General features: G+C 38.7%; 1 protein-coding gene across 3 annotated transcripts; it reads right to left on the bottom strand.

Annotated features, from left to right (window-relative positions):
* Nucleotides 1-32,525: 32,525 nt before the first annotated feature.
* LOC116463768 (V-set and transmembrane domain-containing protein 2A) lies at nucleotides 32,526-61,098 on the bottom strand. 3 transcript variants are annotated; one of them, XM_032147035.2, is made up of 5 exons: nucleotides 60,376-61,098; nucleotides 58,386-58,552; nucleotides 56,672-56,722; nucleotides 53,499-53,835; nucleotides 32,526-34,456 (listed from the first exon to the last, which is right to left on the bottom strand). In XM_032147035.2, exons 1-5 carry the CDS (start codon nucleotides 60,452-60,454, stop codon nucleotides 34,368-34,370), a joined length of 723 nt encoding a protein of 240 aa, XP_032002926.1. In that variant the 5' UTR covers nucleotides 60,455-61,098; the 3' UTR covers nucleotides 32,526-34,367. The 3 variants fall into 3 exon arrangements, with proteins under 3 accessions (XP_032002926.1, XP_032002927.1, XP_032002925.1); XM_032147036.2 differs by having other exon boundaries at nucleotides 34,369-34,578; XM_032147034.2 differs by lacking the exon at nucleotides 32,526-34,456 and having other exon boundaries at nucleotides 53,189-53,835.
* Nucleotides 61,099-72,089: the final 10,991 nt, after the last annotated feature.

Below are 72,089 nucleotides of genomic sequence, written 5' to 3'. Positions count from 1 at the left end.
GAGTAACTGGCTTCAACTTGGGATTCCCATAACCTCCTCTTTGGTTGGATTACTTTGCTAGAGTGGCTCACAGAACTTGGAGAAATGCTTATTATGTTTATCAGTTTATTACAAAGGATATTTTAAAGGATACAAATAAACAGGCTGATTAAGAAATACATAGAGTGAGGTCTGGATGGGCCCCGAGTGCAGACGTTTCTGTTCTGTCCAGGTGGAGTCCGGGAGGGCCACCTTCCCAGCTCATGGATGAGTTCTTGTTCACCTTCCTGTCAGTCTCCATGTGCTCAGCTATCAGGAAGCTCTTTAAACTCTGTTCTCTTGGGGTTTTATGAAAGCTTCATTACATGGGCGTGATTGATTAAACCATTGGCCTTTGGTGATCAATTTGACCTTCATCTCCTCTCTTCTTCCTGGAGGTTAGGGGTGGGGCTGAAAGTCCCAACTCTCTACTCATACCTTTTTCTGATGACCAGCCCCACGCTGAAACTATCAGTCAACATCAGCATAGAAAAGATAGCACTTTGAAGATTTCAAGGATTTTAGGAGTTGTATTCCAGGAAACAGGGACAAAGACCAAATACATATTTCACAATATCATGAATATATAAAAACATATTATGCAATTATATATATGCAATTATATATAAAATCTCATAACATAGGATCATTCAGTTTTTCTAGTATTTCCAAAGTAATTTTTTGGTAATTTTTAACTTTTCACAAATTTGACCAATTTGAATAAAATGTTCTAATTTATTGTCAGAAGAAAGCACTGATAGTCACATGTGGCTTCTCTATGATGAACCACACCTTCATCAGAACTTCAAGGTCAGCTTGCTACATACTTAGATAACTTTTGCCACGATACTGATGACTTTCTCCAATACTTCTGAGTTGACCTAGGGTCTAGCTCACTTTGGGCAGTGGAAGTGCTCAGCGCCTATTGTCGTCTTGAATGTTGGGGCTTTAATAATGACTGAGTCTAAATGAGTCACGTTTTAACACTGGGATAATTGAAAAACAGCCCTGAAATTGAGCATCAAAGAATATAGTCAGTGATTCAACATAGTTTTTATGTATGCGTGGTGACAAGAACAAGCTACTGAAGTATATTGCTACTGAAAAAAGAAGAAATAATTTTAGTCCAGTTATTACTAAATATCATGTTATTTTGAACACTTATTTTATAACTTCCATCCTGAGATGTCTTTATTTTTGCCTGTGTTTGGATTTTAAATGTTTCTGAAGAGGAATAAAATGTGTTAATTTCTTTGGCTAGCTTGTTGAAGATTCTTTGGAAATTCTGACTCAGTGTACTAAGAGCACTGTGCTGAATTCACATCCTCAGCTGGGCAGGGGCATGCTGAGAGAACTATAGTTCTGATTGAAGGAACCACAATAACTGAGCAAATGAGCTCAAATGAATGGCTTAAATATTGTTTGTGGTTGGCAAATTAGATATACACAGGCAAGAAAAATGTTTCTATACTTTCCTTCTACAATTATGCTCAGTTTGTTAAAATATTTCCCATAAATAAGAGGATTGGGTCTCTCAAACCTGGTTTCTGATTTTGGCAAAATAAATTTGCAAATAACCTTGATTCTAGGGCACACAATTCCAAATCAAAGCTATTTACAGTGTAATTTGGCAGACTGCAATCCAAAATCATGGCTCTTTAGAATTTCATCATCCCAAAATGTTAAAAGAAAAGAAAGATGCATTTTCATTTTCTTTTTACAAACTTTCCTTTTAATTAGAAATTCCTAAATCCTTTTAGATATAGCATAGAAAGGAAAAAAACATAGCAAAAAAACTCATTAAAAGAGAAACTGTATCAGTCAGGGTCCTGGCAAAAACAGATGGCTCACTTAAATTGGGTAATTTGAGGAGAGTTTAATAAAGAGACTTGTTACAAATGTGTGGGCAGAGCACGGGATGGAGGGGTGTGGGGGGTGGTGAGGAGGCGCAGTGATCTGGAGCACCCCGGGCCTGATGGGCAAAGGGCCGAAGCAGCGAACCAGGATCTAGAGAAGATGCAAGCTGCGCGTTGGGCGCCCATCACCTCCGTGGAAGGCAGTTGCTAGTCCATAGGACTCTGACCTCACTCTCCACCCCCACCATCCTTCCGTTTCTTGTTAGGGCTTCCTGTGGTCTGCACTAAACCGGAAGCCAGAGCCCACGGGCTCTGTTCTCATTGATCGCGCTCCCAGGGCACAAAGCATCTGTGGATCTAAGGGGCCAGTGTACAGTGCTCATCAGTCTGTACCACTGATTCCCCAGCCTTCACTGCTGTCCTTCATCCAGGTAAGAAGCCCATGTCCTCAACATAGGGAACCCAGAAAATCCCCTCAGCTAGCATATCATCATGGGGAGATGTTGATACGACATACTCCTGCCTGAAGCCTGAAATATTAGCTGCAACCAGGGGCCTGTGGTAAGGCAGCAGAGAATGAAAGCAAGGGAGAAAACTGTGCGTCAGAGCTGGCTCGCCACACAGCCTCTGCTGCACTCATCACTGTTGTCTTCCTCCAGCCTTTCTGTATTCTCGTTATGCTCTGCTAGTCTGCATCTAGCAGGTCCTTTGCCTGGAGAGATGACCCACATCTTCATGTAGCTGTGCCATGAGGTCAAGAGTGTTCTATCTTCACCAATGGCCGTAGTTGTCTAGTGACAAGCAATCTCCTGGTTCTGGTGTCGTTGGTCCTCCTTGCTCTCATATCTGATGAGAGAGAGTAGCCCTTTCTGTGTTTGCTGGTTTGGTGATATTAAGGGTCCAAAGTGGCCCAGAAAAAGTCTCTGGATCCAAATTGTCGAATCATGACTATGTTTCTTGTTGAAACATAGTTTGCTTCAGCATAAAACCTCTGAATCTAATGCGGCTGGGACTCTGGGGACTCAAATCAAACATCTGTCCAGACTTTTATTAGTAACCAGGAACGCTTCTACCTCCATGCCCTGATTCTTGAGTCTGACCATGGGTGATACGGCACCACTCATTAGCCCCTGGTTAAGGGATCCACTGTGTCCTGTAAGATGGTACCCAGCTTGGCAGAATACTGTTTCCCAACTGCTATCATAACTGAACTTACAGCATCTGGGATAAAGAGCAGGCGCTGAGAACACTGAATTGCATTGCCACACATGCTTCACCAGAAAACGAGCTTCTGGAACAGATGTACTATGGGCAGGATCACACAAAGATGGATGAGACATTCCACAGGACTGTGAATGTGGCACTGGCAGAAGTGGAGGCAATGGAGACCCAATTTCTACCAACAGTGTGTCTGTCCCTGTGAAGAGAAGTCAGTAATCTCTCTCTGAGGAAAGGAGTCCAAGATAACAACTTGCCATCAGGTAGCAGGCTGGTCGCCCTCATGTGGGAAGTCACACTCTGTGGTTGGTCAATTACACACACCACAGCAGGGGTCAGCCACATGACTGCTGGTGAGGGAGCCCAGGACCCATGTCCCTTTTGTACCAGGCAAGCAGGCGAGGTGAATAGGGATGTGATAGGTTACTCAAACAGTTTTTAAACATTCATTGGGAATATTTAGCTTTCAAATTCTCTAGAGAAATGATATTTTATTATGGTTGATGGTCTTGGTGAGGCCAGTGGGAAGGGAAGCATTTCCAGGGGCTTCCATCTAGCCTTTTCTACTGGATTAGTGTCTAATTTATTGACCAGAAAAGAAACAAGGAAATTCTCTCAGTAGCTGAGTCTATTAAAGAGTCTATTATCTTTACTGTGTTTTCAGGGACTCGCACAGCACCACAGGTTGAACCCCCAGTCCTTCTAGCTCCATTGTGGGAAGGACACAGGTCATGGCTCCATCTATCACCTGACCTTCACTGCACCACTTTGGTCAGGGGACACAGCAAACATCTATATCTCCAGGGGCATAGATGGAGAGCTAGAGTCAGAGTCAGATCAGAGCTAGTCTAATTTGAGGAGAGTTTAATAAAGAGACTGTTTACAAATGTGTGGGCAGAGCACAGGGGGTTGCAGTGCTCTGAAGCACCCTGGAATGTCCTTGTTCTCACTGCATCAGTATACTGGTTAATGTTGATAGACTCCTTCGGGACATCATGGGGAGATTTGTGATAGACTCCTGAATTCACATTGCAGGGGCCGCTTCCAAAGAACCCAGCACTTCCTCTGCACCTTTGGACTCCTTCCTCTGGTGGCTGTCAATCTTGTGTGCCAAGTAGAATAATCTGGGAAGCTTCAAAAAGCACTGGTGCTTGGTGCCACCCCCAGAGATTCTGATTTGATTGGTCTGGAAGGTGACCTAAGCTTTGTGAATTCTGAAGGCTCCCCAAGTGCCTCTGATGTGACTGGAGTTTGAAAGCCACTGCTCTAGAATAGTAGAGGAGACTAGCAGCAGAGTAGCTTTTTTTATTTTTAGCAAGTTCCCCAGATGACCCTGATAGGACCAGAGAATCTCTGCCAGAACATGCCAGGGTAGTTGCAGGATTTGCACTTCACAGACTGTAAACCACTGTTGAGTTTCAGCTTCAGTCAGCCAACCTAGTGGATGATCTACATTAGACCAAGAGCTGGATGCAGCACATTAAATACAAAGCCTGAATTGAGTGCAGAGATTTTATTGACAATGACCTGCTCAAACTTTATGCCTAACTCTCCTTGGTCTGATGCACCCTGCAATCTACTCTCTCACATGCTCCCCAGGCCCTGTCGATAGAGTTTGGCGTGATAGTAGACATTTTCTGATAGATATCCTTTTCCAGAGAAGCCCTGGTACTTCTTTGTCCTGGCTGTACTGGAATCTAACTTTAACTGTGGGCCTGTAGGCATGGAGGAGAGGGTGTGTTCTGAGGAAAACTGGCATCAGCTTGTGGCTGTAGTGGTTTAGGTAAAGTCATTTCTAAGGTTTTATGTGAAGGAAGACTGCCTCCTTCTCATGGGGAAGTTAAGGGGCTCTCAGAAAGATGTAGGAGTTCTACGTCCTGAGCCTGTCTTCTGGGTCTATTGTCTCATGGGCCCATGCCTCTGTAGCAGGACCCTGATATTGGTGTGAGAGGCCTATGAGGGCTAAGTATTCCTCTGCAGTCCTGTGATCAGACGCCTGGCTTGGTCTTTCATCTCACCTGCCCCCTGACTCCAGGAGATAAGGAGATCTTTCAAATTTGTTGCAGAGACTCTTGATTTCTACACGTGTTCTTAATTTGATATTCACTGCTTTCCAGTCCACCCTAGGGCAGTTTCTCAACTTCATCACTGTTGACATTTTGGGTTGGATAATTGTGGTGGTTGTACATTGTAGGGTGTTTAACTGTATCCCTGGTATCTATCCACTAGATGCCAATAGTAACCTTCCATCCCCAAGTTATGACTATCAAAAATGTCTTCAGACATTGCCAAAAGTCTCCTGGAGGGCCAAATTGCCACCAGTTGAGAACCACTGCTCTAAAGCTATCAGAAAATCCACATAATGCCATGATCTTGCAATCTATATCCTCACTATAGGGACTAATTGCTACAGCAAATCGACTTTCTAACAACTTGCCCTCTACTTGCCCTTTATTCTCTTCCACTTGAATTTGAATAATCATGATCTCCTACATGCAGTTGGTTACTCATGTCCCCATTTCCTATGGCAAAGAGAGTAACTCAATCCTAGAATCCCATGTTGAGGGGCTGTTTCCTGGAGCTATTTCTAGTACCAATTTCTGTATCAGTTAACATCCCAGCAGTAAACAGATGTTACACTCAATTTGAGCAATTTGACAACAGTTTAATCAAGGCACTATTTACATAGATGTGGGCAGAATGTAGGGAAACCAAAAAGAAGTGTACAGCGCCCCTGATTTAGTAGTGGGTGAAGGCTCCATTCCCAACTCTAGGAGTGAATAAGCCAGAAGAGAAGGGAAGGGAAGTGTCCCGAAATCCTCAGAACCAATCTGGAGAGATGGAGAGAGAGCTTTATGTGGTGGTTGGGGCCCTTGCCAGCAACTCTCCTGCAGAGAAGGCTGGAGCCTGGAAAACCAACCCCTCTTCCTTTCTGCTCCTTCTCCCTTCTGCTGGTGGTCCTTATCGGCAGCCCAATTGCAAGATGGGGCAAGGAACCCCCCTTTACCAAGGTGTGACTGATCAGCCTTCAGGAACACACAACAGGATGACGAAAGGTGAAGACCAGATTTAGAGGAGCAAAAGTAAGACATTCAGCCTAGAAGCTGTGTTTCCAGTACTGGAAGGGAGGAACACATTGGGGAGAAGAAAAAAATTCAGACACAGAGCACTGCTTGAAAAGATTGTCAGCAGCAAGAGAGATTTAAAAAGAGAAGGGAGACAGTTTGGAAAATGGGAGGAAAAAAATCCCCAGAATAAAGGGTATGTGTGTATGCATGTGTGCGCGTGTATTCCTCCTCTTTTCCTCATATTCTCCAAGTTGTTAGGGTGAAAATTCCCATTTTGTTTAGTCAAGGTAAAAATTAAAGTGCTAAATTTTCCCTTAGCACTAAAATCCAATTGCTCACAAACTTAGAGATTCTACCTTGGAAACACTCCTTGCTTCCATTCTCTTCACATCTCCTCAGCCACTGGCTTTGTTCTTTCTTCTAGACCAAGCTTGTCCAACCTGCGTTCCCCTTATTTTGTTGTTGTTATTGCTCTGTTTTGTTTTGTTTTAGGCTGTTAGCAGCCTGAAGCCATGGTATTAATTTCTGTCTCCAGTGATAAGTGGAAAAAATGGATGAGGAAGGGGTTTACTGGGCCAACAAGAAATAGAAACTAAGAATGCATAGCTGTATTCTCTCCCTTGGACAACCCTGTTCTAGATGATTCCAAAGGCCTGACATTTTGTGTTTCAGCTTTCTTTTTTCCAACTTGGTCCTCTTCACTACCTTCAATTATGATTCTAAAACAAAATCTGTTAATGCAAATTAAGTGATTAAATAATTTTTGTTTTGTAAACAAGGTTTACAAAACTTACCATAGCTTAAAAAGAACCTGCACTGTATTTGTCCATCCTTGTTTTCTGAAATTCTACCCACATATTTCCAGGGTACATTAAACAGATCACGGCCTCTCAAGTCCTCCTCATTCCACACCTCCTCCTGTGTGCTCCTTACTCTACTGAGAATGAAGCCCTCCACACTGCCCACAATGCTTCTCAGGGAAACATTAGTAGCCTACTTTCAGAAGTCACCTCCACTATCAATATTCCATGAAAGCTTAACCAAAGCATTTGGGCAGATTTGGTGCTAGGAAATATAATTTTTATATGCATAAAGAATATTTAACACTTAGTTCTAGATCCCTGAGGAATCGCCACACTGACTTCCACAATGGTTGAACTAGTTTACAGTCCCACCAACAGTGTAAAAGTGTTCCTATTTCTCCACATGCTCTCCAGCACCTGTTGCTTCCTGACTTTTTAATGATGGCCATTCTAACTGGTGTGAGATGGTATCTCACTGTGGTTTTGATTTGCATTTCTCTGATGGCCAGTGATGATGAGCATATCTTCATGTGTTTTTTGGCTGCATAAATGTCTTCTTTTGAGAAGTGTCTGTTCATGTCCTTTGCCCACTTTTTGATGGACACTTAAAAAAATTTTGTTGTGGTAAAAACACTGAATGTAACATCCACCCTCTTAATAAATGCTTAAGTGAATAATACATTGTTGTTTACTATTGGTCAACACTGTTAACATAAACAACAACAACAAATTACAACAACGTGTTGTCTTTTGCCTATTAAACGATCATGGCAGATGTCCCATGCTGGTAGGGATTTGATAGGATGACCACTCTCACAAATTTTCAGTTAGATGTTAAAGCAATAAAACATTTTCTGGAAGGGAAAACAAAAGACTTACCAATCCAAGTTGTTACAGCAATAAATTTGGCTTTAAAACCCAATAATTTATTAACAATTAATTTATAAGACCCAATAATGAGACATGTGACTATTACTCCTGATATCAATATTATTTCTACTGCAGCCTCATGCTTGTTAGCAGTTGTTACAGATAGGCACTGGACTAAGTACTTTTCTATTACACTGTTCAAGCCTCATCGTGATTCTAGATGAAGAATTCTAATATCCTCATTTTACAGATGAGGAACTGAAACTCTGAAAGGTGAATTACATGCAAAAAGCTATTCAACTAGTAAATGGCACATCTTGGAGTAACACCCAGGTGTCTCTGCCTGCAAAGTCTATGCCTGTAACCATGACACAGAACCACAAAGAACCATCATGAAATTCATTGCAGCTTAATTGTTCTTTCAAACAATTCTAAGAACCATGGATAAAAGTGAAGTGGTATCATTGTCTTGGGTAAATACCTGGGGTTCACTGTCTCATGCCAAGAAGATTTAGGACACAGACACGCATGACAAGTTTAGGAACGGAGGTTTAATAAGCAAAAGAAAGAGAAAGGAGAACAGCTTTCTCCCTTATGAGAGAGAGGGGCTTCTGAAAGGAAAATCCCGCCCATGGCAGACTGCACTAGATTTAATAGGCTTGAGGTGGCAGTGTCTGATTTAATTAGGGCCCACAGATTGGTTTGATCAGGTGTGACGTTTACATAGCACACGGAGAAGGCTGGTTGCCCAACCCTAATCTTATTATGCAAATGGGGTCTTTGCCTGGCTGGTGCCATATTTTCTTTTTACTGTACCTGTGGTTTGGCAAGAGAAGGGAAGATAGAACTGCCATTTTGAACATGCCTAGTCCCAGGTAGCTTTTTCCTATTGGCACAACTGCCAGCATTCACCTGTGCAAGCTTCCAGCTTGCTTGTCTATGTCTGCAGCTTGATATTACAGGCTGCTCTTTGTTAAAAAAGAAAATGGTTTTGGGGCTGCTTTCCATTAAAACAAAAACCTTACTGAGGACTCCCATACCCTCACTATCTGCCTAAGTAATTTCTTCTTAAGTCCTATATCAAAAGAGCATTTTTATAAATCTTACTACTACTATATTATGAAACATGCAGGCAGTACAATAGGGTTTTAGAAGATATTTGAATAATATAGAAAATATTACATAAATTTGAATAAAAATAATATTAAAAAGGTATATGCCACATAATTCAAATATATATATATATACATGTTTACTATATTATTTTCTGGATTATGAAATTGTAGAGGATTTTTCTTTTTCATTTATGTTTTTCTATATTTTCCAAAATATCAGTTGAGATCGTGTATTATTTTCAAAATAAGACTAAAACTCATTAAAAAATAAACCCATGTTAGAAACCTAGAACAGGCCTTAGGGAAATAGGTATAACAAGAAAGACATCTGAGAATTGGGGCACCCAGCCAGTGGCTCTCACACCTGTGTTGCAGCAGAAACCTTGAGAGGACTAAATGCAGCGTGGATTTGGATTGCTGTGTCCCCAGCCCTGGATTTTGATCCTGTAGATCTGGGAAGAACTCTGAGAATTTACATTTTTCACAAGTTTCCAGGTGAATTGAGAGCTACTATTTGAGAGTCATTGATTTAGGGAAAATTGTTAAGAGGCTCCTTCTGGGCAGCAAAACTTATGATGCATTTCGTAACTGCCTTCCTGAGATGTTCCTTCTCCTGTCTCACTGCAGATCTCATGGCTTCTAATTTCTTGGCCTATTTTCTACTTTTCTCCAATGAAGTATAGTCTCTATTAACTTCCTGAGAAGGAGTAGTTAGGAGATCTTCCTTTAAAATTTTTTTTTTGAAACATTCAACTTTGAATTCATTGCCGCATTGTTTTTTGGTGTCAGAAATGCTCTGAAAAGTCAAATGCCCTACTGATCTCTAGGCCTTTGAAAGGCTTTCTTGATCTGGTTTTCTTTCTTGGAGGCTTTAAGATTTGTTCTTTATCCTTGATGTTCAAAATTTCACAATTATGATTTTTCATGTGGCTCTGTTTTTGTTTACTTTACAATCTGGTCAAGTTCTGTGAATAACTTGAAATTTTTATGACAATTACTCTGAATTTATAGATTAATTTGGGAAGCACTGTCATCTTTATGATATGTAGGCTTTCTATCTATGAACACATTGTAAATCTCTCATTTTTTAGCTTTTTTGTTTTGTAATCACATGTGTTATAATTTTCTTTTGAATGGCTTTCACTTGTATTCCTAGATGTTCTTTTTATTCTAACAACTCATGATTCATACTCTCTTGGTTACGCCAATATTTTCATGGAAAATGTTTTTAATACCCTGGCACTTCTCATTTCCTTGAGTTTTCCACTTTTAGTAATCTTGCCCACAATCAATTGTCAGTCATTTTTACCTTTAATATTGTTATTACCAATAATGACAACCCCTCCACAACCTCAGTTTTAAGTATTACACTCTCTAACCACCACTTTGAATCACCTCTGCTTCCTTTCTCTACACTCCAACTTCATTCATTCACGGTATCCTCCAATCAGTTGCTCCACAGCTTTGCCACTGTCCCTCAGACCCCACACATGCCACGCTTCCTTTCCTTCCTAGCCGAAGAAGGCCCCTTGTCATTTGCTGTTGTCACTTTCACATACTTTCCTTTTATTCCTGGCAAAACATTCCATGCAGTGAATTCCAATTCCCCGTGCACTTTAAACGAGACTAGAGGAAAACATGCAGTGATACTGGTGGGTCTCACACTAAATTCACAATCAGTGTACTTCAGAGAGTTTTTCGTGACAGTAATCCCACATTTCCCTAGTCTTTTTAATTTCCACTTTTCCAGAAGTCTCCTTTAGTCCCTCCCTCTCTTTCTATTTCTCTAAGAAAATGTAAATGTGAAAACATTCATAGCTCCTGCACCAATATACCTGCATCTCTCTCACACACTCACTCTTTCTGTGTGTGTATGTGTATGTTTTTTTCCCTCCTTTGTCTTCCATTAAATTTACATCTTTCTCCTTCCAAAGATGATTCCTCTATTCCTGTACTCACATTTATTCCCTATTTCAGACTCAGGCACGTGCTTGAATCATCTGTGTTTTGTATTATTAGGTTTTTTTTTCTCTGTTGGACCATTTTCATCATCATACATGTAAGCTAAAAAAAAAACTAAAAAAGTCCTCCCTTGACTCTGTGTTCCCCTCCAGCAATGCCCTCCTTATCTGCTTATTTTTTAGAGAAATTTCTTGAAAACGTTTTCTACACTTCTTTTCTTCGTTTTACATTCTCTCATTCCCTCTTGAACCTGTGCAACAAGCCTCCACTCCTACCATTCTACAGAAACCTCACTCAAGGTCATTTGTGATCTGTATGTTTTCAATTCCAGTGACTGTTATTTCTCGGTCCTCATTTTTTTCCATGTGACAGCAGCAGTTAAACAATTTGCTCTTCTGTTCTTGCTTTAAAAAGTTTCTTCACTTGGCTTCGGGGAATAGTCTAATCCTCCATCTCAAGGTATTTCTGCTAATGTAAAATCTCTCAGAGGAAAATTCTTCAGAAGTCAAGAACCTCTAGAGAATTATTAAAGAGGGACCGTTTTCTTAAATAGAAATTATCTTATTCATGTAAATGGAGGAGGTGAGTAAGCATCAGTTATTTTTCATTTAAAACTCCTTTTCTCCCATCTGCCTGTTTATCTCAGGAATAAGAATTTCGTGGTCAGCAAAGTTTCGCCTTGTTTTATCAATGCAATTTCTTTTGTTGTTTTGTTTAATAAGAAATTAAAGTGCACAATAGGATGCCCACAGTAGTTTCTAGATGCATTGTTCAGAAGGATGTGTCCTTCATGTGCACATAGCTTTGGGTGGGCACATGGTCTCCTGATGGCAGTCACCTGTCTCTGCTGTTAACTTACTTACTTCTTATTTAAGATTTATGGTAGTTTACAAAGGAAATTAAAATCCAAGCAGATAATAAATGTTAAAAGTGGAAGCATCAGAAAATAGACTAAAGATGGAGACAAAAAATGGTGCCAGAAATCAGACAAAGTTGAAAGAACTGGGTCAGCCAGAAGCTTTCCAGCAGAGAAAGCAGAAAGGAAAGCCTTTTAGTTATATAAATCATTGTCCACAAGATGAAAATAAACTAAATTTTCAGAAGACATACAACTAATTTCTTATGAGCACCAAAGAGGACTTCCTCTCAGAGGTAATCACTGCATGCGGTACACAAAATTATCCTTGACAGCGTCATTTACATAAGCTCCATTAATGTGTTCACAGCTTTTTTATTTCTCATATGATACTCATTAGATGTATGTGCTATCACGCTAAAGTGAACTAGAATGAGAGTAAGAATTCTCATGGCCAGTGTGACAAGGCCTAGCTACTTAGATCTCTGATTTCTTTTGACTTAGAGATGAGGAAGTATCTTCAGGCAGGGAAAGATAGCAGTGTTTCCCCTGAAGTGTGGATTAGCTCAATAGAATTTTAATAAATTCTGAGTAGCAATGAGCTCAAGGCTGTGTGCCCCAGATGAGTAGCTTGAGTGCACTGAATCTGCTTCCTAATGGGGACCAAGCCACATGACATAACAAATAATCACTTGAGGTAGTGTTGATATTCTCTTCTGAAAGCTTGAGATTACCAAGGCATCTGCCCAAATGGAGGTATACCTTCCTCCATTTCAATGACACTCTCTCTTACAGGTGGGCAAAGCAGTCAAGAAAACCAGAGTGACACCAAAAAGCTGGTTCATTGAATAAGAGCAGATAATTACAGTCATGTTAGGACACAGGGTATGAGCCCAGGAGCTTAACACCCACTAATGTCAATATAGAATGCTCAGTGTGTAGACAAATTAAATACCCACTAGACAAGTGGACATTCTAGATGGTTCCAAATTAAAATTGGGTGCCTTTTCTCTTCATGAGTTTAAAAATGCCTCAATGCTTTCATCATCTCATGGTCCCTTTCTATTTTCAGATGCATGTAAAGTGGTTGTTGGTGATGTGTATTTGTAATACTGGAGTCTTCTCTATCGTGTTCAATTAAACAAATCACCAGTGCATAACAAACAGCCTACAATCACATAAATTACTCCTGCCTTGTTAAAATCTCATTTGTTATAGGAACTCTTAAAAACTTAAGGTGCCTCCGAGGAAAAATTATTACTACTCATACTGCAATAGGAAATAATGCTCCCTATAAATCAATACCAGCAGGGATGTTCTTATTAAAAAGGGATGTGCAGGTCAATTGCTAATTTCCAGTTGACAGCGTAATTTAGTAAGGCATACTGTGCCCTTATGGTGACTAGTGATCATTTTCAGAAAGAGCAGGGGTTATTTTTGTCAGGTTCTGCTAGAAGCAATTTGCGATAGAAATAAAATAGAATCCAAATTTCAGATAGCAACTTCTTTTTAGACATTTTCTTTATCATAGACTTAAAACCGAACGGCAGGAAAATTAGTGACGGGTGACTGTCTTGGCCGGGCCAAGTTTGGTTGAAGGAGTGCTTCGCCAAATGAAGCTGGGACTCCCGAACCCAGAGGCCTCAGGAAGGAGGCTGGAGGGGTGGCATGCAGCTGAGCCTCTGACCTCAGGTGTGAGGACAGCCACACAGTAACAAGCCGCATCTGTGCTCTGGATCAGGGCTTCCTGAAGAGCATCTCCCGGGAGGTCTTGATGAAATGCAGATTTTGATTCAGGCATGTGGGAGGGCGCTGAGATTCTTCATTTCTAACAAACTTGCTGGTGATGAAGGTGCTGCTAATCTCAGAAACACACGGGGTAGAAAGGCTCTAGTCTATTTATATTCATCCAAGGCAGCCTTGTCCACCCACTACCCACAGGAATTACCTTTCTTTGAGAGAACATAGGAAGGCATGGTGCTGCTTATTTCCATTGCCCGTTACTTTATTTCCTAAATAAGAACAGTAGTTAACATCTTTTGAACACTTACTATATAGCAAGCACTGTTCTAATTAAGAATCAGCCTAGGCAACCTAGTGAGACTCTGTCTCTACACAAAAACTGAAAAAAATTAGCCGGGCATGAATCTGTGTGCTTGTAGTCCCAGCTACTCCAGAGGCTGAGGTGGGAGGATGGCTTGGGCCCAGGAGGTTGAGGCTGCAGTGAGCCATGATCGCACCACTATAATCCAGCCTGGGCAGCACAGTGAGACCCCGTATCAAAACAAGCAAACAAACAAAAAAAAGAACCTCACACCAACATTACATTTTATGACAACATTTTATTTAATTTTCCCAACAACCTTATGATACAGGTTCTATTATTATTCCTAGTTTATGGAAGGAGAAATTGAGACACAGGGGTTAAGATCTGAAATGATCCCAAAATGTGGCTGCCTGAGCCTGTGCTCATTGCACTAGTTCCTGTTCAACATGGCCTGAGCAACAGGTAGTTTAAACTCCAACTCACTGCATCATCTTGAATGTCTTGTGCACAGTTTACTTCCTTTCAGGTTCTAGGGTCTGGTCCACTTATTTGAATATTATTTATGATTTTACCTTTTTACACTATCTGATTTAAAAGCGTTGTTTTAAACAATGTATAAATACAACTAAAGAAATAAAGAAGCCCTAAATAGAAAGAATGGAATAAGCCACCTAAATTAAGTCAACTTGGAAATAATACATCACTGAATCAACATGCTTACTTTAACAAGAATAAAATCCACTTGGATTTGTCTACACAATTGTACAGATGGTGTCTTTCATACTGTTTATGTTTATCCTGTTGCTCATGTCTGCGTTGATGGATGGTAAGGTTATTTTTTTAGATAAAGTAACGTTTTAGAAGTATTAATAGAGGGGCTTTCATAATAAAAATTATTAAGTTGTACAGGACTGTAAATATCCTTGAATCCTATAGCTTAATACAACAGTCAATAGTATTTCTGTGTATAGCCTTCTAGCACTGACTATATGTGTGTGTATACTGTGTGCATACTGTATGCATATGTTGAATAATGTATGTGTGTATATACGTGTATACTGCATATGTGTGTATACTGTATGTATGTTTATTCTGTATGTGTGTATATGTGTATAGTATATATGCATGTGTATACTCTATGTATGTCTGTATACTGTATGTATATGTTGTACACTGTGTGTGTAAGTGTATATGGTATATGCGTGTACACTGTGTGTATACTGTATGCATATGTTGTATACTGCATGTGTGTGCATGTGTATGCTGCCTGTGTGTATATTGTATGTGTGTGTATACTGTGTGTATACTGCATGCATATGTTGTATACTGTATGTGTGTATACTGTGTGTATTGTATGTGTGTATACTGTGTATATGTTATATACTGTATGTGTGTATATGTGTATACTGTGTGTATACATGTATACTGTATGTGTGTATACTATATGTGTGTGTATACTGTGTATACTATATGTATACGTTGTATACATATATACCATATGTGTATATATACTGTATGTGTGTGTATACTGTGTATACTATATGTATACATTGTATACATATATACCATATGTGTATATATACTGTATGTGTGTGTACACTATATGTATATGTTGTATACTGTATGTGTGTGTATATGTGTATACTGTATGTGTGTATACTGTATGTATGTGTTGTTGCTGTTGTTAATGTAGTACAGTCATTATAAGTGAGGAATCTGAAACCAGAGAGTGATGTATTTTAAATTCTGATTCTACCATACCATCTTGGTGATATTGAGTCATTGAGATTCTACCATACTGTCTTGGTGACATTGTGTCACAGATTCACATTAATTAACCTCTTTGAATCAAGTTTCTTCCTTCAAGTGAGAAAATTGCAGTGTCTACTTCACGTTTATGAGAATGAAATAAGTTAATATGTGTAAATATCAGAAATGTGGTTGGCACATTGTGAGTACTTGGTAGTATTAGTTATTATCATATTTTGTGTAAAATTTCATGTTTTGATATTTTTCAAAAACTTTTTATAATGTTGTAAACACATATCCTTTTACCCACCCCCATAATACTTTGATTATAAAACCTCTGAATTGATATATTATTTTTTCCATGTTTGGATCCATTTGTCTTGGAATAGACTACGAAAAGTGGTTATAAATAATTTAAGGCTTTATATATTATTACATTTATTTAAAACATAGTAGTAGCACTTATATCTGATTGGTTTTGTGATCAACATGTACCTTTTTTCATTAAATCCCACTGTTTTGGGTTCATTTATTTTTCAATGTATTTATGCATGAGTTTTCTCTTTTTGCAAAATAAGAACTAAAAGAGAGGCCTATATCAAGACCTATTGTCTGCTTTCAGGGTAGGAGTATTGGTCTCAGCACTTCTAACATCCACCCTGGTCCTTCGTGAGTTCCCATCTCCAATCTGTAACTGCTGAACAAGCAAAGCCTCGGAGTAAATGTCCAGCGATTCACTTCATGTGGTTCTGCTGGACTAAAATCAGATCGTTCTTCAGTGTGATCTGGCTTGTTTATTGATGTTGAAGAGATGGTGGCATCGATGAAAAACCCCAATTCCCAGATTGCTTGGACATCAGACCTCTTCCTGTCTTCCCTGACCTCATCCTCTGATTGGGAGCATACATTTCTCTGCTGCCTCACAGCAGCTACAGCTCAGCTGAGGATGGCCGCTCCTTCCTCCTGGGGAAGAACCATTGTAATCTGTGAGCAGCCAGCCCTGTGTGATGGAGGCTTCTCTGTTTTGAGTGTGGTAGACTCCCAGGGACAATTCTAAATCCAGCTTCCTTGATGTTGTAATTAATATAAAACCCTTGCAAATTCTAGCAGTACACTTACTGTCAATCTTAGCTTTTAAAAATGGAATGAATTTTCATTAGTCTTCCTAGGCCTTATTTTGGAACTTTCTAATGAGACTTCAGTTTAATTGAAGCACAATCGGTAATCTTACTCAAAACCCAAAGGCATTGTACTTTAAAGAAGAACGTTTCTAAGAATTCTTAAACGCTCTTAATCTTTTGCAAGTTTGCTACTTCTTCTGATGTCTTGAAGGCTATTTTAATTGGTAGGTGGGAAGGCATGAGTCACCATCAGTTTCCCACAAACCTTGGTTCCATCCCTAGTAGGGACTGTGCGAACATTCTGTTTAACATTGTTATTTCATAGTTTGGAAAAACATTAAGCCCAAACAGCTTTCATTATTTGCCATGGCAACACAGTAAGAGGTTAAATCTGGTATTTTTAATCCCAGTGCTCGTGAGTTGTCTTTCATGTGCAGATAATAAAATGACACTTTTAATTTTTTATTAGCACTTCAGAAACTTCTTCACATACATTATCTTATTTGCTTCTTGCAGCTGCCATACGAGATAGGCAGGGCAGAACTCATAATTCCCCCTGACAGATGAGGAAATTGGGGCTCAGGGAGGTTAAGTGGCTCATCACGGCCACGACACTTCTCTGGTGAAAGGCATCATTTTTATGGAAAGGAGCGTGGAGGAGGAGGAAGACACCGGCTTAGAAAACAGTATCTGTGAATCCTGTCTTTTCCTGTCTTCTGTAACTGGCTTAGCCATGTCATTTAAATTCCCTGAAATCTGTGTTTTTAAATGAGACACCTAAAATGAAACACACCAAATTACAGAAACACCTTAACTGCAAACCCATAAGGCAAATTAGAAGCTTCAGATAATGAATGTGATGAGCCTATAGTGGGTAAGTCAGGCAGGGTGGACCAGGCCAACAAAGAGGTCAGGTGACAAGGCAGGGAGGGGTGAAATGCTGGCAATGACATGGAAAGGTAGCTTTTGTGACTATTACAGCCATGTCCCACACAAGTTTCGGTCACTGATGGCCCGCAAATATGATGGTGGTCCCTGAAGATTATAGTGGAGCCGAAAACATCCCTATCTCCTAGTGGCTTAACCTTCCCAGTGTTGCAGCACATGCATTCCTCAGGCATTTGTGGTGACGCTGGTGTAAATGAATCGCTGTGCTGCCGGTCATAGGAAAGTCTAGTAATACAATGATGTACAGTACTTAATACTTGATCATAATAAATGACTATGTTACTGGTTTATATATTTATACACTATACTTTTATTGTTATTGTTTTGTATTTTTTTTGACACAGTCTCGCTTTGTCACTCAGGCTGGAGTGCAGTGGTGTGATCGCCACTCATTGCAACCTCCACCTCCCAAGTTCAAGCAATTCTCCTGCCTCAGCTTCCCAAGCAGCTGAGATTACAGGTGCCCGCCACCACGCCTGGCTAATTTTTGTATTTTTAGTAGAGACGGGGTTTCATCACATTGGCCAGGCTGATCTCAAACTCCTGACTTCAGGTGATCCACCTGCCTCTGCCTCCCAAAGTGCTGGGATTACAGGTGTGGGCCACTGTACCCGGCTACTGTTATTTTAAAGTAGAGTATACTTCTACTTATTAAAAAAAGTTAGTTGTAAAGCAGCCTCAGGCAGGTCCTCCAGGAGGTATCTAGAAGAAAGCATTGTTATCATAGGAGGTGACAGCCCCCTGCGTGTTATTGGCCCTGAAGACTCTCCAGTGGGACAAGATGTGGAAGTGGAAGACAGTGATATTGATCATCCTGACCCAGTGTAGGCCTAGGCTAATGTGTGTGTTTGTAAGACATTAAAAAAATTTAAGAAGTAAAAATCAAAAAAAAATTTAAATAGAAAAAGTTTATAGAATAAGGATATAAAGAAAATCATATATATATATATATACACATATAAAAGCTACATAATGTGCGTGGTGGCTCATGCCTGTAATCCCAGCACTTTGGGAGGCCGAGGTGGGCGGATCACGAGGTCAGGAGATCCAGACCATCCTGGCTAACATGGTGAAACCCCGTCTCCACTAAAAAAAAATACAAAAAATTTAGCCGGGCGCAGTGGTGGGCGCCTGTAGTCCCAGCTACTCGGGAGGCTGAGGCAGGAGAATGGCGTGAACCCGGGAGGCGGAGCTTGCAGTGAGCCGAGATAGTGCCACTGTAGTCTGGCCTGGGGGAAAGAGCGAGACTCCGTCTCAAAAAAAAAAAAAAAAAAAAAAAGCTACATAATGTCTATTTTAAGCAACATGTTATTACAAAAGGGTTAAAAAATTTAAGTTTGTAAAGAAAAAGTAAACTAGTTAATTTATTATTGAAAAAATATTTCTTTATAAATTGAATGTAGCCTAATTATACAGTGTTCATAATGTCTACAGCAGTGCACAGTAATGTCCAAGGCCTTTCCATTCACTCATCACTCATTGACTCGCCCAGAGCAACTTCCAGTCCTTCAAGTGGCAAGTGCCCTATGTTGGTGTACCATGTTTTGTCCTTTACACTATATTTTATGTACCTTTTCTATGTTTAGATATGCTTATATACAAAAATACTTACTATTGTGTTACAACTGCCTACAGTATTCAGGACAGTAGCGTGCTGTGCAGGTTTGTAGCCTAGGATCAATAGGCCATACCATATAGCCTGGGTGTGTAGTGGGCTCTACCAGCTAGGTTTGTGTTCAGCACACTCTGTGATGTTCATACAACGATGAAATCACCTGAGGATGTATTTCTCAGTATATATCCCCATTTAAGTGACGCGTGACTGTATTTGTGATTATTTCCTCTGTTGAAACACTTATCTGTATATATAACTGATGAAGACCTATGACGTTTTTTGTGCTGAAGAATACGTGGACCTTACTGTTTTGGACATTATAACCTTTTCCCATAGTGTCTGCTACTTCTTGAAAATAATTGGATGAACAGGTGGTTTTTGTGTGTGTGTGTGTGAAGAGACATTTAAAAAATAGTCTGAGATGTATCATCCCGAGGCTTGGGTTGTGTCACTAATGACAACTTGCAGTGCATTGGGGTGTGGTAAATAGGGTTTTTGTTGAACCAGAGAGTATCTGGGAAGAATCAGTATGGGATGGGGCCAAGACCATAGGCTGAGTCCAGGCTATGAAGACTTCTAATTGCCGACTTAACATAACTTATGTTTTATGGACACATGGGAGATATCGAAAAGTGTTGAGCAAAATTATACTATGCATTCATTGGATGGGTTCATTGGTTACCAACTGGATTTAACAACCTAAGTGACTTTAAAATTGGAAACTATTTACATTATATGGTTTGCATATTATTATAATTGTGTACGTTTCTTACTTTGTTATTTATAATAAATATGATAGATACTATAAGGAATATATAGGTTAATGCCTTGTGGCAATAGTTCATGAAACCATTCAATATGTACATTCTCTATTGTATATTGTGGGAAAACAATACAGGACCTAAGATGAATTAGAGTGCATCAGCATTCATTTAGGATTATAATTTTGCTGAGTTTAATGGTGACATCAGTAACTTCACCTCTTCTAGTTTTCTTGTCAATATAATTAGTATTTTGATTTTAGAGATTTTCGATGGAATTCTTCCCTATCATGCTTTAAGTTTGGTCTCCTGGGGCCATCTTTATTGTTGTCTAGTACCAAGAGGATCCCCTATTTTTGCAATTTTATCTGTTCTTTCCCAATGCCCATACCTACTCTTCTCAAATTTGCGAGTTTCTCCTGTCTACCCTCTCACTCCCTGAAAGAGCATGAAAGGAAGATAAAAGAGAAAGAAGGAAGGTGATCAAATTAATATGTAACAAAAAGAAGCATCATTGTCATCTAAAAGCCTAGTCATGTTTCTACAGATAGGTATAATTTAAGAAGCTTGTATAAATCATTTTCATTCACTACCTGAAACTGTGGATAATAAAATGCAACGCTGCACCACAATAAACATCTAAAATGATGTGACAGTGCTGTTCATTCCAACCATGCTGTTGCTATAATAAAGGGAACAGGTATGTGTTAATGCTGGGGAATATGAGAATGTGTGCTGTTGCTGCCAATTTAAAAATGAAGTGAGGGTCTTATTAAACATTTGATGCATTCCTGTCTTGGAACATTAAAATATTTTACGCACGTCAGCCTTATCCGTAACTGTCATTGAAGCAAATACATACAAAACAGATTCTTTAAGAAAAATCTGCAAGAGGTTCAGGGGAAAATGAGCTTAGTTGCAAGGCAACCAGTGCTGTATCTAACACTTTCTGATATTCTCAGAAATTTGAAATATAAGTCAAATACAAGAGTTTGACTATCTTTCTGATTCCTGAAATTCTGTAGGATGGAGAATACTCAGAACTCTCTCAGGCTTAAACAATGAATTCAGGCATTTTCACACACAGCTCAATCAGGAACCTTCATTCTTTCCTTTATATTTATTTTCTTTTGCTTCCTTCCTCCCTTGTTTCCTCTTTCTTTCTTTATATGCATGCGTTGTATTTCTACTCCATTTCAACTCCAAGAGCCTACACTACTGCTAGAGATAGATATATTTTAGAGAGACTTATGAAATAGACCACTGGCATCCACCCATAGGTCTGTGATTCACGTTTTCAAACCTTTGAATTTGACATGCAGGCAGAATGAAATCTTGTAGCAAAAATTCCTAACTTGGTATCATGTAGAAAATGTGTATGATGTAGTTTAAGGGCTCATTGCTTCCATTATAGTTTTCTTTGCATAATCAACCTAATCATAACATTTTTAGTAGCATAAGGTTTAGTGTATATTTTGCATCTCGGTGTGTGAAGATATAATTAATGTTTGTCTTGATTTTTAGTTGAAGATATTGACTTCATAATTACTTAGTGACATTGGCATTTGACATTAAAGACATAAAAGTAATAGCAAAGTGATTGCTGCAACCCTGTCCAAATCCTTGACCTCAATCATGCTGAGTGGTTAGAGTGTCTCAAATTTTTATGAAACACAGTAAAGTGTGTTGACATATTTTACAGCATCAGAATAACCTTTTAAAAGAAGATCAATAGCTTTTGTTTTTTAGAGCAGTTTTAGGTTTACAGAAAATTGAGCAGATAGTAGAGAGCTCTAATATGCCCTCTGTCTCCTCTACTGTTTTCTCCTATTATTACCATCGTGTACTGGTGTACATTTGTAAATATTGATGAACTAATATTGATATGTAATTATTAACTGAAGTCTGTAGTTTACATTAGCGTTCACACTTTGTCTTGTGTAGTTCTAAAAATGTACTTCATGTACTCACTATTATAGTATCATACAGAATAGTTCCACTGCATCAAAACTCCTGTGCTTCACCTCTTCATATTTCCCCTGTACTCATGAATTCCTGGCAAGCATTAATCCTTTTAAGTCCCTATAGTTTTGCTTTTCCAGAATGTCATATAGTTGGAATAATACAGTATGCACCCTTTTCAGATTGACTTATTTCACTAAGTAATATGCATTTAAGGTTCCCCCATGTCTTTTTTGTGACTTGATAACACATTTCTTTTTGCTAATAGGCTTTTTAAAAATTCATACATAATATTTTCCATATATATGGGGTACATGTGAGTATTTGTTACATGCATATAATGTGTAATGATCAAGTCAGGATATTTGAGGTGTCCAGCACCTTGAGTAGTTATCATTTCTACACATTGGAAATATTTCAAGTCCTCTCTTCTAGCTACTTTGAAATATGCAATACATTCTTGCTAACTATAGTGATCCTACTCTGCTATGGAAAAGAGAACTCAGAAATAGAGCCACACATTCATAGCCAACTGACCTCTGACAAAAGAGCAAAGGCAATGCTTTGGAGCAACTATAGTTTTTCACCGATGGTGCTGGAATAACCAGACACTCAAATGTCAAAAAAAAAAAAAAAAATAGACCTAGACCTTACACCTTTCACAAAAATTAACTCAAAATGTATCGCAATGTAAGACTTCTAAAACTATAACTATAAAACTCTTAGAAGAAAACTTAGGGAAAATTGCCCTGGATTTGGCAATTTGTTTTTAGATACAATACCAAAAGCATACTCCTTGAAAGAAAAAAAATTGATAAGTTGAACTTCATTAAAATTAAAAACTTCTGTTCTATGAAAGAACAGAAAAAAAAGGTAAAAACAAGCCACATACTAAGAGAAAATATTTTCAAGACACATATCTGATAAAAGAGTTGCATCCCAAATATACAAAAAAAGATTAAAAATGACTCATTTTAAAAATGGTTAAAGCATCTGAACAGTCATCTTACCAAAGAAAATATGGCATCTTTCCAAAAGAAAATATGATGCCAATGGCAACAAAACCTATGAAAACATGCTCAGCACATATACCACTGGGGAATTCCAAATTAAAACAATGGGATTCACTGCATAACTGTGAGAATATCTAAACCCAAAACACTGACACCACCAAATGCTAGTGAAGATGTGGAGCAACGGGAATTTTCATTCAATGCCGGTAGGAATGCAACACGGTACAACATCTTGATTATTTTCTTATAATTTTAATTTCCTCTATATCACTTCTGTGTCCCTTTCTTCCTATTGTAAATATATTTTTTTCTTTTGTCTGGTAGCTGTATGTGTCTTTAGCCCATTTTCCAATTAGTCAGTTCTTTTCTTATTTATAATCTCCTTAATATTAAGGGTATAATTCACTTATCTGTGTTTTTTTTCCTTTTTTCAAGTTGTGGTCTTTCAATTTTTTGTTTACTTACAGAAATTTTATGTTTCAACACAGTTTATTACTTTCCCTTGTAATTGCTTATTCTCAGTGCTTCATGCTTAGAAGTTTTTTTGCCACTAGTTTCGAAAGTCTTGATTTTTCCATGTAATTGTCTAATCCTCTAGAATGTTCATGGGTTTGTGGTGAATAGGGACTATTCAACTGCCTTTTTAATCAAATCATAATTACTGATTGAATACCCTACCTTCCCAGTTCCTGTCCATCTCACCTTTATCATGTATTATTATTTAAATACAATCAAGCACTTTCTGGACCATTTGTTGTGTTTAATTCATCTTCCTGTCAATTTTTGGACCTGCACCACAATCTTTTAATTATTGTACTTTCATTATCTTGGTGGTTAACTCTCCATTCATTTATCTTTAAAAATCTTCTTTGGCTATTTTCCTTCATTTCTTCTCTAAGATCAAGTTTAAAGTAATTTGGCAAAATTCCAAAAAAGAAAAAATCCACAAAAACTATCTAGGATGTATTTGGAGATGCATGACTTTAGGAAGGATTGTTATCTTTATAGAGACTCATTCTGAAACAGTGTATAATTTTCCAATAATTAATCTTCCTTTGCGCCCTCAGTATTTTACTTTGTTTTGTTTTCTTCATTTAGGTATGGCATATTTCTTGACATTGTTATTCTTGCTAAATTTATGTATGTGTGTTCTCATTGTGAATGCATTTCCATTTCCATTATGTTTTTTCTAACTAACATAGAGGAAAATGCTGTTTTGTATATTCATATTTTATCTTTGATCATACTAGAGTCAATTACTAGCCCTAAAAATGTCAGTTTATTCTGTTGTGCTTTTTAGCAGATAATTATATTACATTCCAATTGTAATGATTACACTCTTTCCCGTTTTTGTTTCCTATTTCTCTTTTGTGCTCACCAGATTATTAGATCAATATTAAATATTAAACATTAATAGCAGAGATTCTGGTTGTTTCTAAGCTTAACAGAAGTGTTTGTAGTGTTTAAAAGTTAAAAAGGTGGTCTGTTGTTAGTTTTAAATAGATTTAATTTCTTTTATTGAGAAAGTATCTTTCAAATTCAAGTTTATAAGGTTATTTTAAAAATATTTTAAATGTTATAGAATACTATTTATTGTCTATGGAGGTGATTACTATTTTTCTAGTGAATTGCAGTCTTGTACTATCTCGCCTAACTTCATCTTATCTTAAGTGTATATATATGCTTGCTTGGACTCAATGCCTGGGGCTCCACCACGCAGGGGCTGTTTTGGTTGCTACAACTGTTGAGTGACCAACTTGCTGATGGTAGAAACTGGCACTGAGACCCCTATATTCCCAGGATGCTCTGGTATTCAGTTGGTGACACTGGATTCTCTCCATCATGGAGGGGGTGGGCCTTTGCTTGGGAAAACACAGGCTTTCTGCATGTGGGTTTTCCTCTCTATGATCGTGCTTTTGCCGGCACTATTATCCCACCATTGCCTCTGATTAATGTGCTTATTGCACAGAGGACACGTGTTGAAGGACTCAGGCCCAGAGGACTCACCATACTACACCTAGCCTCCCTCTCACCCAGAAGCAGCTAACCTGATGAAACAAATGGCCTGGCCTCGGGAAGACTTAGCTATATCCTAATTGGAACCAACACCCAGAAAAAAAGAAGCACTGTCCTAAAGATCATAGATGATTTGAATCAGCATGTGATATGGGGTGCTGATTTTTCCACAGCTTGAATATACGGGTCCAGGAATCAAGGGCCAAGTGGGAGTGTTTTCTCCACTATTACACAAGATTTCTCACTCACAGAATTTTTATATTCTTCCTCTATCAAGCTCTACTACCTTTGGTTCCAACGGAAGCATGCCTCTACCAGGTGAAAACACTAGTTTCATTTAATTGAAACTGGAGATTACTCCCTGCCATTTTAAGCTTTATATGCCACCGAATATGCTGTAGAGTATCATGACATCTAACTTATATTCTTCTGTAGTTTTTTCATGTTTCATCTCTTTTTTTTTTGTTTGTTTGAGATGGAGTCTTGCTCTGTCACCAGGCTGGAGTGAAGTGGTGTGATCTTAGCTCACTGCAACCTCCACCTCTGGGTTCAAGTGATTCTCCAGCTTCAGCCTCCCAAGTAGCTGGAATTACAGGCACACACCACCGCATCCAGCTAATTTTTGTATTTTTAGTAGAGACAGGGTTTCACTATGCTGGCCAGGATGGTCTCGATCTCCTGACCTCGTGATCCACCAGACTTGGCCTCCCAAAGTGCATGGATTACAGGCATGAGCCACCACGCCTGGCTCATCTCTTCTTATAAGTCTTAAAAATTTATTTCTTCCACTTTTTTCTTGACTTTATTACCCAGAGTTTTACTTATTTTGCTATTATTTGTCCAACAACTTTCTCATATCTGTTTTTTAAAGTTTTTCCATTATATAGTTTATTATTTTTATCTTTATTATTTCTTCTTATCCTGTGGTTCATTTGAATGGTAATTGTTACCTTCTCAGGTTGAGAATATAATTTATACAATTTCTTTCTCGTTTGGAAATAAAATATTTAAGAACATCCATTTTTCTAAAATTCAGAATTATGTAGACAAAGCATTAATTACTCTTTGTTTTAGTTTGTTCAGGCTGTGAAAATAAGAATACCATAGGCTGGATGACTTAATCAAACGCTGACTTCCTATGGTTCTGCAGGCTGGGAAGTTCGCAGATTTGCTGAGGATTTGCTTCCAGCTCATAGGTTCATAGTCAGCTGTCTTCTCACTGCGTCCTCACATGGTGAAAAAGGAAGAGGCAGGTCTCTGGTTCTCTTTTATAAGAGCAGTAATCCCATTTCATAGATTTCACTCTCATGACCTAATTATTTCTCAAAGGCCTCAGCTCTAAATACCCTCATTTTAGAATTAGAATTTCAATTTATGAATTGATGGTTCACAAATATTTAGTCCATCATGGTCATGGTGGAATTGCTTTCTTTTATTTTCAGTGAGGCTGAAAATTTTCATGTACTGGCTATTTTTTTCTAGAAAAATTATGATTTGCCCAAATTTTAAATTACTGAGGTATTTTTCTCTGTTTATTGAAATAAGATTTTTAAAATTAATATTTGAGGGTACTGATTTTTGACAATTATGTATGTTGGTTTTTTCCCCTTAGTTTTATATCTTTTGATGTTGAATCTATACCTACTTAAAATTTAGGTGCTGTACTGTCATTTACTCTTTTCTCATTTAGATTTTACTTTGCTAAATTTTTTTCAAAGAGTCCACCAATTATTCATTCATAATGCTGTGAATAGCCCTCATTTATTTATTTTCTTTACTGCCCAGTCTTCCTTTTGGTGAATATACGACTTGCTTATATATTGCACTGTTAATGATTGTCATTTATGTTCTTCCCAACTGTGGATTAGTAAAATGTTTCTAAGAACAGTTTTGCATGGGAGATAGATGTGGGGTAATGGGCATCGTTGTTTTGTTCTTCATTTCTGATTATAAAAGGAAAAATATTCCATGTGTCATAATTAAGAACAGTGTTTGCTAACATTTTTTAAAAATACCCTTTACCAGGGTAAAGATGGATGTTTTTCTGTTCCTATAGTTTTCTAATTATGAATGGATATTGAATTTCATCAAATGCCTTTCCCTCATCTAATGAGATCTATGTATGCTTTTTTCTTTTGTTCTGTGAATTGAGCACGTCAATATGTAAGCAAGTCTCCAGCTGCCACCATCTGCAGTTCTCCTACTGAAGACTGTCCTGGAAGCTGCAGAAAACTGTTCTCTTTCCTCACAAGGCAGGCTTGAAGTGCCTGGGTATCAAACTCTAACTTTCTTTTTTCCCTCCCAGGGCCAGCACCCTCAACCAGTGACTGAGAGGAGCTGGTATTTATATATTCCAGATTCTCCTTTGGCTGGGGACAACCCTGAGGTGTGCGTTTCATGCTATCTGAAACCCCCGTGGGATTAAACTCCTGTTGCATGCAGTGGTAATGAGTTTGATAACACATTCTGCCTAATTTTTTTTTATCTTATTTCCTCCTCCTCTACTGGTGGTTCCTGAAACTCTTAAATAAATTGATTAGACTCAAATTCTTGTCTTGTATCTGCTTCTGGGGGAAATCCAATCTAAGACTGTTGAGCATTTTATTGTTGGTTTTTCCAACTTTGCATTCCCGGAATAAACCCTGTTTATTTCAAGTGATAGATCATATATTGCTGGGTTTGTTCTGCCATTATTCTGTGGATGATTTTTGCGCCTACATCCACGAGTTACGTTAACCTGTAATGGCCTTTTCTCTCACACTGTCACGGTCAGACCCTCTAGCAAGATAATGCTTGCCTTATAAAATGTATTGGAGAGCATTCCTTGTCTTTCTATTGACTCCAATAGTTGGTGAAAGACTGGAATTATTACTTCCTTGAATGTTTAAAGATATGTTTGGAGCCATCCATGGCTTCACATATTTTATGAAGGTTTTCCATCCTGTAGAGTGTGTATATAAATACATAAAGGCCTCTAAGGTGTTGCTTCTTCCTGATCTCCTGATCTCATCAATAGGACATACTAGGGGATGGTCAGGCTGACTAAATTATGGCTTAGATCTGGAAAATCAATGCAACTTGGAGGCAAAATTATAATGTAAAGGTACTTCCATCCCTTCCAGGTAAGAAAACAAATAGAAAACAACAGAAAAAACAAGCCAGACACCTCTTTTTAAAATTCTAACTGCAGTGAGATAGAAAATTACCAAATTATAGACTACAGGACAGGAGCCAGGAACTCTTGCTAATTTGCTCCAGTAAGGAGCCCACATGATGACCAGCAGCAACCACTGTGCTCGGCATGGAAGCAAGCCTGTGATGGCCCAGAGTGAGGACTCCACTGCCCCAGGTACTGCCAAAGAAAGAGGGAGATCCACATTTCCTCCAGGGACAAGACATTGCTTTTTACTGTTTTGGTAAAGAGGAGAAATTCCCAGCCCCTTCATAAAATTACAGCCTTTACAGGACAGAGAATCAATGCAGATTTTCTTCCATCTTTAAGGTATACCTTTCAACTGTATTTTTAGAAGCTGCAGAAATATTACAAGTGGGTATAGTGGTCTCCTAGGGCTTAAGGGGGTCTAAGTATTCTATTAATCACTTGCCCCCTAAATCTTTGACTAAGGCACTCTAGTGACCCCAAGATATAGTATTTGTTCTGAGCCATTGTTTGATCACACAGTGAGGTGTAAGTATTTCTTTTTCTCTAATATTCTCCAAAGGCCTCTCTCTGTGGGACGCTGAGAGTAATACTCCCAGTACACACAGGAAATATTATCGTTGGGGCCAGTGGGCTCTTCAGTGATGGTGCTCTAGGCTTGTAAACTCTGCTGGTGGGTTTGGATCAGGGGGTGTGACTTTATTGTGGTGGCCCAAAACTCTGCTTTCAATAACTGAAGAACCATTCTTATGAGGTTATACAAGTCAAGCGTGTCTTCAAGAAGGTTGTCTTTCTCTTTCCTCCCTAGTAGCCCCATGGGCCATGTACCATTCAAAGTTGGTCAGACTAGTGATTACCCAGAACTTCTTCAAAGTCTTCTGCTCACTTTCTGGGTACTTGGGACAGCACAGGTGGACTCACAGGCTGGCATGCTACTCTCCAATGCATTCCTCAAGCTTTGAAGAAGGAAATGTCTTCTGGAAGACCCCATGACTTGTCACTAGGGGTTCAGGATAACTCAAAGGGGGTTATCCTTTGGGGTTCAGAGGATGATAAGCCAGAAAAGAAGGACAGAAACCCAAAACAACATGCAAAGACCACAGACATGAAAAGCAGCCCCATTGCCTCCCAATGCCAACAAGAGTCACAACCACTTTTAGCAGGGGACAAATAATGCATTTTTTTCTTCTTTGAATCATTTCTGACTTCCTGGCTTTTAATAACATAATAAGAGTGTAAAACTCAAGTTATCATTTTCTATGATATATTCTCATTTAATTATGTTTGCTATTGGTATTCTATTTTGGAATAAATACATCTGTGATTTTTATTTCAAATTGTAGGTTGCAAAACCAATTTAATGTTTTATGTCAAGCATGAACAAAAAAAGAGACAGAACAAAATAGAAAATATTATAATGCACTGCATATACAAAATAAGGGTAAGTATTGTTTTGTGAAACTTTTGTTTCTTTTCACATACAGTGAGATACAATAAAATACTGAACCATTCTTTAGATTTAACACAATCTGGTGGACAGTTTATATTATCCCTATTTATTTTCAACTTCACCTTTGATTCCTATCTCAGCTGGGGCATAAAGCCAACATAGATTTCAAGAAGAGTAAATACATGCTATTCTTCTCTGAGCTTTAACTACCTCAAAATGGTCTATTTCTTTAACAATGAAAACATAACTAAGTATGCAATGATTTTATCACAATATTTCTCCCCTGACAACACTGTAATCCATTGTCCTCTGGGGTTTGTATTGTGGAGTCTAAGATCTAATTTTTTGAATGTCTGATAACGTGTGTGTGTGTGTGTGTGTGTGTGTGTGTGGTGTATATGTTGTAGCTCCTTTCCCTTCCTTAACTTTTTAATTACACTGCTTTCTCAGCACCTGTCTAGGAGTCAGTGTCTTCTTTCTGTCCACCTGCCCTTTCAATTTATATACTCATGCTTTTATTTTAAATTGCATTTGTAGTTATTACAACGAGTTCAGTGCCATCTCCACTCAAAGCGGTCCTAATCTTTCACTCTTTCCTTTGGCTCCTCAAAGTGATCAACTGTAAAGCAGAGGTACTGATTGCCTTCAAGCTTTGGGTTACAGGACCTTAGGCTGGGAGCTGATGGCCCCACATAGCTGATCTTCTGGTTTTGTAATGACAGAAAATGGAAGAATCTCTCTGGAAGGAAGTTGAACACTTTAATAGTTCTGCCTACCTTTCTTTGCCAGATCAATTGTAAATTAGCAATAAAATGTCTCTAGAGTTACTAGAGACGTTCTAACTCTAGAAAGTTACAGTCTCTCGTGCCTCCTGTATCCCTGCCATGTCAATACAAAGGGGCAGCCTGGCCGGAAGACTCAGTGCTGTGCCCCAAGGAGTTTTGCTAACAAGTTAGTTAAGCACCAGAAGAGGTCAGGCTGGGGAGAGAGCCTGTGTCCTGATTTTGGAAGTCATTCATGTTGGAATTTCCACACAGTCCTGCTCTGCCCTGTACTCTCCCCTTGGCGTGGTCTTGTCTGAGGCGCCCTTGCCTGATGATCTTGCCTCTCGCCACTCTCCCCACACTTAATGCCCTTGTCCTCTTTCTAGTCCTTGAGCAAGCCTAGATGGACTTCGCCTCTGGGGTTTTGCACAAGTCCTTCCCTTTCCCTGGAAGGCTCTGCTCCCAGATCCCTTGCCAGGCTTCCTATCATTCAGATTTGCATAATGTCACCTCCTCAGAGCAGCCTCCTCTGACCTCCTAGTCATACCCCTGTATATCATCCTATTGGGTTTTCTTCTTAGAATTTACCAGTATCTTATGTTCTTGCTTTTGAATGTTTATTGTCTATCTCTTCCTAGATCTGGGAAGAGCCTTATCAATTTCATTGCTGAACCCTGAAGTCTTAACACCTCCTGAAACACTGAGTGCTCCCGTAATTAATAAGCAGTTCTGAAAATAAAATTACTTGGGCCTAATATTTGAAATTATGTGCACACATATTTTTTAGCTTCATAGTCTTAACTCCAAAATACAATCATCAGAGTTTTATGTGTTATCTCAGACAGGTTACATTTACCTCCTGCAATTATTTTTTCTTATACAAACTAAGTTATGTTTAATATTTTTACTTTAAAAAAATATAGGATAAATAACAGAACCACTTATTTGAATGGCATCTACGTATCCATTGCAAAGTTACATTGCAAGTCTTGAAAATTCAGCCAACATCATCCTGTATCATTAGTCCATGCTGTTTATAACAAATTGCTATGGCTTTCTTTCTGAACTTAAAAATGTGTTTTTTTGTACCCCCCCGCCCCGCACACACCCACACGTGTGTCTTAACATACCTTCCTAAATTATATTCAAGAACTTTAAGGCAAACCAGTTCAAAATTATAACTATCAAGTTTTCTTAGATGCTCAAAATAATCTAAACATTCTTCTTTTAGGCCAGCAAATCATAATCAAATCACTCAGAATCAATGAATTGATTGGCTGTATGAAGGACCACCTCCATAAAACAGATACGCAAAAATATACATGGAATTCCAGTGGGTTCATGAACTCCACTAAGCTTATTTGCTAACTCCGACTAGCGGCTTCTGCTTTAAATAATTTTTATCTTATTTTATTATTTTACCCTCATGTGTTTTCATTTGCATTATTTTATTGCAAGCAATTTATAAGTCTTTAAGAAAGAACAAAAGCATTCAACTTAAATTCAAGTAAGCAATTTTAATATTTTAGGATTCTCTCTTAGGATAAACATTACATAACCTTGGAAACAAGGTTGAGAATGTCTGATAACTTATTTTTAAATCTTTATTCATATTCATAGTTATGGTTATTTACAAAGTTATAGTTGCAGAGACAAGATATAAGGTTAAAATCTCTGAAAGATCTCTTTAATTTGTTTTAGTTTCTGTTCCAATTTTTAAGGTTCCATATTAACTTCTTGAGTGTGAAGCAAATAGTGCACCATGTTCTTTCTCAAAGTAGCCACTGAGTTGGACTCTTGGTGGCACAGTGACAGATAAATCTTCATTATTTTGGACACTGATACAATGAGCATAGTAGCTCATTCCAAACTAGCACACATCTTTGATTATGAGCATGGTAAACGTTGCTGATACAGGTACAAGTCTGTGTTGCTTTGGAAATGACCAATCTCATGACCTAAATTTTGGGTAAAAGTACATTACATGTAGATTTTTCCCAACTTGACTGAATTTGAAACAGTATACTTACTTATGCTTTAATGTATGCAATCTTTAAGGCCCAGATAAACTTAATAGATGGTGTTTATCTTACCATTATTTTATGCATTTTAAGTATTAAACTTTGAAAGAAAATACATTTCTAGGTTAATAAAATAGTGCAATCAAAACCTTTATTAATTTTTCTCATTAAACTGAAAAGATAAACCAAATGAATGAGAAAAGTGGCAGTAAAAGATTTAGCATGAAATATTATTTCTCAGGTAATGTCAAGAATATTATGAAAATATATACTTGCTTATAACTGAATCAAAGAAAATGAATGCATTTACCTTTGAAAAGCAGAGGTACTGATTGCCTTCAAGCTTCGGGTTATAGGACCTTAGGCTGGAAGCTGATGGCCCCACATAGCTGATCTTCTGGTTTTGTAATGAGAGAAAATGGAAGAATCTCTCTGGAAGGAAAACTTAGGTCATTTATCTCTCAAGCTATATCTATTCCATAATGTATATGGAACAGTTTAATAGTTCTGCCTATCTTTCTTTGCCAGAGTGGAAAACAGGTTCAAAATAAAATAGTCTGAATTATCATAAAGCCAAAAATAAGAATGGAGTATTTAAAATTATAATTCACTTAACCAGTGAAAACTGAACACATTAATCTTCTTTAGTCGGGGACCTGCCATCATCTTTTGCATATTGTATTTAGCCAACAACCAAATTTTAATTTTTAATTAGGAGACATTAAAATATAATTAGCAGCAAATAACAGAATGACAAAGGTACAGAAATTCATAAAGGTCAAAGGAAGCAGCATTTTTAACCATAGCAAGAAATGTTCTAACATGAATTTAGGGAATTATGGTGAGTGCTTCACCTTCCCCACATTTGCCTCCGAGGCAAATTTTCTAGAAGCAACATTTCTATTTGACAAGAGTATAATGATAATAATACAGAAATAGCTGTCAAAACCAGAGAGTGTACATTCTTCAGAGTCAAGAGACTCTCAAACCTCAGTAAACACCATGTATAAAGGAACACAGCAAATTCCAACTTAGCACAGAGGTAACAAAATTAATTCATCGATCAGAAACTGATACAATTTTGAATATGCACTTTCCAGAATGAAGCAGAGGACAATAGAGACCATCTGCAGCTGTCAAACCTGTGGAAGTGAAACAATGAATTACAAAATTCACGCAGTGTATGAATTATCAATGAAAAACAAATGCTTGGTCAAAAAAAGTTGGTCAGTGGCCCAACACATAGATATTCTTAAGTATATATTTATATATATAATGATAAAAATCAGCTTGCATGAGGGTCGCAGTACATCTACTTTGAAGTTATAGCACACATACTATAAGCAATTTACAGAATTTGTCAGGTTTGCATATACAGGAATTGCAAAATGAATTAAAATACATTGAAATATAAAACACTCAAAATGTAGTTCTATAAACCTCCTAGGATTGACGGAGATTGGCCATAACCAGCATTTGCCACCATTGAACAAGAACTATAATCAAGAAAAAGAAGAAAAATCCAAGAAAAAAGGGGAAAATAAAAAAAAAATTCTTTCTCATGTTATTCCTTATTTAGAGTAATGTCCTCCTTGTTGACTTGCAGTGTTGATAGTTTTGTTCTTGCCCTAAAAAGGGGGTTTTGTCTGATGATAGCTTCTGTTCTGTAGCCTTTTGATCTCTGTTTGCTTCCTGAAGATGCTGGGTCCTTTAGTAGGAAATTAGTGGTATCCATAGTAAATATTCCCTATCCTGATGACATTCAGGCCAACCCTTGAGCAGTCAGTGAGATGATTTTAGTCCCCGAAAGAAAAGGGAAAAAAATAGATCTTGCTATTAGAAAACGTTCTATCACTTCACACTAATTCTTTTAAAATAAAAGATCAGTGTTTTGCCAAAGAAAATATGATCAACAAAGCATGTGATAGCCTCTTCATTTATGCTTCCGGAAGCAGGCGCTCCTTGTATAGTGAATTAGAGTACAGTGGGTGCAGGGTGGTGCTTGGAGTTTAGGGTCAACTTTGCTGTCCGCTCCGTAGATTTTACAGGCGATTTGCTCTTTGCTTTAAGAAGAGAAAGTGATATTGGAAAAAAGTCAGCACTTTAGATTAAAGCAAAGCACCCTTCACAAAGCCACAAACAAGAAGCAGGACAGAAAGTCCATGGCTTGTAGCTATCCTCGCACCTGCGGAAGAAGTTATAAGATATTCGCTCATCTTGAAGATTTCCAACGCTCCTTATTAGGCTGTTTTAAACACATACATATATATATTTAATTAGCTCGCCAGCTTGGCTCTGGTGCTCATGAATGTCTTGGCATGCACTGCAAACAACAACACATACAAAGGATTTCAGTCCCAGGAAGTTGGTGTTGTTTGTTTTGTCTGTTTTCAAACAATGCCATCCCACGGCTGGGAACACTGAGAGGGGCAAATCCAGATACTTTTCCCTCAAGTAATTCCTTGAGGATCATTGCCTAAAGTCATCTGGTTCTTCCTATACTGGTATCTAAAAACACATCCCTTTTTTTTTCCTACTGCATGAACATAAATCCACAGGGGATATGACACAACCTGAGAACAGCAGGCTCCTCAACCAGGGGCAAACTTGTTCTAGGGTGGGTGCATTTGGGCATTTACTTTTACAGTGAGGTTTTTTTTTTTTTTTTTTAATCCTCAAAATCTTGGAGAAAGTTAGTGCTATCAAGAACTGGAAACTCCTGAAAGAGCTCCAAGACTATCTCAGGGAAGAAATTGTAGTTTTGCATTTTTTTCTTCATATATTTTATTTAATAAGCTTCTAGCTACAAATGACATATTGAATACCTTTATTAGTAAAGAACAAAAATGTGATGAGGATCAAAGCATTACCTTCTTTCATTTTTAACTGGAGAGAGATTAAATGTGTTTGAAGGGGTAAGCGTGGGGAAATGCAATCTTTTGAATACTTCATCTAAATCATGTTTGGGTCCACAATGACAATGATAAAAACTGTGGCAGAACTCCTTGTTCTCTAAAAGTCACTATATGTAGAATAAATATTTGGGGCTTCCAATGTAGCCATTTAGTAAACTCACATTACTGTATTTCTGCTAGGTTACTTTAGTGTTGTTATTAATTTGCCTTACTGGTAGGTGGGCTAGATATTTACCAGTATACAGTATCTCCTTACAGAAACCTAGTGACTGGAGGAAGACCCAGAGGTTAGTAATGGGGCTCTGCAGAGTGGTCCTCTATTCAAGCTGGGTGACAAGTTTCAAAAAATGCAACAGTGATAGCTCAGTTCACGTGCAGTTCTAAGTACAGAGATTTTGCAAGGAAAATGTACACAATCTATGTAGAACCAATAACATCAGAGCTTTCCAAAATTAAACACGTATTCTCATTATCTTTTGAAGAGAAACTCTTTGACAGGGATTCATTTAATGAAAAAAAAAAGAAAGAAAAATAAATTATTAAATGCTTCCCCAAATAGGCAACAGTCCTTGATTTCACACAAAGTATGTCTGGTATTGAATACAAGTTTTAAAATGCTGAAAGCAAATACAACTTGGTAAAATAATTCACTATTTAAAATGTATTTTGTGAAATAATGGTTTTCTTTTCAGCATTGGCATTGCAGATTGGCTCGAATTTGTTGAAACTGCACCATAATTTATGTCATCCCTTTCTTAATTAATCAACCCTTCATAGGACATGCCCGACCCCATTAGCCCATTGAGATATTATGGAAACAGCTGCTTCATTTTGACCCAGCATTTCCTATCATACTATATCCAGCATGTGCAAGTTAAAGCGTAATTTACATGAGTATTATAACTAAAAAGAAACCCAATTATGCAGTGTAAAGAATATTTTGAGGCTACTAAAATTTTGAACTTCCATCAGATATGTAATATACTATTGAAGCATGGTACTTTTGTTTTCAGATTGTAATCATTCAACCACTCTAGGTGCATGCATTTACTAGCATATTTTTAATTAAATACAATTCATTTTCACCAGGAAAATTACAAAGATTTTTTCCTATATAGTAAATTCTAAAGCAAATCTGTATTGTCATCAAATCACTGATTGTGTTTCTCTCCTTTCTGTTTTTTATTTATGTCTTGAATGAAAAGATATGTACTTCTTTATCTTTGTAGGCCCAAAGACTTTTAGAAGTGAAATCTGAGGATCTAAAATGCTATAATTTGTCCTGTGTAATTTTAACAAATAATCATCATAGTCATTTTCATTCAGATTTATACTAATTACATAATGCCATTACTTCTTATCAAACATGTTATGGTTTATTGTATGGAAATATTAACTTTTATACAAGTAAACTTCGGCTGCTCTGTGCTCATTTTAAAGATAAAAATGCTTTACTCTTGTGAAATACGCAGAGCCAGGATTGCCGTCAGGACCGCTGAGTTCTGATTTCCTCTGCTGCCACTCACTTTTGAGATCTTAAATGAGATACTATTTCCACGTTTCCTAAAGTGAGCATAATAACTGTGTAGAATTATTTTATTCTTGTCATATTAGTATGCCAGGTATTGCACTGTGATAGGATTGCCTATTTTGTTTTATTTGGTTTCTTTTGCTCTCTGCTGAGGCCAAGCAGGACTGTGATCACCTTAATACAGTCACACATTTAAGCAACTATTGCCCTCAGATAATTGCCTGTCCACTTATCTGTTCCTGGTAGCTAGTTGTAATCTCTCTCTCCTCTGAACTTCAGCAGTATTTTCTTTTGCTAGGTTCTTTACCAGGCCTACATTGTGTGTAATTAATCATATTTGTATCTTACCTCACTGATTATGCTATTAGCTCATTAAAAGCAAGGAGTAAAATTTTTTGCAAGTTTAAAAATTACTTTCAATGTGTAAAACAAAGGCCTCGAGAGTTTTCAAACTTTACCCCCAACATAAAATGCTCTGTGAAGAAGAAAGGAAGATGCTATTATCTAAATTATGTGAAGAAAATTTACAGGCAGCAGGCCTAGATGAAGAGAGGCCTAATAGGACCTAGAGGTTTCTCTTGGACACAGAATGCCATTTCATAATGTCCTTCGACATCTATTTAATCATGATGCCTTTCATTTGCTTTGTTTTTATGCTTGAAGATTTTCATAGTGCTCTTGTGAGTGTAATTCCCCCATCTTTGTAAGGCAGAGGAAGTGTTTTCTCCATTTTGTAAATGGAAGAGTCTGAGAAGTCTTAGAAGTCTAAGCAGGGCAGAAACTTGGCTTCCATTTCTCATCCTTTTCTCTTCCTCATGCAAGAGTGGTGTGGGCCTCGCCTCCCCTGAGCTGCATCAGGCAAGCATTTCTCAAGAGAGTGTGACAAATGAAAGCCTGGCCAAGGAGAAACATGGAAAAATCCTCCCAGATATTAACTTCACTATCATATGATTTCAGAGAATAACAGAAATTCCATATATTTCATCACAAAAAGAAAGTAAAATTAAAAACAATCAAAACATAGTAGTTGAGACCTTGGCAGCCTCAGCAGTCTGGCGGGAACGGTGTGAGGCTGCCCCTCCCTCCAGTGGACTGCCTGTTGCCAGCCAGAGAGGGCCACTGCCTGGAGAGGTCAGGGCCTGCTTCCGCGTCACTGCTTGAGTGCTACCAGCTCCTGTTCTCGTGCCTCTTGCCCCTCCGTGCCCCTCTCATATGTCCGCCAGGTAGAAGCGCTCAGCTGCCTTTCGGCACCTTCCTTTTAAGTTTAGACCTCCGTCTGTCCTACCATTTTTTCCCTGCATCTGCAGTCATCAGGCTGGGAGACAGTGGGCATGCTGAACAGTGCTGCATCCCTTCACGTGCCCACACCTTGCCCTCCAAAACGGCTGAAACTATTGGGGACCTACTAGGTGCCAGGCAACATGCAGTAGGCACTGTGCCTCCAGCGTATTGGTTAATCCTCACAACAATCCTGTGTGGCAAATGTGCAGATCAGGAGTATGTAACCCAGCAAAGCAAAATAACTCATCCTAGCAGGGAGTGATGCAAAGACACAGAAATGAAGAAACAGCAATGTGGTCCATCAGCACAGGGCAGAAATCTGCCGCTTTCGGAAACCACCTGAGGCAAGCAACCTTGCTGCAATACCCGACATTTGTTACATTGAGATGTGCAGCTATCATTTGAATGTATACTCATCTTTTCAGAGGAAATGTACCACATATACCATAGTTCACATATAACATACTTCATACTTGATATAAAACTTAACTTTTCCCCAACTCTGAACTGATAAATATTAGATATGAAAACATTATCAGCCTCTTGGTTTTTCAATGCATTAATAAAATGTAAAGTTTTTTTGTTCTTTGTAATGTACCAAATTTCTTATGATATAACAATATTTTGAACTTTTCATAGCATAGACTTTTACAGCTTACAAATGTTACTCTGAATTCTTTTAAATATTCATTTAATACCTGGCTCCACTATTATTCCAGCATTCCTTCTTCTTTTCAAAAACCTCTTTTCCAAGCTTTTTATTCAAATTTGGTAGTCTGGGCCCAGGAAAGGTTACATTGATGGGTCAAAGTGCCATCATTAGTTAGTGACAGGGAGAGAATGAGAACCAGAGCTCTGGGCTCTAGGAAAGATCCCAGAAGAGGATGTGGGTATTTAATTCAAGGCGCTGAGTGGAGAAAACTAAGTAAACAACTTATTCCATGTACATTTGATCAGTTCTCCAAATATCCACTTTCTCTTGGCTTTGAATATTTTCTGATGGATTAATTTCCTGTGTAAATACAATTTAGTTGGCTTAGATATGGGGCACATTCAGCATTTTCAGGGCATTGTTCTGCAGCATTAGGCGTGATTCCTGATCGGCTTTTCTATTCTTTCTCTTCTTGTTTGGGTATCTAATGTAATCAAAAGGAGCAAAAAAAAAGAAAGAAAACATTTTCTACCCCCACTCGTCACCCCACTGTGGCTGCATGGTCTGACTCCAGAATCCTTGTTTTGTAAAAGTGAGTATTAGTGAGGCTCATAACAACAAACCCAAAAATGGAAATCCTCCAATAGTAAAAGTAGCAACAGTCAAACACTTTTGTCTGCGAAGAAGGCCAGCTTATGAAGAACTGAGTGTCCATTACAGCTCTTCGAGTAGATGGGGCCCTTCAACATATTTCTCTTTTATTACAGGTGCCAGCTTCAGAAATGAAAATCGCTGTGTGAGAAAAACCGAGCCAGCTTCTAATGCAATTTTTATTCAGGTTTGCACATACTAAATCACTGTTTAAGGGGAAAGGTCAAATAATAGAATGATTTTATCCCATAATTTTTTGAGAAGAATATCTTTTTATTAGAATGCTTACATGTCCGGTGCCAATTTCTTCCAGAAATCTGTTTTTTAAAAGAAATGTGCTTCACTTTGACCTAATACATAAATTGCCTATTTAGTGTGCCCCGGAATGCTGGTAGCAGCTGTTTAAATTCCCTTTCTTGCTTTCCTCTAGTCAGCAAATTTACAGCTCTGTTCTAGTTATGAGGGCTCTTACTGTAGCTGAGGGAGAGTGCAGTTGCCCATGAACGCAGGTCTACAGGACAGGGTGCATGGGTGCCACTCCATTCACCAGAGATGGTTCTCTCCTGTTGCTTAGAACCCTGCTCTGCAGCTGTCAGGCCTTTCTACCTCCTGCAGCTACTGAAGAGTGGATGCGTGCAAGCAACGCTGCCTTCCTCCTGCTGGGGACACAGCACATCTGAAAACAGCACATTTTCATGGTAGCACACCCATTCAAGCAAGAACTGATTTTGTGCAGATGGGATAATGGTTATGATAGAAGCTGCTAATAATTTTGAACACTTATGATTTCTTTACCTCTGGCTGTGATCCCAGGAGGTAACCATCATCATTTTACTGATAGGGAACTGAAGCTGAAGGGGATTATGTAACTTATTGGAGTTTATTCAACTAGTAGGTGGTACAGGTGAGACTCCAATACGGTTTCTGTTTGACTCTAGAGCTAAGATGGTACAAATATTTGCATCATAATTTCATCTGGCAATTCCTCATATCTGAAAACTTTATACTTTCCCAATTCTGCCTATTAAAAATATATAGAGATACGAATGGCTTTGGCAAAATGCAAAGAAGAACAATATAAATTGGTGGAAAAACAAACAGAAACCTTTCCGAGAATGAAATTCTAATACCACATATATTTAATAACTGCTTTAATGCATAAATAAGAATGATTTATAATTAGCACTACATTTACTGGTATATAGACAAATGTTGCTAAAATGCTTGAAACTATTGAGTCACAGAGTTTAAAACTGCTTTAATGCATAAATAAGAATGATTTATAATTAGCACTACATTTACTGGTATATAGACAAATGTTGCTAAAATGCTTGAAACTACTTAGTCACAGAATTTAAAAATGCTTCCTGACTGTCTGCTTTCATTACTCGTTAGCATTCTCTTTATTAATCACGCATAGGTAGTTTTAATCCAGGATTTATTTGAATAATCACAAATTCCATATTAGGAATTCCACATGTGGCTTTGTTGCCCTGATCATGAATGGTGCTAAATTTGACTAAGGGTTTCAGAAAGTGTATTGAAGTTGAGGAATGCAACAGAGACAAATGGCATCCATGTGCACTGGCGTCCTTTCAGCGATCATGCACCCAGAGCCCTTCCCTGGCTCAGTGAGGACAGCTTGCCCTGAATTAGGAAGCCAACAGAAGTGCATCACAGCTAGTATTATTGACTACTAACTGGAAAGGGCACAGAAAAGAATAACTCGTGAGTTGAGGAAACAGAGGTCAGTTTGGCTGAATATCTGAGAAATCACTAATCAGTTGGTGACATAAAGAATACCTCTCCTTATCCACGCCCTCTTTGAATGTTGCTATAGACCGCCATCACCAATACTGTCAGAGAAAAATTTCTCACCAAAGCAGGAAAAACAACTCATATTTTTAAAGAAATGGCAACTGAAGAACTCAGAGTGAAAAAAATAGAAGAAAAAGAAAGAAGGAAAGAAACATAGCTGCAAATATGTGATTTCATTTTCCATATATCTTCTTATGTAAATTGAAAAATAAAGATATAGCCAAGATTTATAAATATAAAAACTAAAGGCTGGGAGCGGTGGCTCACGCCTGTAATCCCAGCACTTTGGGAGGCCGAGGCAGGCAGATCACGAGGTCGAGAGATCAAGACCATCCTGGCCAACATGGTGAAACCCTGTTTCTACTAAAAATATAAAAATTAGCTGGGCGTGGTGGTGCATGCCTGTAGTCCCAGGTACTTGGGAGGCTGACACAGAGAATTGTTTGAACCCAGGAGGTGGAGCTTGCAGTGAACCGAGATCATGCCACTGCACTCCAGCCTGGGTGACAGAGTGACACTCTGTCTCAAAAACAAACAACAAACAAAAAACTAAAAAACTAATTTTTATGGTTCATTACTGTCTGACTTTGAGGAAGGAATTATTGGAGGACCTAATGTCAATAGGACCTACAAAAGCATAAATTATATGGCTTCAGAAACACACCTGTTTTAACACAAGGAAAATGTCTTAAGATTTTACCCATATATTTTCCAAGTTAGAGCCAGTGGCCTTACCCTTTTCCTTAATTTAGCTATTTCAAGTTTTCTTAATTAGAATGCTTTATTAATTATCTTCATTAGTAGAAGTTATCTTCTTAGCTATCAGCATTAAGTAACTAGAAATATTTGAAGCAAGATTTTTAAAATTCACATCTCATTTATCAAGACATACAAATAAAAGGACAGAAGTAAGCTATTGCCTGGAATTCGTTCATCAAACTTCCCAGACATAATTTGTCATTAAATATAATTTTAAATAAATTAATATTATCATCACGAATATGTAATGAAGGATGGTCCAAGGGCTGTTTTTTAATCTTTTCTGACCATTGCTACATAGGCAGTCTGGGGTTGTTTTCTTAAACGTTCACCAAATTACATTAAACTTCATGTATATTCTTAGCAGTGGTATTATCCTCAGAAGTGTTTTGCACTATACATAAACCAAAACGTAATTTTCTATCCCTAAATATTTAACTCTAAGTACATGCTAAACACAATGCTAGGTGCTGCAATAACACCCGAAGTTCAAGACACAATTCCTATCTTCACAACCCTTATAATATTTTCAGATAGTTTGAAATAGAGTGAGGTTTTAAGTTCTAAAGTTTTTTTTTCTATTTAGTGGTTGTGATTCTACTGCTTAATCCCTAAATGTAGGATTTTTCAAATTAACTATTTACAATGCTAGAAGTTAGAAAATTGCCTTCATAGCATATGAATTTGTTTAATCAGAAAAACTAAAGATAAAAGATTATATATATGGCTGAAGAACAGGCTCCTCAGGGTGTGTCTGTAACAGAAGCCATCAAAATGAAGCAAGAAAAACATTGATCTCATAACAGAGCCCTTCACTATACAGTGCTTGATACCTTTACATTTTAAAATTTGAAGTATTTCACTGCATTATTTAACTTCATTAAAATGTCTGTGAAGATAATAAAATTGCTTAGTTTCATCTTTAAAATTTTCTCTACAGCTTCATATTTGTCAACTTCATGGAATAAGAAATCACAACTCCTAGATTTTACTATTTGCTTTAATTCAAGCACTGTTTCACCTATATCAGGTATGTTTTATACCTACAGGATTCTGAATTCATGCAAAAATGCTCTCTCAGAGTCTGTTGTGAAGCAGTTGCATTAAGGAAAACATAATTCTCATTTATAAATCTTCCTGTGTCCGATTTCCCTTGATACTCCCAATGACAATGCATTGCTCCTCACTTTGATCTCCCTTGTAAATTGGGGGTTGTGTGAGTCATCTCATTGACAGGAAAAATGATTGCATGATATTTTATTTACTTGTATGTGTTTATTTAATCAATATGAATTCATCAAGATCACACCTATTTGCTTAGAAAAACAAGACTAACTTGATGGTCAGATTCTCCACCCAGCCTCCAGGAAATAAGATATAATAAAATACAAAGTTCCTAATTTCAATGCTACTAGCAATTTCTGAGTACCGACCATTTTCACAACAGTACTTCCGGTACATACATGTACATGTGTAGATATTTTTAAGATTTTGTCATGAACTCTATAATTATACACCATTATTTTACTTCGCTTCTCTTTATTTGTTGAAATATTTTATGTGTTTGCTAATTTATTTTCTCTCTCATGAGACAACTGTTTACCGTTTTTTAATTGGAAAAAATTTAAATTTTCTTTTTCTGCTTATAATAAAGTAATATATTATCACTGTACAAATGTTATAAACAAGCAAAACAATAAAAAATTAAAAATCATAACTTACATTGACTGCTGTACATTTTCTTTTTTTCTTTTATTTTTCTATGCACATGGCTCAGACTGATTTAAAGTTTTGTATGCTATATTTTTTCACTTTAAAGTTTTGTATCCTATGTTTTTTCATGTGATGTTATGTACTGAATCCTTTCTAATGTCTCTAAACATTCTTTGAGAATATGATTCTAGAAGCTGCTTAATGTTCACTGTATGCTTTAACACATCCACTAGGTAACTTTCCTTTTGGTTATCTGTGTATTTCCAGGTGTATGAAAAACTCCATGGTAAGTATTGCAATTCATGACTCGCTATGATATCCTTGGAATTACCTCTCAGAAGTATAATTTCAGGGACATATGGGCTGCACAATCTAAAGCCTTGTGGCTACTCTTCCCTGACAAATTTTCCTTCACAAGGGAAGTACTGATTCACCATGCCAGTGGCAATGTAGCAGAATGTCTGATTCACTGTAACCTTTATGATGCTTGTTGATTTAGAAAACTTTTGCCAAGATTATATCTGTCAATTTTTTTTTTTAATGACAAGGGGTTTTGACTGGGACTGCATCAAATCTATAAATGCTTCTGAAAAATCTGACATATTTGCAATTCTGAGATGGGCCATCCAAAAACATAGCATTGTAACTCATTTATTCAAACCTAAACTCTCTCAATGAAGTGTTTTAGTGGTCCTCATAGTCATACTACTTATTTGCAACCACACTTTTTAAAAAAAGATTATATATTTTATATCTTTTACTTGTTGCTACTTTGAGAATTCAATATTATTCCTAAAATATTTTCTATTTTGGTATTGGAGTTATGTAGAAGGTTGACCTAAGTTTATACTTTTATCTTAATTTTATTATATGATCACTTTTATTATCTCTATTAGGATTGATTAGGAGTGATTAGGAGTGAGTTACATAATCGTAGCATCTGTAAATATTGACATTTATTATTTTCGTAAGTATTAGACACAAATATTTCCTTGTTTGATGCTCTACTTTTTAGTTACATATTATTTAGTTAAATAAAATTTTAAAGTTATAGCAAAATATTTTCACTTGCAAATTATTTTGTAACTTTTAACCTTCAAAGCCACAAGTATCTTATTTTATGCTAATCTTCCTATATTTGATTTTTCTTTTCTGCTTAGTTCTTTAACTGGCATTCATTTGGAGATATATTGTAAACTGTCATATGTCTCTTTTTGGCATTATTAATTAAATAAATCTTTTTTTAATTGTTACATTTTTAAATTCATTAGATATTATCTTGTATAATTTTAGAGCTTTCCAGGCTTGTTTTTATTTTCTTTAATCTCTATTCATATTTCTGTTTCTTTATTGTCCTCTTAAATAATAGTTATTTTGTAGCATATTTTCCTATCTGGTAGGTAAAGAGGTAGAGAACTAGGCATTGCTGAGCTCACTCACATGCTAGGTTTACTCTCCCAGATTTTTAAAATCCATTATCTCATTTAATGCTAAAAATGACCCTTGGGAGGTAAGTATTACCATATCAGTTTTATACATAAGACTTTAAGGTTCAGAGAGATTTTGTGAGCAGCTCACCCAAAGTAACAAGCTGGTAGACAGCAAATCTAGGAATCAAATCTATATCTACCTGGTACCATAAACTATGAAATTTTCATTATTAATTTATATTCCTATTTAATTTTTGTCTCTTTTTAAGGCTTTACATAATATTCTAACTTGTTTATGTTTTCAGATGTATTGCTAATTACTTTGTGATTTTAAAAACTCAGAAAATTTTTTTTGAAAGCTTGAATTTAATTAAGATGAACACCAGTTTGTATAATTATGGCTTTAGAATACCTGTTATTTATTCAGGTTGCAGTTTAAATTCTTAAAAATCCTTTGGAATTTTATCGTGTTTTACAATAAAGATCTAGTTACAACCTTGGGCAAGACAGCTGGTGGCTAATATGTTGTGCTTATTTAGAGGAAAATTTATCATCAATTAATGGCATTGTGACAGAAGAAAAAAAAGCAAGCTCTGAAATTATAAATCATAAAACATAAGCCAGAAATGGAAACCTAGTCTTCCTTCCTTAACCCATCACTTCCACACAACCAGCAAGGAAGATATTTGCCTAGAAGAACCAGGTGGTAAAGACCATTAACTCTAATCATTTCATTGCTGATAATTGTATATAAGCATATGCAATAATAGTCATATTATTACAGCAACTAGTCACCATTCATTCGGGGATTATTAAGTGCCAATCTTCATACGTACATCATTTCCTTTAATTGTCAAAACCCTGTGAGGATTATAGTATAGTTCTCATTTAAGAATGAGGAAACAGGCCGGGCACAGTGGCTCACACCTGCAATCCCAGCGCTTTGGGAGGCCAAAGAGGGTGGATGACTTGAGGCCAGGAGTTTGAGACCAGCCTGGCCAACATGGTGAAATCCCATCTCTACTGAAAATACAAAAATTAGCCAGGCGTGGTGGTGCACACCTGTAATCCAAGCTACTCAGGAGGCTGAGGCAGGAGAATTGCTTGAACCCGGGAGGTGGAGGCTGTAGTGAGCCAGGATAACACCACTGCACTCGAGCCTGGGTGACAGACAGAGCAAAACTCCATCTCAAAACAACAACAGTAACAACAAAAAAAGAAAGAAAGAAATGAGGAAACAGACATATAGCGCTGTGAGTGATGGAGCTGAGATGTGAAGCAGCCTTCCTCTTTAACCGCTGTGCACTAGTGCCTCTACCAATGAGTAGGCAGAGCCAGAGGCAGAAGGTCTGAGGAGTGTGTCCCTGCTCATTTACGCCCCTTCGCTGCTCAGATGAAGGCACTGGTTCAGCCTATCAGTGGCAGAAGTGGTCCTTGGAAGAAGGAGCTCTTGACCTTTCTTGATCTTTTAGGGTGTGTGTTATTGTGACCAACAGAGTGAAGCCTTTCTAGCAAGTTCTCAACACTTTGACCATCTAGCCAGGAAGCTGCTCCTCTGGTGGCTTTCTGAAGTGGCAGACATCATGGAATCACTTGAGACAAGAACTTAGAACACTGGCAAATTCCGTTTCATGTCTCCTTAATTACAGAGGAACTAGTAGTCACAAGCAAGCCTTCGTGTGGCCAGTTATGAATGGAAAAGCCCATCCAACCTTGATATTATAGGCCCAAATAGTTCTGAACTTCAATGAGAAAAATTAAATATGGTTTGCAGAATTTAACCAGCATAGACTCTTAATCTACATAATTCTGGTTCAAATATAGCCCTAGCAGATTCCTTGGTCTGTATTATCCAAATCATTCCCTTATATCTATTTTTCGTCTTATTCATAGACCCTTGATTTACATAGCTGCCATTTATATGATAGAATTACAATGATCAAATTAATTTAACCTGTGTAAGCAGCCAAGTTGGATCATTTAAACAAATATCAGCAGTAAGGGCTGAATTATATGACTGACTCTACCTCAAAGCAGTGCACCATTTACTCACATATTAAATGAGACAAGCACTCTCCCTGCAAAGACCCTCAGTCCCTCATCTCCCTCCTCCCAACGGCTTTGACATCCCGTGTTAAGATCAGTCCTGCTGAAAGTGGCCACTCTGGGTTCCTGGCAGCTGTTGCAGCAGCTGCCTCTTAACAGTCAGGTTCACATCACGGTGAACACACAATAATTGTATTTCATAGTTCAGAGAATCAGCATTCCTGCTGAGCTACTACAGACTCCACATGTGGAGACACAAGTACCACCTTCACCGCAGCCAGTTTCCTTACAAATACCAGCTGTTGATCACAGGAGTGAACAGCTTCACAAAAGTCCATCCCAACACTGGAAACAGTAAGAGCAACAGAACACAGCCTCTAAAAAAAGTATTTTGTAGCATGACACAGATACACATACAGATATATGTCTCATAGTAAATGATAAGAAGACAATTTTTTTACTCCGAAAAACTTCAAAAAGCTAATGATTCTTTTAACTTTTGGAACATAGCATACTTATTTCTGGTTCTACACTCAGAGATGCTGATTCAGTAGGCACTGGGTGGAGTCCTGGAATATGAATTTTTAATAAGCTCCCTGATGAGTCTGGCATAGGTAGGCTGCACAACTCACTTTGAGAAACACTGTTTGGGAGTCTTGATCAGTTCTAGAGTAGTGGCAAAATTATCTAATTATGAAAACATAATTATACAAAAAAATAAGAACATGAGCCCCACTTGTTCAGGGCACATAGAGGAATTGCAAAAACAAGCTATAATATTTGTAGCCAAGAAGTTATAGTTAGGGTGATCAACTGTCCTAGTTTGCTTAAAACTAAGAGGTTTTCCAGAATGTGTGACTTTGAGCACTAAAGGTTCAACAATACAAGGCACAGTGAGGGCTTCAAAGTAAGTATAAACACATTGCTGAGAACTTGATGAGTGACCAATTCTGACTAAGAGAAAAGGAGAAAGCTTTAACAAAGGAGTTTGCATTTTTGTAGGAACTCAGCAAATAGGGAAAGACTCATACAAAGGAAACAGCATTTGCAAAGTCACAGAGGTAACAAAACATCTGAAAACATTCAGGCAATACCAAATGGAAAGACTGAATGAGATTAGGAACTCAGAAGAAACAAGGCTGGAGTTAGACTACAAAAACTAATGTTGGCACTTTGAAAATAATAATCATTTCACACATGCTCTGTTGTGATACGTCCCTTGTATTAGAGTAAAAACAAGAAATTCTTATTGGAATAGATTGGATTAGATGAGGAAAGTGAAGAGGGCCTGTGTTGACAATGAAACCAGTATTGGTTAGAACAGAAAAGATGCAGTTTCTCAAGGATGTTTTAGGGAGACAATTACTGGGACAATTCAGTGTGGCAGCTGACAGAAGAGATGAGAACATTTTCAAGGCTTCCTCAAGACCAATGACTGTGATGAATGCTATTAAAAGAGTTTGGGATCATAGGAGGAAGAACATTTCTTTTTGGTGAGAAAGCTAAGATAAATTCAGTCTTGAATATTTGAGTTTTAGATGTCTGATCTGGGTATCTATCATGAAACAAACCTCACTACAACCTAGTGCCTTAAAATGACAGGAGATCATCATCTGTCTCTGTTCTGCATGTTGTCTGTACTTAGCTGGGCAGTGTTTGCTTGGGCTCCCTCATGCTGCAATGACAGCCACTGGAGCTGTGGCTGGAGGAAGGCTGGAGTGACTGGATGCCCAAGGCTGCTTCCAGGCTCACACACCAAAGGTCTTGGCTGGGCTTCACTCAGTAAGGTGTGTGCACTGCTTCCACAGTGGCTGGCTTCCAGGAGGGCTCAGCAGGTGCTGCCAGCCCCTGTAAAGGATAGGTCTAGAATTGGCACAGCTCACTTCTTCACACTTTATTGGGCACAGTGGTCACAGGCCAGCCTATGCTCAGGGGACGGAAAATAGACTTCAATGGGTGGGATGGAGACAAGTGTGCAAACACCCTTACTCTGCCACAGTTCTTGCAGGATATATATGTAGATGCTTTGGGGACAAGAGTGAACATGAGTCTGGATCTACAGAAATGAGTCAGAAGTACAAAGGTGACTGGAACAATTTTCTAAGAAAAATTAGCAGTCAAAACTGTGGAAGTGGATGAGAAGATCAGGGAGTTGACAATGGGAAAATAACTATATTTAAGAGAGGAATTTAGTCAGGGAGGAGGCCAATAAAGGAGAGAGGAGAATGCTAGGAGCCAGTAAAGAGGGGACCAGCCTGCAAAGAGAAGAGAGGTAAGAGTGTCAGGAAGGAGTGATCGAGGGAGAAAGGCTGCCTAGAGACTGGGAAGGACGAGATGTGAGAGGGTGGGGAATTGGAAGCAGGAGACACCAGTGACTTGCATGACAGCTTTGGGAGTGCGAGCGACCTGGGCAATTTACCTGGAGGAGCCAGCACGCAGCTCTGCACACCAGGAGTTGATCCATGGCCAGGTTGGGGAAGAGGAGCAGGAAGCTGCTTCACAGTTGTGTGTGACGTTGGGAAGGTGGGAAGGGGGTCGGAAGAAAAAAGTGAAGACAGAGAGAAGAAAGGAAGGACTAGTAGAGGTGGTCTGTGGAGATGTTTGACTTCTGGAAGGATTGGAGACACTGGATGAGACAGGAAGAAAGAAGTAGAGAATGGCTTAGTATATTGAGGTATTTGGGGGCATGGTGGAGGGGCATTGAGTCCTGTGTTCTCTGCGAAGAGGGACCTAAACCACTCCATCCTGGTCAAGATCCTGGGACTTCCACAGTCAGTTGTGCTTGGTGCCACCCTCCTCTCCGAAAGGTCTTTCTTCTCCATATTTGCTTGTATGAACTCTCCCTATCCTCCAAGTCCCTTCTTCCAGGTTGCCCTCCCTGACTCCTCCAGCAAGAAGCAGGGATTCACCTTCTCAGAACTTCTATAGAACATTTCTTCTGCTTCTAACTCTATGTATTGCTTTCCTGGTAACATCATATTTATTGGCATCTTCTCTTGATAAGCTTCTTGCAAATAGAGCCAAAAAAAGTGGGCAGAGGGGAGGGGGTTTGATATGATCTAAGTTGGTCATGGTACACAAAACTGGAGAGTGTTCAGAACAATTGAAGACGACAAACTTCAAAGGGATTGCAAAAACCAAGTTTTGTTTATCTGTTTGCCTAACCGTTTTGCTTCATTATTTTGTTTTAATTGCTGATTACAAAATGGAGGTAGAATTCAAATAATTTTACAAGTGAAGGATTCACAAAGATAAAAAAGAATTTTAAGTGGGAGGGGAAAGTCACGTGCTCAAAAACTTTTGGAAAATATCTGAAAAAGGTATGGGACTAGCCATATTAAATAACAGTTAGCTTTATCTTGTGATAGGTAGACGGTCATAGACTATCTTTTCCATCTTCTTCTATTCATGTAAATCTCTGCTCTAGAAAAACTGGTTAAATTCATTGTATGAAAATTTTGAAGATTTCATATAGAATTATTTTCAGCTAATACGTTTTCCTTCATAAAAACAGAAATTCTTTGAAAGAAAAATAGTATCAATTAAGAGGTGAGTGTTTCAGTTTAAATAATTTAGTCAACTAAGTCAAAGATTATGATGAAAATAAAGGGCCAAACAGGCCAGCTTTTTGTGACAGAGATGACAGTGTCTCATATACCATAGATGAAGGATGCCTCTTTGTATCAAACAATGAAAGATAAAAGGCTAGTACAATATAGCTATTGGCTTCCAAAAGCAAGATTTTGATTTTTGTGCTTTCACCACATCTTGCCTTTCATAGAATAATGAAATAAAGATGGATGATAAATGGATTGTATAAATATTTTGTTTTCTTGCAAACTAAAATACAAACTCCTTGAGGAGAAGTGTGTCTTCCTTGTTTGTGTCCCTGTGCCTGGTATGTGAGTTCCTGGGAGGGATGGAAGGTGAATAAATGAATGAATAAATGAAGCATGGGTATTGAAATAAGCTTTATTTGAATATAATCTGAAAATTGTAAGGTAAAAATCATAAATCAGGATGTGGGTATTACAGTGAATATAATATATAAATATCCACCCCGGATACTGAATCATATATAATAATTGTGCAAGTACAGGAACTTACACATAAGTAAAGTGAGTGGCTGGACTGCCCAGCTTCTGAAACAGAAATTAAAAAATGTCGATAGAAATATATAAAAATATTATCCAGTATTCACTGGTTGGAAATATTGAAATTAAATATTTTGAGATATTTCAGGTTACTATTTGATATAAGCAGATATGTTTAGTGAGCAGGACTTTTAATGAATATAGACTTCATGAGTCACTTTTTTCTCCCTTCTACCTTTAACTCTAGAAAAAGCAATTTTGAATCTAACAGCAAGGCTGGCAATGGGATGCAAAAAGAGCAGTACTTTTTATTTGATAATTGTTAGAAGAGATCTAGAGTTTATCATTTAGCACTAATCACAGGGCTGAGATATTAAAATAAAATAAACAGATATTTTGAGATTGCATTATTAAACCGCAAAAGCTAAGAAAATATTCTAGAAATAGATAAAGCATTTCTTTCTACCCTTGGAATTCTTCACTTGGAATAGGTAATCTGTCCGATTTTATTCTGCTGAACAGATTGATGACATCTAACTTGGAACAGTCTATGTAGGATAATATTAATAATTTCACTTCCACGATCTGGAGTTCTTGCTAATTAGGCTGTAAATTGTCTGCTTAGGCTACTCTGTAATCTTGCCTGTAGTGTCTAACTTCTTTTTTGATAATGTGAAGAAAGAGGGGAAAATCACTCCAAAGACATTAAATCTTCCTCAAATAATAGTCACAAAGTTGTAACCATCATTTGGTTACCATTCCAATTTAGCATATACCTGTGTGTTTAGTGTGTATGGATACACACATGTATGTTCCAGCTACATTAGTTTGTCCTTTAATTTGGGAAACAGAAAAGATGATAAAGAAAAAATTAGACAAATCCACACACATTGGGCTTCAGAGAGGCTGAGCCATCTATTCATCAGACTGACATAAATTGCAATGACCAAGGCATGCCAGGAGCATTGCTCATCTACATTATAAGGCAGGGCAAACTCAGAGAACCCTAATCCAAGTGCCCTACAAATCTGCAAATCACATCCATTAGGAAGTAAAGCATTAAGAGAAAACCTATTTTGGCATACAGTGTTTTAAAAACATTTAAAAGCATTGTTCACAAGCAAGGCCTTAAAGATACATACCTATATGTATTTCTACATGTATATATATATTTGATATATATAAAGTCTATATTTGATTAGGATGATTTCCGAGATATGTGTGTGTGTGTGTGTGTGTGTGTATATTCAGGACAATATGAGATGAGATCTCAGAAATCATCCTGGTGAAGTAATCAGACTTTTTAATTTAATGGCTGAAGAGACCTTAAATATTAGCAATATAATTTTCCATTACTGATGGTAGCATCAATACTTCTTTAGGGAAAAACCTAAAGAAGGATAAAGTTGGTATGTTTGTGCTCCCTTCATCCCATGTCATGTGTTTGAGGAAATCGGGACGGCCGCGGGGTTGTGCAGGGTACTGCTCATTCCACGAAGCCTTTATCCCACATCAAGGTTAAAACTTCCACACGTTTCCATTGGCTGAATGACTGCATACATTAATGCCATTCAGAACAGCTTTAACTTGCACAGTAGCCTTCAGAATCCTGTGACTAAGCTTCTAAATTGGCCTGGAAGGCACATTCGCAGAGGAGTTGCCGTATCTCTACACCACTTAATGTCTTCAATCCCCCCTCCGTCCTTCCATTATCATCATCACAGGCAGCTGAGGTTTCTCCTTCAAAATCAAAAGCCCTTGGAGAATAGTCCTGCTTAGAGCTATGGGTCGCTGAAAATGCATGATATGGCATGTCTCTCTCATTTACATTTTGATTAAGTGAAAGCCTCTTAATTTGGGTCATTATTGATACATAAATCTGTAGAGAAAATGAACATGCATTTGTAATGTAACCAACATTACATGATTTATTGTTCTCATAATGTGTAAATACAGAAGGGATAAAAGCCAGAGTCCAGCTCTCAGATGCCCTGGAAATGAAGCACCACTAGGGGACTGACGGGGCGCACCCACATGCTTTGAGCTCTGAGTGAATCGGTGCAGGCTCGGCGCTCACCTCTCATAATCACTTGCACTGAACTAGGTCTCCGATTTTAAAAACCACCATTCATAAATCTGTCTACTCTATACGACTGACCTTTCTGTGGAGGGTTTGTGAGTGGTAAAATAAAAGGCTCGAAATGGGTTTCCATACCTGATTGTGGACTTTGTTTGGGGATTTTGGCTACCGCTTGAGGGCTGGAGGTGGAGTGCGTTGGTTGGTTGGCAGAGCCATGGATGCTGCTGGGGACGGCTGCGGAGACGTTCTTGCGGGGCTTCATATCCTGCAGCCACATGGGCGAGGCTTCGAAGGCCTGCATTCTGCGGGCATGGCTGTTGGCATTGACTTTCAGATAGGCCTGGGCCTTGTGTTCCTGAAGCTCCCCGTAGTTGGCATCAGTCACCCTGCACTCGTATAAGCCTTCATCCTTTTTCCTCACTTTGGAAATCTGAAGCTTGTGGGAGATGTCATTGCCTTGGACTTTCACTGTCTGAAAAATTGCAGGTAAAAAAAAAAATAAAGTGTTACATCAAATGATTTTGTTCCCATTTTTTACCCTGAGCTTGCTAATATTGGAAAGCTGAAGGGTCTTAATGGTCCCATAGCCATAGTGAAGGAGCTTTTTATTTCCTTAATGTCACATCTGAAGGCCTTGGCTATCCTATTCCACCAACCACTGCACTTGCAGACTCGGGGGGATAATTAGTTCAATGCAGCCAGTGCCAGATTCTGTCAGCCACGTGACCCCCATTGTCTACATGGCAGTAGCAGCTCCGTCATTTTTCCATCATGGGATTGGCCTCTGCCTGCTTAACTCAGTTCAATGAAGCACAAACCAATAAGGCCAACTGTATAGGTGAAAGAACCTCTTTTCTTCCCTGTGGGCTATAAACTAACCCCCTCAACTCTGAGATGTCACAAAAATATTTTGTTGGTCACGAGTTTGAGTGAGAATGCACTTGTATCCCCACACTGGGATGACTACTAAAGGTGCTATTAATGAACGTGGATATTAATATTTTTCTTCTTAAATTTTAGATGCAGTCTTGCCTCTAGTCATGGGGTGGCATGGCTTGGGGTACAGCTTCATATCACCTGAAGTCTTGTTGCTCAAAGTATGTATCCCATGCCATTATAGGGACTTTATGCTACAGGGACTTGGGATGCCATCGATAAAACACTGGCTTGATTTTCAAAATTGAAATTGGCTTTCTTATTTCTTCTAATAAGTTTTATTCCAGATTAATAGCAAGATCATATATCTGATAGATATATTAGATATATGATTTTATATTATATATCCTATATTATATATATAAGTATCTTTATCAGAACAGTTAGGTTTAATACATAATCATATGTTCTTCATAACTGAGACAATGATAGGGTTCATAAGACATTTGGGATTCAAGAATTTGGTTGATTTTGAAAGATACAGAAAAGAAATGAAGGAGGCCAAAAGTTATTTTTTCTGCTAATGGCCACTACACTTTCAAACGGCCATAAATTACTAGGAAAACCTGAGAAGCACTCATCTGTTTTTACATATAGAGGTATATATACAAATAATTTCCAACATTTGAACCCTATGGGTTTCTGTGTATATAAAATTACATATAAATATACTAATACTATAAAAATGGAAATGAATACTTCCACATTTATTCTGGGTTAAATCTCCTAACAAAGTTTGAGGTAGCTAGAGTATTTATATTCTTATCCCATTTTATAGTTGAGTAAACTGAGGCTTAGGGTGTTTGGGTCAGTGATTTTCAACACTGAGTGTACATTAGAATCACCTGGGGTGCTATTAAAAATACTGGCATGTGGAGTTATGCAGAAATATTAAGTCTGCATCTGTAGAGGGTGGAGCTTATATCAGTATTTTATAACAACTCTCCTGGGAATTCAAAGTTAATAACTATTGGTTGAGAACATATGTTCAAGGTCACACAGTGGGTAAACAGGGAACAAACTACTTTCTGCCTCAGTTTGTGTCTAAAACTCTCTTCTACTCATTAACTTTTATGCATTATTGGCATAGGTAATACTATCAACAGTTGTGTGTGTAATCATGTTGCTCAATGTATGCATCAGGGGTCAGGATGTATGAGACTATTTTTGTTACTGGCCTTTAGATGATAGGGGGACGGGTGAAGGGTGAAGGAAGAATAGTCACCAGGCAATCTATGTAGTTATATATGTATGTGAAAAATAAAATAATAAAGAAAAAACTATATTTTACCAATAAAGCTTTTCTAATATTGTAGGAAAACAACAGTTTCTGTGATGTAAGAATAATTGAAGTATTCTAAAAAGTCAGTAATTTTATGAGTTTTAAATCAGAGTCCGTGGTTGATATTTCATCTTTGTCATTTTTTTCTTCCCTGTTGAGATTACACATTTAGATCACAGAACTACATTCTGTGTACAATATATTTGTACATTTTTAGTTATGATGTAACTCCAATCTTCTACCACTTTACGCTATTGTAAGAGCCTTAAAATACATTTTCTTTTAAAATGTAGGTCATTGGGATTTTAGATTTCTAAAAACAAATAATAGCAATATATTTATGCTTAACAGATTTCCTCCTTTTGTATTACATACCTATTTCGTTTCTATTTATCAAATGAAGCAGTATTATTAACATTAACTGATGCTATGCGGCTTCATTTGAGGTATAGTAAAAAAATAAGACTTTCACTTTTTAAATTTTACGCACACTTATTAAAAGTAATAAGCAATAGTGTGGAACTGTAAGTTTACATTTTCAATAGGTCAAGCTCCTATAATAATGGTTTTACATTTATATTGGCTTTTGGCATTCTATTTATATATTCTTAATAACAGCACTGGAAATACATTCCATGCATTAAAGTGACATTCAAAATTTAGTTGCTTAATTTCATCACAGTTTCAGTATCCCGTTGGATGCTTTATATTTTTCTCCCTAAAAATATTTTCCTATGTTAGTATTTTACTTTCTACCAAAATATAATTATTTCCATAATTTTGAATAGATATTAGCATTGTATTTACTCTTACTGTTAGGTAAGTTACAAAAAGCAAGGAAAGAAGGTGTCACACAACCTCTCTGGATAGCAAACGATTCTCTAGAATGTTTAGACATTTACGTGACTAAAATATGTAATTTTATTTAGGGACTCTAAACGTGCTTCCATTTGTATGTATCTAATGAGGCAAGCAAGGGGCACCCGGCTGTCCGGCTGTCCTGCAGCGCTGGCAAGCCGCCTTCTCGGGGACAGGAAGGGCTGTGCGTCCCGGGCCTGGCCAGCGGCCCTCGGCGCGCCCCCGCACTCACGCTGATCTTGGTCCCGTCGCTGTCCGGGTCTCTGTCGGGCAAGAGCTCCACCTGCGGGCAAGGAGCGAACACTCAGTCCCGGGCCAGGCCCGCCCGACCACCCGCCCCCAAGCGAGCACAGCCTTCGCGGCTCCGGGCAGGACCGTCAGGGTGACCTGGGGACAGGGGAGCGAGCAGGGGCGTGGCCACTCCTGTCCAGGCCCCGACCGCACCGCCCCCGCACCGCCCCCGGCACACCCCACGCCGTCCCCGGCACACCCCACGCCGTCCCCGGCACACCCCACGCCATCGCCGCGCTGTCCCCGGGGCCGTCCCGGCGCTGTCCCTGCCGCGCGGAGGCTGCGCTCCGGAGGTGGCGCGGACACCGGGGGTGGGGCGACCGGCATGAGTGAAGGTGAAGTGCCCCCGGACGAGTTTTCGCGCCTTTGTTCCGGCCGCCATCCCGCCCTCCGTCCCGCCCCGCGCTCCTGGCCCCAGATTCTCTTGCTGGCTCGCAGGGACGCCGCCTCTCGCTCAACTAGGTCTCCCTCGCCCGGACCCCCTTCCCCTCTCCCCTCTTCCCGCTATTTTCCTTTGCCTCATCTCCTCCTTTCTCCCTCTCCTTCCTCACCTCACCACCCTCTCTCCTGTCTCTTCCCAACTCACCCTCCGTCCCCTCCGCGCTCCCCATTCCCCTACTCCCTTCTCTCCTCGCTTCCTCTCTTCTCTCCTCTTCCTTCTCTTCTCCACTCTCTTTCTCTCCTCTCCCTGCCCCTTCCCTACTCCTCTCTCCCTCTCTTCCTTTCCCTCCCTCGCCCTTCCCTCTCTCTCCCTTCCCTTTCTTTCCCTTCCCTCTCCCTCCCTCTCTGCTTTTCCTCTCCTTCCCTCTCTCCCTTCTATGCCCTCTCTCCCCTCATCTCTCTCCTTCTCCCTCTCTTCCTCCCCCCTTCCCCCCTCATTCTCTCTCCTCTCCCCTCCCTTCCCTCCTTCTCCCCCTCCCTTCTCTCTGTTCCTCTCCTCACTCCCTCTCTCCCTCTTTTCCCCTTCCCTCTCTCCTTCTCTTCTACCCTCTTTCTCCCTCCCTTCTCTTTACCTTCCCTCTCTCCCCTTTTTCCCCCTTCCCTCTCTCTGTCTCTTTCTCCTTCTCTGTGCCTCCCCCGCTCTCCCCCTTTCTTCTCTTCCTCTCTCCCTCCTCCCTTTTCCCCCTTTCCTTCTCTCTCCCTCTCTCCCCGACACCCCACGTATCTGTTAGAGGTGGAGGTGAGAGGAGCTGGCCGCCCTGGTTCTCTGGTTGTTCAGCCCGGGGGCTGGGGTCCCAGATGTTGCCTGATGCCCCGAGAAGGGAGAGGTGGTGGGGCGGGGGGGGGGGGGGGAGGCCGCCCACCGATTCCCCTCCCCCTCCTTTCGTCCTGGAAAGGGGCTCGCGGATGTCCCGGGATGTGGCAGCGCGGTAGGGGCAAGGCGGGCATCTTCCTAAGTACCAGAACTTACAGGAGGAGGCGCTTCCCGGTTTAACAGGAAGAAACTGGGCAGCAGGACTTCCTTCTGGGTTTTAACTTCGCGTCCCCAGGACAAATTCCCTTTCCCTCCCTGGAAGCCCTGGGGGTCACTCGCTTCCACAGAACCGGCAGGTCCCCAGGGGTGTCCAGGCAGCACCTCGGCCCCCAGCCCCAGGCCGGACACCCTGAGGACCGGGCGAGCGAAGGGGAGACGCGGGGTCGGCGGGCTCCGCTACCTGCGCGCCGGCCCCCTCGGCTCCGGGCTCCAGGTCCTCCGGCCCCCGCAGGAACCACCATTGGATCTCCAGATACACCGAGGCGGAGCCGCTCTGGAAGGCGCAGGACATCTCCACATTCTGCCCCTCGGTCGCCGTCACGTTCCGCGGAAACTCGGTAAATTTTGCTGCAAAACAGAAAGGCATCCTTTTGGAATATCCACACCCCTCTTGCCAGAGTCTCTTTCCTTGAGAGCTCGCTACATTTTTCCTGGACTTAAATAGCAACAAAACCCCTCTCTTACATCCTCGGCTTCGTCTGGTTCCTCCAGCCCCCTTCCTTTGCCTCTTTCCTGTTTAACTTTTGGTATCATACCTAAATCACTATGTTGTTGATCAAATCCAGATAATGGAAAGGTTAACAAGCTTGCCAATAACTCTTAGCCAAGATCCCCGCAGGTAGATCCAAATACCTTTTGTCAGATTGCAGTATTCCACAAAATTTACTGAGTCAGTGAGATACAATTTAGGCAATCTGTCAAGTTGATATATGAGGAGACTCTCTTGCCTCTAAGTTTCTAAACAATCTACCACTAACTGGATGTTTCATGTAACAGAGTAGATCATGATTATCTGTCAAAATGCACATTCCTAATACATCAAAACGGTTATTAGCAACACCAGTGAAACACGCCTGCAGCAGTGAAACAAGTTGCACAGTTTATAAACTGTATATGTTTCCTTCTCTCCAAATTAACCTTTATTTGTTCCCATCAAGTCACTGTATTTTGAATTGCCATACATCTTAAGATGTAATGATCACACATCCAGGCTTAGTTCAGATTAAATTTTGTTTAGAAGTCACTATGGAGATGTTTCTCAGCCTTTTCATTACCAACCTTGACACTGCTAGTTTGCAAGATTCATGGAACCCTGGTGAAACTCACAAAAATATAATGCTTCCTTCCTCCTAAAGGCATTTCTTGAACATGCAGTGCTCTTATATTGTTACCAACATGGTTGTTCTTATCTTATCTAAGGGGCACTTTGCAAAGAGCTGATGGTTCCCTAAAAGTAGTCCTGGAAAGATTTGTATGGCCAATGGAAATGCACAACCACAATGTACACTTATGGAGAGGAGGGCTATGGGGACTGCAGAAATGATTTGGGGTGGATGCACTCCTCCCCCTACCCCTCACCTCACCCCCGGTTTAAAGAGAGACACGGTCTCTTTTCAACATTTTATGAAATCCCAAAAATGATCTCTAGTGAAATGAAACTATATTTATACCTAAAACAGGGAAGCTATTAAGGAGACATTCTGATCGGAAAAGGACTTTTCTATTCTAGCTGGCAGAAGGAGTATGGCATTTCTGCTTGCAGAAGTGATGCAGTCCTTTGGCAGCAGAGATGTGATCTGTTCATGGTGCTGAAACGACCACTGCAGCCCTACGAAGTCCTGAACAATCGGGTTCAGCAGGCTGCTGCTGTTTGTCATGCAAGTTGTGACTTTTTATGGGTCCTCAGAGGAGTCTGTCCTTCGATAAACACACATACAAAAGGAGTCACACGGACCTAGAAAAGGGAAACTCTAAGCCCAGTCTGACTACACAAGGAAGAGGGACTGGCAATGGAGAGTCCCCGTATCCAGCCCCGTGTTTGTTTGCGATGATTATGTATGCATGAGTGGCTACCCTGTGCATGCACACAGAAAGCACACACACGCGCACACACACACACCACACGACCCTGTGTTTGTGCTCACCGAGGAGCCCACCTCATTGTCAGGCACCAGCCAGATTTTCTCTCCAGCCTAGCTTGTCTACAGTTTAATAAACTTTAAAGAAAATCGTGAAACGGAACACTATTTATACAGCCTAAGCCCACTGTTACTTGCTAGGAAGCTTATTCTGTCTGCCTGTCCATTCTTTTTGAGTGTAGGAAACACACACACACACACACACACACACACACGCAAGCAAATGTATACTTGCCATTGAGCAAGACTTACCTTGAGAAGAAAGCCCTTGTTGTACATACAAAACGGAAAAGAAAACAAATCCAACATACACCAAAAAGATCCCCATCATTCCAAAAAGGGAGGGGGGGTCACATCGGTGTTGCCAACAGCCGAAAAGCCCTGAAAGAAAGGCGTGCGAGTGGATGGCAGGCTCAGTCTCAGAGCCCTGGGCGCGACACTGCAAACATCCTGCTGCTTGCTCGGCGAGGGCTGGCTGTGGGGAGAAGGGATTGCGATTCTGGAAGGTTAGAACCAGCTGGCTGGGATTCAGCGAGGCTTCCTGCGGAGCCCAGGCTGGAATCGCTGGGAAGTGTCTCGGCTGCCTGGTTGCCTGCTTCCAGCTACCTGGCAGCTCGTCCAACGTCAGCCCGCCGCTCCGGCTTGCGTGATCACTGCCCTCCCTAAACACGGAGCCGGCTCGGGAAGTGGGGAGTGGGCAAGTGGGGCGGGCTGAGGACTTCGCTGGGCTCGCGGCGCCGCAACTTTTCCCTCTAATGGCTGCGATGATGCCTTTAACTCTGTGCGCGCTGGACAGAGCCCCGCCCGGGAGCTCGCGCCGGGCGGCCGCGGAGGGCTCAGGGCTCGGCGGCGCCGCCGGGGTCTCCCTTCTGGAGAGCAGGGACGTCGGTTTTTTTCCACTTTGCTTCTCTCCCCCATCGGGTGTCTTTCTGGCTCGGCGGATCAGATCGCTCGGTGCCGAGGAGGACAATACAGTGGCGGGATTGCGGCGCTGGCGGGGGGCTCGGAGCGAAAGGTTCAGGGAGGGAGTTGGGGCATTGCTGAGGACCGGGGAGCAATGGGATGGGGGAAGAGACGGGTGGGCTGAGGAAAACAGCCATTTAGGGAAATGCCGCTTAACCAGTTATTAACTGCTCCAACCAGGAGCATCACATGCTACGATTTCACACGAATTTCTTGCTGAACAGCCTTCAGTACAAGCAACCCATGCAGGAGCCATATCGCTCCAGCTGGCAGACGGAGAAGAGAAAAAGTACAAAAAGTCACGCATTGAGGGAATTTTCTCGAAAGAAAAGCCCACCATACTATGTTTACTTTTTAAAAAATTATATACCTCCTGCCTTCTTTTCCTTCATCTTCCATGTATTTTGGAGGGGGGGAGGGGTTTTAAATACCATTAAGGTCGTTACGTGATTTTGTTTTGTTTATTTGCTTTTCTTTTGCATAGCACAATACTTATGTAATGTTCCCTGGGACTAAGTGAATAAGGAATCTTATTTTAGACACAAAAAATCACAATAAGTTTCAGAATGTGGAACAAATCTACTTATCTGCCTTGGTGAAGATTTGAGATGTACATTCTATTTTTTATGAAGAACTGAAACAACAATGTATATTATGTTAAAGACTCTATCTGTCCTTATGCAATCCAACTATTAGTGGATTTAAATCTTTTTAACAAAATTAATAGGCCATCTAAGAAGAGTACACATTTTTTATTCCCATTATTATTTCTATGCAACTATGCCACAAATTTTCAGTATTAGTTTGAAATATGAATTAGTCTTAATAATGCTATCAGGAAGCCAATATAGGGTATGTATTTTCATTTTACAGACAAAGAATTTGTAGTTGGCTAATGCCTTTACTAGCCAGAAAAACAATTAACCTTAACATAGCGGTTGCATTTTAAATCACTTATCTTCTATTGCTGAATGCAGCAATAACTTAAAGCTCAGAAAACTAAAGACACAATAACGTCATCACAATATTATTTATTTTCCGAAAATATATTTATTTTTTACTGTGAGTAGGGGCAGAATATGGGATTTGGAGACAATCATGGGAGATATTTTATATCTGTTCATGTTTAGGCCAACCAGACTCTGTATCTTCCTTGTATTTAGCAAAGGATTTTGAAGTTTATCGTTCTAAGAAAAGAAATCTCTTTATGTTCAAACATTCAGGGACAATGAGTTCAGAACATAGAAACATAATCCAAGTTAATACACCGGAACCATACTAAGCATTACTTGGAAAGTAAACAACAAAACCTTGCATATGCTTTAAATGTTATGCCTAACAGGATGTTTTCAATGTGCTAACATGATTTTGGCTTTATTTCAACCTTTAGCACAAACATGGGTATAATATGTCACGGAAATGACCTGACTTCAAGGTTATCTGCTGTTAAAACTGTTCTCAATATAAAGGGCATTTATTTTAAGTAAGAGGAGTTCTAAATTAATTTAGCAACGCATTTCAACTATTTAAAAGAAGTACTTGATCACTGTAACAATAAAAGTACAATAAAAATAAGCTTAAGAGTGTGAAAAATAAAGTGTGAGAAAGCTTTTATAGTACAAATAAGCCATTGAATTACTTTAAAAGAAAGTTATAAGCATTTAAGCTATGAAGGAAACAAAGAAGAAAGGAAGGAAGAAAAAAAGGAAGGAGAAAGATGAAATTGGAAAAGCCTTTTGTTCTCCTTATGAAAAGTGCCTAATAGGTATTTTAGTTGTGCCAATGTAGACCAACGTTTTTTCTTAAATATGTGTTATATCATCTCAAGGACTGTAAATAGTGCTAATAAACATGTATGCATTATCTTCTATAGGTCATTTGCCTTGTTAATGACAAACTGTCTCTATGTTAACAGTTTGAAATGAGAAAATTTAATTGAGAAGTAAATATATTCAGTATATCACATGATCACTGTTCTGAGACTAGGTCCAATTCTTTATACAAGTTCTTGTAAAACACTGTACTCTCCTACAAGATTGGAAGTAAATTATCAGGAAAGACTTATATAAGAGAAATATAAGAGATATAAGATATAAGAGAAATATTTCCTGCCCATTTCTCCTTTGCCAGAATGATTGCTGATGCCTTACCCTATAAAAATAACTGCAAATCTCTTCTTAAAAAATACCTACTGATAGTGCTCCAAAAATCAAATTCTACCATCTCACTTTTTGATTGCTTTGTTGTCCTCTTAATGAGCTTTTGGTCATTATTTTGCTTCTTAAAAATTCAGACATTTCCCCCCAAAACCTAAAATGGGAATGTTTATCTGAATATGCTCTTTCCTCAGGCATAATAAAATCTGTTGGAGATCATTCCATTGTGTTCCTTTGGCATCTTATTTAGATTATATTTATTCATTTTTTTACATATTCAAACTTGGTTAACTTACTCTTTCAAACACTGTTTCTTTGTGATGTCTGTAGGCTTCTACATAAACTTTGAGAGCAATTGATCCACCTAAGAGCTAAACTGGCGAGAGGGAGGGTCTTTATATTTTGTGGCTCTGTCCTTTTCTCCTAAGGATTTGGAGACATTTTTCCATCTTGAAGTTGAGGGCGATCACTGTATTTGACTCCCATAGGCTCATGATAGAATGGCTTTCCATATCACACTTTCAAAATTTGTCACAAGTTGAGGCTTAAGAGCCAATGTAAACTTTAAAAGTTTTTCATAAGTAACTGGAAGATACAAAATTAGATATTTCTTTTAGAAATAACTTTTAAAATAGCCATCTAAAGAATTGGAAGACAATCCTCACTGAGTTAGATGAGCTGTTCCTGTCCATGCCCTTCGATGTGCATCCTACTGTGTTCTTGAACACTTTTTTGGAGATGATCAAAACTGCATATGAGAGAATATTTCAGGGTATTGAGAAACATTTTCACTCACAATCTCATTCCTGGATTAAATTCTTTTCTCACTTCAGGAAATAAAAGGAAATAGTACAGAGTCTTTAAATGTTGAAGCGATATAAAAAATATCCACAAAGAAATTCTATTTCATTTGAAGAAAATAAGAGTGCAGGAGAAAGCTGCTAACTCATACTAACCAAAGATGAGCTTTTCACATTTGCTTTCCACTTAATTATACCAGTCAATGCTTTGGCCTGCTGAATGTACCAGTCTCTCCCTGTTGCAATTTCAAAGACACAGGAGAGTCTGTCACATGATAATGATGGAAGAAGCAACATGAATAATACCTCTTTCCATATGTGTACAATGTCTTCACAGCATGTGTGAATTTCAGAATTGGAATAGGGTTTAATAAGCAATTAATACAAGCCACTGACTCTACATATAAGGAACCTGCCAAAACTAGTCACTTGCGTCACAGAAGCAAATCAATACTTTATTTCTTCAGGGTCCTAAGATCTAAATTGCTTTAAAGGTAGGGTAAAACATTAAGTGTCTTGAGGCAAGCAAATAGAAGTTGTTGTTTACTAAGAAAAATACCACATAAAACAAAATTAATTGCACTCAAACTCTTTTCTAGACACTGGTGAACAAGTCTTCTAAGGTTCCAGAATCCTAGATAGTCCCCACATCTCAACACAACTTGTTGTTTCCTCAGAGCTTGTGTTTTATAAAGTAAACAATTGGTAGAGAGAGAATAACTGCTGGCCACTGGAAGTGTCAAACATTTTAAAGAGGCAGGTGACCTATGTGGACACTAACTGCCCATTACATGGCTACTGTTGATTTTAATCTTCCAGATGGCATTTCTCCTTTTATCTCTTCCTTGTATACATGACTAAAATGTAAATTACTTACATCTGGCTTTCATTCTATAGAACTCTGTGTAACTTTGTAATTGGAGTTCACGAAGTTAGACCTCAAATTATTCATGAGGTCATGTTACATCATTTTAAATCGTAATATCTGGCTTAGAGGCAACATCCAGGAAAGGCAAAGGGAAGCCTCAATATCACAATCTGCTTAGATGCCCTCTACAAAACTCATGGCCACTTACATTCATTTTTTTTCTCTTATGAGAAATTAAAATGGGCTCATGATCAAAACTAAGCTGTGCCTCTCAATTTCTTCATTAGCAACACAGTTAGCATCAATATTATATGTCCATCCCTTTGTGAAAAAAATCTTCAGCTAGAGGCCACCAGGTAAGAAAAGCTGAGGATGTTGTGGCTGAATCTACTGTGTCAGAAATGCTCCTTCCTGCTTCAGAATTATGCTGCGGTTAAAGCTCAGGATTTGTGATATTTAATAATTTCAATATATGTGTTTCTCATTAAAAACTCTGTTATGGATTTTTAGCATGAATAACCAAGTAACTGCCTTCCATATCTATTTTTTGTGCAGCAGATAATTATTCAGAGAAAGAAAACAAAACTATGAGAAAAGCAACAATTTTTGATAAAGTCTATAATTTCTAAGTTTGTCTATGGTTCTATACCTCTATTTACAGTTTGAATGAATGTAAATAATGACTTAAAACAATGCTTTTGGAAATCTTTCAAGAAACAAAACAAGTTATAAACATTTAGCTAGCCCTATATTTTTTAAGTATACACATTCTCAGTTAAAAGTGGTTTCTGGTCCAGGTGCGGTGGCTCACGCCTGTAATCTCAGCACTTGGGATGTCGAGGCAGGCAGATCACGAGGTCAGGAGTTCTAGACCAGTCTTCCAACATGCAGAAACCCCGTCTTTACTAAAAATACAAAAATTAGCCAGGTGTTGTGGCACATGCTTGTAACCCCAGCTACTCAGGAGGCTGAGGCAGGAGAATTGCTTGAATCCGGGAGATGGAGTTTGCAGTGAGCCGAGAGCATGCCATTGCAATCCAGCCCAGGTGACAGAGCGAGACTCCATCTCTAAAAAAAAAGTGGTTTCTGAGTTCTACCAACCTGGAGTCAAATTTCCTCTCAGTATTTATTGTCTATATGTTCTTAAGCAAGTGGCTTACCCTTCCTAGACCTCACCCACTTTCCTTGTAAATAATAGTTCCTGTTTCATATTTTGTGCAGATCCATTGAGATAATGCATGCAAATGCTTAATCACAGTTTCAGGGATACAGTAGTGTTCAATAAAAGCTAACTTATTTTTATGGTCATTTATCCCTATCTTTGACGCATGAACCTGAGGCTTTGTAAAATTCAGATGGAATGAAAAGGGAAGTCTCATTAAACCTTATAGTGATATTTTTAGGAAAATGCATGGGAATATTCTGAGCTTCTCCTGAGGCAAACTGTGGTAAGTATACTCTGTGGATATTGAGGAATTAAGAACTAATATTTGAAAGAAAAACTGAAATTAGTTGAAAACAAGACTACATAAAAAATACACTAGGGCCTTGAGACTATATTTATGAGATATGTGTGAGAAGAGGGGCAGGGCAACAGTCTGGAGTTCTATATTTGATTTAGCAGTGTTCTAGCAGAGTTATTTTTGGAAAAGCGTTTTGGTATGATTCCAGTATGTATGGAGCTTCCACCCATCCTAAAGTAAACTGAGCCAGATATGTTATTAAATGGCGATGAAGTGATTCTTTATGATAATAAACTTGATTGGAGTTATTCAGGTCACAGTAGGAAGGGCTCAGTGACTTAGGAAAGGGATCCTAGTCATCACAGAGCTCTGTGTAGTCCCTGGACTCTTAGAATCCTGAGAATTAGGGGACCATCATGGAAATCCTAGGTTGGTTAAAAATGTGACACCACTAGAATGGTACTGATTTATGTCAGTTGTCCCATTGTAACTATTAATAGCACACACTTTTATTATACTGTCAAAAGCTGTGCCCTTTGGATGGTAAATGATATGACTACCCTAGCTAAAGAGTAATATGAAGATCTTAGATCCGATATCAAGTTAAGCATCATGACTGGGTAACTGGCAAGGTACAAGATGAAAGATCATTCAAGAGTCTTATAGGCTGGGCGTGGTAGCTCACGCCTGTAATCCCAACACTTTGGGAGGCCGATGTGGGCGGATCATGAGGTCAGGAGTTCAGCCTGACCAACATGGTGAAACCCTGTCTTTACTAAAAATACAAAACTTAGCTGGGCGTGGTGGCATGCGCCTGTAATCCCAGCTATTTATTCAGGAGGCTGAGGCGGGAGAATTTCTTGAACCCAGGAGGTGGAGATTGCAGTGAGCTGAGATCTCGCCATTGCATTCCAGCCTGGGTGACAGAGCGATACTTCGTCTCAAAAAAAAAAAAAAAAAAAAAAAAAAGAGTCTTATAAACAATTTAGTTGGGAGGTTATTTGAGGTGGATAAAAGTAATTTTTGATCCCAAGTCAGAGTGTTCTAAATTCAGGAGTAGGAGTCGGCTTACATTCTCTTTGGAGAGACCTATAGGTCCTGTGGGAGTAACCCCAATGGCTGGGCTGAATCATCAATTAGTCTTGGTAATTGCTAAGATTGGGCAAAGACACTTTAGATTTAAGGAAACATGGGTACAGGAAATTATACTTTGGAAACTGCACTGCAATTTAAGAAGGAGAAAAGAAAAAGATAAAGTAAGTCTTCAAAATTTCCTGGGATTTGTGCTATATTCAGAGGGCTTGGTTATTAACTGTGAATATTGTGTTTGATGCTCCATACTGAGAGGGGTGGATATGTGTGTTGTGTGCATGCATGCACGTGCACAGGAATGGTGTGCTGCGACAATGAATTTCAGAGGTGTGATAGAACTGGAGAGAAGGGAGTAAATGTAAGAGTAAAGGGAAAACTGTAGCTGGCACTCTTTTAGTTGCAGTCTTTTAGCCAGACAACATGACTGGACCACATGTGCTAGATACCCTCATTCTCCAAGCAAGATGTACCAGCCTTCTATACTCTATGGGACCCTCTCTTTTCCATAGTGGTCCAGACCTTCTCCAGTTCTCTCCATTGCATCTTAGAGTTCTCTCTTCTTCTTCTTTTATCTTTTTTTTGAGATGTCTCACTCTGTGGTCCAGGCTGGAGTGCAGTAGCATGATTTCGGCTCAACGCAACCTCTGCCTTCCGGGTTCGAGAGATTCTCCTGCCTCAGCCTCCTGAGTAGCTGGGACTACAGGCATGTGCCACCATGGCCGGCTAATTTTTTTTTTCTTTTAGTAGAGATGGGGGTTCGCCATGCTGGCCAGGTTGGTCTCAAACTCCCGACCTCAGGTGATCCACCTGCCTTGGCCTCCCAAAGTGCTGGAATTACAGGCCTGAGCTACCATGCCGAGCCTAGAGTTCTCTCTTCTAAGATTAGAGACATAGAGAAACTTCTCTATGTCTTCTCCCTCTTCAGTAAATATTCTCTCTCTCTCTATCTCTCTCTCTTTCTCTTCTTTGTCTCTCTCTCACACACACACACACAAACACACACTCAGTTCTTAATAGAGATCTACTCTCTGGATGATACCACATGCCTAGTCATGTTTCTGTTGACCAGATCTCAAGTCTTTGATGTTTTTTCCCAGTTGTGTATATTGGGTAATACTATGTATCAGTAGTTACATATTTAGTTTCTAGGTCCATCATGATTAATGGGCCACAAGCAGAGATCCATACAGGATTAAAACCCCTGGATGGCCATGGCATTATTTGGCTTATTACTGCACTTTTGTGCTTAATTAAATGTTTAAGTGCTGCCATGAAGAAGTCATCCCCATCAAAAAAGGAGCCCATTACAATGTTGCACTACAGAAGGCTGACCCCACAGAGCTGGCTTTATGGAAGCTAGTGATGCTTCACTGATAATTGGTAATGTCTTAGAGAACAGGGTGTCTTCTGAGCCCTCCCAGGGAATTGGGAAGGTAAATGTGTTTCACATAATAAATACATACAGCATTCCTATCTTCCTGAATCTTTGGTATCTGTCTCCATATTATACTATGGAAGTTTATAGTTTTAACTTCTGTGAATGTAAGCCATCTTTAAATCCACGTTTCAGTTACCGAGCCAAGCAAACTCTTAGAACCACCTTCAACTTCTAATGCTAGCATGGTAAATCTTGGATCTCATTTAGTGAACGACTTTAAGAAATTAATGAAAATGTAATAAAATTAAATATCAATTTATGATTATTATTTTAAAAATTTCTTAACACAAAAATATGAGAACTGTCTTAACATTAAGAAGGACATCTATTACATATCAAAATCAAATATCATATTTAACAGCAAAATGTTGATGTGTGCCTCTGAGTTTGGCACTTAGAAAAAATGCCCACAACCTTCAGAACCATTCAACATTGTATTGGAGGTACTCGCTAACAGCACATTAAATCAAGAATAATGAATAAAATATATAAGAATCAAAAAAGTTGAAATAAAACTGACAATATTTGCAGTTGATATGACTATATATGTAGAAAATTCAAAATCTAAAGATAAATTGTCAGAATTTATAGGTAAATTTAGAAAAAATTGTTGCATATAAGGTCAATGTATCAAATCAGTTGTATTTCCATATCCTAGCAACAAAGATCGACTATTAAAATAGTTTAAAAAGATAAAATTTACAAGAGAATAAAATTATCAAACACCCATGAATAAATCTAATGAAAAAGTGCAGGATTTCTATATAGAAAACTATTAATGTGTTGAGGGAAATATAAGAATATCTAAATAAAATGAGGATATTTTCATCTTCATTGACTGGAAGACACGAATTTATGTATTTATGCAATCTAATAAGAATCTCAAAAGGTCATTTGTGGTGATTGACAAGCAATTTTACATTTCTTCTGAAAATTTTTGAGGATAAAGAATAGCAAAGATTTTTTTTTTTTTTTTAAAGAAGAGAAATTGCCGTAGTCAATTTGGGCTGCTACAACAGAATACCATAAGGCTGAGTGGCTTAGAAATAACAGAAATTTATTCCCCATAATTCTGGAGGCTGGGAAATCCAAGATGAAGGTGCTGGCAGATGGTGAGGGTGCACTTCTTGGTTTATAGATTATTGTCTTCTCACTGTGTCTTTACCTGAATATACATGGTGAAAGAGCTCTCTGGGGTTTCTTTTATAAGGACACCAATTCTATTCAAGAGGTGTTCACTTTCATTACCCAATCATCTTCTAAAAGCCCCACCTCCAAATGCCATCACACTGGGGATTAGACTGTAACATATTAATTTTGTAGAGGACACAAATATTCAGACTATAGCAGCTATGAAGCCTTGATCTACTAGATATCAAGACAATATAAAGAATTGTTAGGACATTGTCATATTAGCACGAGGTTAGAGAAATGAACAAATGATATTAAAGGAGAGAATTTAGGCATCTGAATGTGTATATATGGACTTTTGTATATGATAAAGGTGAGATTTGAGGTAAATAATCAAAGGAAGATATTTTCTATAAATGATGGTCAGTCATTTGGATGGCTGCATGGAAACAAAGGAAAATATGATTCCCAACTTCAAACTCTGTTCAGAAAAAATCTAGGTTTAATATGATCGAAGTTAGAACACCAAAACATTAAAGTTCCTAGACAATAATATGGAGGTAAATACTCTTGATTTTGGTATAGGGAAGTATTGCTTAAATGGGGTTAAAAATACCACCCAAAAAGGAAAAAATGGACAAATTGAACTCCATTAAAACTAAGTTCTGTTCACCAAAAGACACTATTAAGAATGAAAGATGTAGAGTAGAATGGGAAAGCTCATATTCAGAATATATTAAAAATTTCCATAGATCAATAAGAAAAGGCATACTATTTTTTAAAATCAACAAAACACTTTACACTCACTTCACAAAAGAGAATATCTAAAAAGTGAATAAATACATGAAGCCATTTCATCTCTTTAGCAGCAACTCAAATGTAAATGAAAGCACAGTGAGATAGTATGCTCCCATTAGAATCTCCAAATTTAGAAGACTGTTATTTTCAAGTATTATTTCAAGTATTGACCTGTGAAGGAATATGTGAAGCAATATAGGAAGGCTCATGCAATGTGGTGGGAATACCACCAAATTAGTACTAGCACTTTGGAACACAGTTTAACATGTCTGCTAAGTGTAAGATGTGCTTACACTATGAACTCTAATTCCATTCCTAGGTATATATGCAATAGGAATTTGTGTATCTGTACACTAAGAAACGTATGCAATAATATCACAATAATTACCTGGCATAATCCATCATAGTTATCTTTAAGAGGTCAAAACTGTAAATACCCCTAATGTCTATCTACAGCTTAATAAGTTGTGGCATATTCATATAATTAAATATCAGACATCAAAGAAAATCAACAAGTATAGCTATAGACAACAAAATTGATAAATCTCATAAATATATCGAACACAGGAGGTTCGACGCAGAAGAGCACATACTCTATGGTACCATTCAGTAAAGTCTTAAAACCAGATAGAGCTATACTACGGTAATAGAAATAAATACTGGAAAAGCGAAAGGGGTGTCATGTGGGCAGAGGCCCAGCGGCTCTCATCATATTCTATTTCTTGACCTGGGAACTGGTTCTATGGGTGTTCTCTGTGTTGATTTGTTGATCTGGACATTTATGTTTTCTGCAGTTTTCTTTAATAAAAAAACCAAGAAATTCAAAACCATTACCATTAAAATGATATCATGAAACATTCATTCTTAGTAGTCTCAAATGGGCCCTTGGTGTTGCTTGTAACTCTATGATTTTCACAGCAATAATTATAAATCTATTAACTCTATTATTTTCAAAGTAATAATTATAAATCTATTAATCCCTTACTTGGTTCACTCCACACTCTCCACAGTTACTATTTCACACTCTTGCCAGCTACCCCTTCCTTCTGCCTCAAGAGCTCTCCTTTTGTGATAAAAAGACACTCACTATTGATGCTCTAAATATTCAATAGAGGCTATGGGAGGAAAGCTCCTTCAGCTTTCTGTCACCAAACACACAAACTTATCTGCAGGAGTGAAGCTAGCATTGTTAAGGCAGCAGGTTTTTTAGTAAGAATTAAATTATGTTCGGAGTGACGAAACCCCCCAAATAACACT

Source organism: Hylobates moloch, unplaced genomic scaffold (assembly GCF_009828535.3).
Source record: "Hylobates moloch isolate HMO894 unplaced genomic scaffold, HMol_V3 SCAFFOLD_61, whole genome shotgun sequence".
NCBI classification, from domain to species: domain Eukaryota; kingdom Metazoa; phylum Chordata; class Mammalia; order Primates; family Hylobatidae; genus Hylobates; species Hylobates moloch.
Note: the sequence above shows the minus strand (reverse complement) of the source record. Positions and strands in the feature narration are given on the sequence as shown.

Coding starts and splice junctions, on each gene's coding strand:
- LOC116463768 (XM_032147034.2), bottom strand. CDS start 60,454: ATGATGGGGATCTTTTTGGTGTATGTTGGATTTGTTTTCTTTTCCGTT. Junction 58,553..60,375: donor ACAAGGGCTTTCTTCTCAAG/GTAAGTCTTGCT, acceptor TCTGTTTTGCAG/CAAAATTTACCGAGTTTCCG. Junction 53,836..56,671: donor GCGACGGGACCAAGATCAGC/GTGAGTGCGGGG, acceptor GCAATTTTTCAG/ACAGTGAAAGTCCAAGGCAA.